At 40.7% G+C, this 51,521-nt stretch overlaps 1 protein-coding gene and 14 non-coding genes across 20 annotated transcripts; 2 read left to right on the top strand and 13 right to left on the bottom strand.

Moving 5' to 3' along the window:
• The first annotated feature begins 4,857 nt into the window (after window positions 1-4,857).
• LOC115588253 (alsin-like) lies at window positions 4,858-27,811 on the top strand. 6 transcript variants are annotated; one of them, XM_030428713.1, is made up of 41 exons: window positions 4,858-5,097; window positions 6,613-6,796; window positions 7,260-7,420; window positions 7,626-7,850; window positions 8,083-8,273; window positions 8,404-8,436; window positions 8,530-8,730; window positions 8,832-9,001; window positions 9,101-9,324; window positions 9,633-9,720; window positions 10,013-10,194; window positions 11,356-11,524; window positions 12,056-12,152; window positions 12,246-12,323; window positions 12,592-12,819; window positions 13,104-13,275; window positions 13,509-13,704; window positions 14,364-14,429; window positions 14,773-14,932; window positions 15,347-15,475; window positions 15,759-15,887; window positions 16,190-16,213; window positions 17,756-17,826; window positions 18,112-18,178; window positions 18,458-18,636; window positions 19,047-19,112; window positions 19,421-19,519; window positions 19,812-19,976; window positions 20,117-20,228; window positions 20,777-20,854; window positions 21,284-21,420; window positions 21,593-21,748; window positions 21,867-21,981; window positions 22,352-22,509; window positions 22,621-22,713; window positions 22,814-22,996; window positions 23,121-23,166; window positions 23,283-23,344; window positions 24,030-24,179; window positions 24,278-24,374; window positions 25,098-27,811. In XM_030428713.1, exons 2-41 carry the CDS (start codon window positions 6,777-6,779, stop codon window positions 25,134-25,136), a joined length of 5,016 nt encoding a protein of 1,671 aa, XP_030284573.1. In that variant the 5' UTR covers window positions 4,858-5,097; window positions 6,613-6,776; the 3' UTR covers window positions 25,137-27,811. The 6 variants fall into 6 exon arrangements, with proteins under 6 accessions (XP_030284573.1, XP_030284574.1, XP_030284576.1 ...); XM_030428714.1 differs by having other exon boundaries at window positions 22,817-22,996; XM_030428716.1 differs by having other exon boundaries at window positions 8,877-9,001.
• Window positions 27,812-28,964: 1,153 nt separating this feature from the next.
• On the bottom strand, window positions 28,965-29,036 carry trnaa-cgc (transfer RNA alanine (anticodon CGC)). Its single transcript has one exon. It is a non-coding gene; the product is annotated as a tRNA-Ala (tRNA).
• A 307-nt stretch (window positions 29,037-29,343) lies between these two features.
• Window positions 29,344-29,415, bottom strand: trnaa-cgc (transfer RNA alanine (anticodon CGC)). The gene has a single exon. It is a non-coding gene; the product is annotated as a tRNA-Ala (tRNA).
• A 295-nt stretch (window positions 29,416-29,710) lies between these two features.
• Window positions 29,711-29,782, bottom strand: trnaa-ugc (transfer RNA alanine (anticodon UGC)). Its single transcript has one exon. It is a non-coding gene; the product is annotated as a tRNA-Ala (tRNA).
• Window positions 29,783-29,907: 125 nt separating this feature from the next.
• trnaa-cgc (transfer RNA alanine (anticodon CGC)) lies at window positions 29,908-29,979 on the bottom strand. Its single transcript has one exon. It is a non-coding gene; the product is annotated as a tRNA-Ala (tRNA).
• Window positions 29,980-30,700: 721 nt separating this feature from the next.
• Window positions 30,701-30,772, bottom strand: trnaa-cgc (transfer RNA alanine (anticodon CGC)). The gene has a single exon. It is a non-coding gene; the product is annotated as a tRNA-Ala (tRNA).
• A 295-nt stretch (window positions 30,773-31,067) lies between these two features.
• trnaa-ugc (transfer RNA alanine (anticodon UGC)) lies at window positions 31,068-31,139 on the bottom strand. Its single transcript has one exon. It is a non-coding gene; the product is annotated as a tRNA-Ala (tRNA).
• A 125-nt stretch (window positions 31,140-31,264) lies between these two features.
• On the bottom strand, window positions 31,265-31,336 carry trnaa-cgc (transfer RNA alanine (anticodon CGC)). Its single transcript has one exon. It is a non-coding gene; the product is annotated as a tRNA-Ala (tRNA).
• A 539-nt stretch (window positions 31,337-31,875) lies between these two features.
• Window positions 31,876-31,947, bottom strand: trnaa-ugc (transfer RNA alanine (anticodon UGC)). Its single transcript has one exon. It is a non-coding gene; the product is annotated as a tRNA-Ala (tRNA).
• Window positions 31,948-32,544: 597 nt separating this feature from the next.
• On the bottom strand, window positions 32,545-32,616 carry trnaa-ugc (transfer RNA alanine (anticodon UGC)). Its single transcript has one exon. It is a non-coding gene; the product is annotated as a tRNA-Ala (tRNA).
• A 276-nt stretch (window positions 32,617-32,892) lies between these two features.
• Window positions 32,893-32,964, bottom strand: trnaa-ugc (transfer RNA alanine (anticodon UGC)). Its single transcript has one exon. It is a non-coding gene; the product is annotated as a tRNA-Ala (tRNA).
• A 1,141-nt stretch (window positions 32,965-34,105) lies between these two features.
• Window positions 34,106-34,177, bottom strand: trnaa-ugc (transfer RNA alanine (anticodon UGC)). Its single transcript has one exon. It is a non-coding gene; the product is annotated as a tRNA-Ala (tRNA).
• Window positions 34,178-34,408: 231 nt separating this feature from the next.
• On the bottom strand, window positions 34,409-34,480 carry trnaa-cgc (transfer RNA alanine (anticodon CGC)). Its single transcript has one exon. It is a non-coding gene; the product is annotated as a tRNA-Ala (tRNA).
• Window positions 34,481-35,301: 821 nt separating this feature from the next.
• On the bottom strand, window positions 35,302-35,373 carry trnaa-ugc (transfer RNA alanine (anticodon UGC)). The gene has a single exon. It is a non-coding gene; the product is annotated as a tRNA-Ala (tRNA).
• A 12,869-nt stretch (window positions 35,374-48,242) lies between these two features.
• Window positions 48,243-48,334, top strand: trnar-ucu (transfer RNA arginine (anticodon UCU)). The gene is given in 2 exon segments: window positions 48,243-48,279; window positions 48,299-48,334. It is a non-coding gene; the product is annotated as a tRNA-Arg (tRNA).
• Window positions 48,335-51,521: the final 3,187 nt, after the last annotated feature.

Here is a 51,521-nt window from a genome sequence, read left to right on the forward strand (position 1 = left end):
GTGTTTCCAATGTTCTTTAAATACGCTGCCTACACACACACACACACACACACACACACACACACACACACACACACACACACACACACACACACAGAGAGAGTATTTCCAGTGCCAGATAGTTAAAATGAAACCCCTCCCTTGTTGTGTCTGAGACAAAGTTGAATTTTTCTTTTTTTGGCATCAGACTACATGCAAATAAAAAAACGGATAAACTGATGAGAAGCCGACTGTTGGTATTTATCATATACCAAAAACACTAAGACGGATCTTAGATGCATTCACTTTGGAAGATTCACCTGTTGAAAACACAACAGTGGTGAAATATGATTTCATGCTGTCTCCATTGGACTGGAAACAATCCGGCTGGTTTTCATCTCGCAGCAGCTGGACAGTTTTCTCTAAAAAGCTGGAATAAAGTAGATTTAAAGAGGGTAGGTTAGGAAAAAAAAGGAAAGCGTTAAAAGTTACAACTTTTTGTCCTCCACGGGCCTTTGGTGAGTGCCTGTGGCCCCAGTTGTTGCAGTGTGTCCTGAGCTGTTGGCACTTGTCGGCCCTTGTCTGTGGCTTTATGCCTAACTGAGTACATAGAATTGGCAGCAGAGCCGGTGAGATAAATCACTCTGATTGGTTGTTCAGCTGAAAAACAGAAAGAGGAAGCCCTCTGAGCCCCCTGCTGAAAAAAACAGCACAGACTAGCACCAGTCACACAACATAATGTTGGTCTTGCTGTCACCAGCAAGACCAGTATATGTTGTGTTTTGGTGCTGGGCTGTGCTGTTTTTTCCGCAGGGCCTGCGATGTAGTGTCCATGATTTCAACCATTTAGTGTAGTTTCTCCTTATTTTCTCCTCCCTCACTGCCATTTGCAACCTTTTTATTCAGGCATACTCTTGATTAGAAGTGGCAAAGAATGGTGTATCTATCAACAAAACAGGTTGTACAGTCGCTGACCACAGCCTACTGCCACCTAGTGGTCTGGAGAGTTACCTCCTCTCATGCAGGTTCAGGACTTACAAGCTTGCTGGCCATCAGAGGTAATCTTTGGGATGTGTTCAAGTGGAACTTTGGGGCGATGCAACAGTCAACCTTCCCTGCCACCGGGAGTAGCAGTTCGTAATGTTTGTTTGGTGTGTCAAAGCAGGTTTTTATTGTTGATGTTTTTTACACCATGCTCACTAACAAAGCCACTTCTAATTAAAAAAGAATATATATATACATACCACAGTATCAGGCTCAATTGGCTTTCCTTCTTTGCCGTTTCTCTTTTCGAGCACTGATTCCCTTAGCTGAACAACCAATCAAAGTGATTTTTCTCACTGACAGGTCCTGCCAATTCTACACGCTCAATTGGCCAAAAAGCTGGACCGATTGGTGCCAAGTACTCGGGCCACAGACACTTAGTGACGGCCCGACAACGGCTGATGACCAGCTGTCGGCCTGGTGTATATTTACAACTCCTTTTTAAATGTAAATCACAAGATCTCACAACTTCAAAACCTTAACCAATCCAAGAAGAAACAGTGCCATTGAATGCATAAATGTCTTCAAAGAATGTAACCCTGGGTTTGAAACATCAGTAGGGCCCCAACACACCTGAGTCAAATGAATGGGTCGTTATCAGTCTTCAGCAGAGCTTGATCTCCAGGAAGAGGATTAAAAAACAACAGCTAATTTAATCTCCCCAGTTCCCCATAGATACAAGCCACCCACAAATGCCAAATTATTTTTCATCAAGATACATGTTATTTTACCTGAGAAATTCATTAAAATATCCAAAAAAAGAGTGAGAAAAGGTTTCTCTTCTCTTTTCTTCAAAAACACCTGTTTGGAACATTTCACAGGTAGACAGGTTCACTGGTGACAGGTGACAGCAGCCTGACTGGGTATGAATGGGACAACGGATGAAACACATGACTGTAAAAAGGATTTGACTACATGGGAAAATGGTCACATTCTGGCTTTTATGTACGTTTTCACACGTCCAAACTTTTTTAGAGTCGAGGCTGTACAAATCTGGAAGGTACAGCTGCAGACAGGGTTATAGAGTGCTCTGTGTTACCTCCTCCTATACTCCTCACGACATTGTGGTCAATCAAACCGCTCTCTCAGACTATCTGTGTCTCTGTGGCCTGGCTGCAACCCTGCCCGGTTTTACACACACACACACACAAACACACATACAGTGCCTCGGCAGTCTTGTAAATCCAGGTTGTGTCGTTTCCAGCAGCAACAGAAGTTTATGAGGGTTTGGACAGGAGACTACTCGCTGCTCAGGTCACGACATGGGGTTACCGTGTGTGTGTGTGTGTGTGTGTGTGTGTGTGTGTGGGTTTGTGGAAGGGTCGGTGGTGTACAGGAAGACCGAATCTGTATTTTATTTGTTTTGAAAATAGGAAATAGATTTGATTTAGTTGCGTCTGACTGAAACCAGCATGATATTTGTAAGTACAACGTGTAATCAAAAGCTTTCTCCCTGCAGCCAGCCTTTATTTAAAGGTCGACAACGGAGGTTTTTCCATATTAAAAGCCATTTACTACAGATTATATACATGTTGCATTACTTTTAACCCATTTTTCAAGACCTACTCTACTATGTGTGTTCATTATGTCCTCTCTTGCTGCTTTTTAATACAGTTTAAAAGCACAACTTATTTTCTTTTTTAACGCAGCTACAGTTAGAGTTGCACAGTGATACAGATAAAAGCACAAGCTAATTCTAAAAGGTCTGCAGATTAAATGGGTTTTCTGTTGTATGTTTATGTGAGTGTGACCTGCAACAGTGGCCTTTTTAATGCATGATCACTATATATATTCTATATATATGGAAAATAACCTTTTTTTAAGAAACATTTTTAGTGCATTTAACTCAGTGACCTTCCAATAACAAGACACCAGCTCTAACCCTGAGCCACAACCTCCCTGATGAAGCTCTATTATCATATAAACTATTTGGTGTTCAAAGGGTTAAAATACTGTAAATTATTATGTCAAAGACCGAGATAATGATTTAGTTGTATTCGTCTTAAGTCTTATGCACCAACTTCCACCCTCATATCCCTGAAGTTACAGCAACAGACTGCGAGTTTGATCGCTTGATCATTTTTTCGTTGTTATTGAGATTTCAATGTAGAATTCGTTCATATTATATCTTCAGTATCACCTTTGACTAGTTCTTGTTTTCTGTTTCCTGACATCAAAAGTCTAAAATAAGACCTGTGTCCTTCTTAAGGCACCTTACTGCTGTTTCCTGCATCGCCAGACCTCCAGAGAAGAGAAACACACCCATTACTTTTAGATGTTTCTAACAGCGACTTGTAAACTTACAGTAATGAAGGAGGAAGTCAGGTATCCAGTGTTAGGCTGATGGTTTTAATATCGAATAAGAACCACAATGACATCAACAGTGATAGAGTCGAGGTTCACAACAGTGAGATGTTTGTCTGATGAAAAATGACTATTAGATTAGCAAAAAACTGTAGCACATGCTACACGTAAGACCCCTGAAGCTCCTGCCAGCAGCTGTGATGTGATTTTTGTAGTTCAGCTCCAAGAAGGCAACAATATAAGACTCTCTTTCTTTGGATTCTCCACCCATGTTCCTTTTTTCCTTTTTTCCCCCTCGTTTTTACTGCTGGTAGTAAAAGTCGGAGCCAAAACCTGCTGGACGCTTTTATATAGAAAACACTAAAACGGCAAACAAGAGCTGATCACGAACATGGGTGAAAGGAAGGGTAAGGAAAGGAAAGGGAAAAAAAGGGTGAAGAAGTGCAAGATATATATAGACACACATTGTATATCTATTAATGCAAATTATATATATATCCATATATAGTGAGGCGGTGAGAATGGGATTTGGAGAGAACATGAAGGGACGTTATACTTGGTATCAACATATTATGCAAAAATCCCCGTGTTACCATATGTTGTATGGTATTGTATGTATGTATTCATCCAAGGTCATGGTTCACAGGGTGACTCTGTACAGCCTCTGGTACCAGTAAATGTGTCTGTGCCTTTTTGTAGTTGGTCAACATGTGACAGTCAATCTGAGCCTGAACAGAACTCAGAGGAGAGAGACCTCTGCTGTCCCAACACCAGTAGTGGAAGACATGTTCAGATCCTTAATACATTAATAAATTAAGTCCTATATTTTACTATGGTAAATGTATTATAAGTATCAAGGTATGCTGTTATACTGCAAAATGCGCCTTGTGACCAATATACTACTGAATTTTGAATTTTGAAATTAGTAGATCAGCTATTTATTGATAATGCATCCATTTGTGAGGAGCATTTTACTGTGGAGGCTACTCGAGGTGTAGCTGGTTTTAACTACAGTTAGTTAGTTTAGTCTGCGGTTTCCAATCAATCACCAGATAAATCTGAGTGGTTAAGAGATGACTGATCATTACATTTTCAGATATACCACAGAAAAAAACAAGTGGAACATTAAAATATCCCAATATCACTGACTAATTTGGAGTAGTGTATGTTTTGTCCAGGCTACCCTCATACTTATAATTGCATTTGTTTACCTTTTCTTGTAACAGAGTATTTCTACAATATGTTACTGTTACTCTTAATATACTTTTGGGTATTTATCCACTACTGGTTAACATAGTACTAATCTTAAATATCAGCTATTTAGCTAGTCTAAAACTGTTAGCTTGGTACATGGCTAAAACTGTATATGTATATTTTGATTACGCTTTATTTATGAATTATCTTTTATCCAAATTGAAACAGAATTGTCAGACACAGGTTTGTGTGAAATCCGGCATCAGCACCGGAAACAGAGACAGAGTAACACCTCTATCTTTCACCAATGCCTCTTCGAACATACCACAGCAACAGGTGTGGCAGCGCCGTGGTGTTTGTCCCTGCCCGGCTGCCGTCGCGGAGCTGGCTGTTTAGGAATAACACTGAACTGTCAGGGGGAAGTTCAGCTTTACTACGCTGCACTGATTTGAATCTAAAAAATGTCATAGCTCGGTGTTTCTGCCCTGACAGTCACACACACTGTTGTCTGGACTCAGTCACTGTCAACGCACAACAATTCCGCGAGGCGACCTCGCGACTTCAAACTGGCAGTTGGTAAGTTTAGTTAGCTTATTTTAGCAGCCGTAGCATTGAGCTAGCCAACTTCACATGAAACGTCAGCTATATTTCACCCTAACTTATACTAACAATACACGACCGTCATGTTTTATTGCAGGGAGATGTCATGTCACATGATGTAGGATGTATTTCAGGCAGGACGATTACAATTGTCTTTTTTTTTTAAACTCGTTCTCGTGAGACATTTGCTGTTTATAAGCTAATCTCTGACGTTAAATGGCTTTAACGTTACCACAGGTAGTTACAGAAACAGGCGAGTGAATTAATGTTTGGCTCAGCTGCTTAGATGATGCATGTAACGGGCTACATTTACTCCCGTAACGTTACTGTACTTTGACTTCCACTACATTTGGAGAAAAAAACTACACTTTTTATTTCACTACAGCTCCGTTTATTTGATAGCTTTAGTGTCTTGTTACCTTTTAGACTTAAGTGACGAAGACAAGATGTAAATTAACCAATAAATTATGATATTTTGTAATATGAGAAGCTTCCCAATAGTGGAAATACAAAAAATAACCCCACGTCTACCAGTTGCAGCATTAAAGGGATTTTCACATTAATGTATCTCATTCTAATAGTGACATATTTGTGTGTCGACCAGTATGGCTTTTTCAGGGCTAGTACAATCAACGAGACTGAAAACCAATAGATGGAACCAGTATGTGCAGTAAAACTAGTGATGGAGTGAACCTCAGTAAAATGTATTAAATAACTGGATTTGGGAACATTTTTGAGGTTAAATACTTTTTCTAGTACAATTTTATAAATTATTTTGCAGATTCCGATTATTCAGTGTCTATATGCTGTTCATCTTGATATGTAACGAGTCAGATAGTGAAAAATCAAAGACAATAATAATTGAAAAAATTATGGATATCGGCAGTGATAATCAGCCAAGATGAGAATGGGAAAGTTAATTTTGTACTTTAAAGTACACAAGTAAGTGTTTGAATGCAGGACTTACACTTGTAACAGAGTATTTTAATGTGTAGTATTGCAACTTAGACTTTAGTAAAAGATCTGAATACTTACCCACTTAAAACTCTCTAATGGTTTTATTGGGTATTAAAACGTTGTTACGTGTTATCAGTGCTATCACAGCTAATAAGTATCCAGTAAAGATCTGATGAGGACCCATGACAACCTGGAACAGCCCACAGGGTTGGATAACATGACTGAAATTAATATCACAGTAACTGAACATTCATTATTTAACTTGTAATAATAGTGGTTTACTGTACGATACATTTTTTAAGCCTTGGAAAAAGCTGTTTTTGAGCTTGAGTTTTGTCAAACTATGACAACAATATCACAATAAGTATTCGTTTTAATATACAGCATGACACAGATAATTGGGATAAAATAAAGAAAACGTTTCTGATCCTGAGCCAGAAGAGAGTAAACTGTCAGTCTTTATTGCACATGCCACACTCTTTGTCAGTCAATTAAAAAAACTGCATGATTTTTATTTGTTTCTTTGAAAAACAGGAATATTACAAGAACACCGATCTGAAGAGGCGTCAAAACAGGACAGATGATTTTCTTTGTTCCTGCAAACTGATTTATTGTTGGGAGTGAACATAAGACCAGAGCGTTGGAGAAATGTTAATAAAGATGCCTTCAGTGTCCTGTGGAGTGGAGAGTCTGAAGTGATGGAGAACATAGAGGAGAGGTAAAAATTCACAGACACAAACACTCTTTTAACGTGTCCTTGTCCTCATTTTATCTCACCAGCAAGCACTAGTCAAAAAATGTTGTAAACTTTAAAGATGCAACTGAAATGATGCCTTGCGTAAATGTGATCATGACTAGATTATAGCAACATTCATACACACTAGTACAAGATACAAACTTGTACATGTGTTTTGCAGCTCTGCATTATATATGTGTCCATTTCTGTATGAATGATTTGCTGTTGAGTCATTTACAGATGTTGTACTCCTCCCTCGAAACATAACCACATGTCAGGGCCTGCAGGTGCTGAACAATTATTGGTTTACGGATGAATGGGATGGAATTTAAGTCATCTCTGTGTATCTCTAAGCCACAACATTGTATTATCGCCAGGTTTAAAATTTGGTTCTGGTGTTTCAATTCAGGCTATAATTGTAATATATTTGTGCGTGTCATTGTAGCCCTGCAGATGAGCGGGCCCAAACCCCCCCAGAGCGAGGACTGCTCCACATCTGGCAGTCGGCAGGGCCCAGTGCACAGCTGCCTCCAGAGAGAGTGCTGCTGTCCAGGCCTGTTCTGCAGACCGCGCTGGGAGAACATCATGGACTCCTGCTGACACAGGGTGAGTGTTAAGATAAGGCTGTTCTTTCCCAACATCACTGTTTGATTAGATATGTAATAATTTCATATCTTGATGCTACTGCTGTGGTATTACAAACCTTTTATGAAACCATGATTCAAATTTGCATATACAAACTCTGTTGGAATCTTTAGCAACCAAGTTTCTTGTCAAATATAGTCATCACTCAGCTGTTGCCATCTTGCAGGTGGTCTGGTCTACTCGTTTGGTGAGCTGCTATGGAGGGACGTGAGTGTCCCGGTCTCCACTCCGCTGTTGGAGGGCTCTCTGCTGGGGAAGACAGTAGTCCACGTGGCTGCTGGAGGCTTTCACTGTGGAGCGCTGAGCGAGCAGGGCAACATCTTCATGTGGGGGGAGAACACTGCAGGACAGTGTGGGCTGACTGAGAAGGGCAGAGCTGCAAACATCACAGGTTGGTCAACACTTAACCTCTTTTCTTCCCACATTTCCTTCGTCTGTCTGTCAATCCTACCCACTACTTGCCCTCCCTTACGTTTTTCTTCCCATAGGGCCTCCATCCATTCCTATAATCCATTGTTAAGAAATTTTGTTTTCCTTTTCGTTTCCTATTTCTTAGTTAGGGAATAAATAAACGTATTTAACAATTAATTAATATTCAGCTTTGTCAAAATATCCTGTGTCAGTTTCAGAGCCGAGCCCTGTCTCTGTGGTGGACAATGATGTCGTTCCTCCAGCAGCAGTTCGGGTTGTGGATCTGGCCTTCGGACGGGAACACAGCCTGGCTCTGTCGGCCCAGAATGAGCTGTGGGCATGGGGCAGTGGCTGTCAGCTCGGCCTGGTCACTAGCGCCTTCCCTGTGTGGAGACCACAGAAGGTAAGTGAGTGTTAAGAAAGAGTCAGATTGAGAACTGTTGTGTATAATGAAACTGAATCTTTATTGAATACTTCATCTTTTAAATGGTAAGAGAGGAAGAAGTCTAAATTTGTGTACGTCTCTGGCACAGGTGGAGCACTTGGCAGGCAGACATGTCATTCAGGTAGTTTCTCTTCCCTATATCCCTGTGGCCACATTTGTACAAAAAAAGAACGCTTCTAAATCCAGAAATACCGCCACTATTTATTTTCCACAGGTGTCTTGTGGTGCCTACCACAGTCTGGCTTTGGTTCGCAGTTTACCTCCAAAGAACTACAATACCCAGAATCCCCCTGAAAAGAGGGAGCGGGGCCAGTCACCCCATTACTCGGTGACAGAGAAGGAGGAGTCATTTACAGTTGATGGTGGTCACTACTGTCCGCTGGGAGTGGAGCTGACTGAAGTCATGACAGAAGAGGTAAAGATACTTCATAATGCTCCAGTGATCTGGTGCCACAGGATAGTTGATTAATAGGGATTTCTCAGTAACGTAAGCAATTTTTTTTGTTTAAATTTCAGCTTTCTCAGCACTGGTTGATGCCCATCTTTTGTTTGTTTTCCCAGTCATCTCAAAAAAGAAGAGGCCCCAGGCGAAGGCTCCAACCTGGGGGAAGGTCAGCTGGCAGCAGCCCTGGCTCTGCTGCCGGTTCATGTCCATATTCTGAAGATGGCAAAACTAACACTAAACAGTAAAATATTACATACATGGCTCTCTCATTTATTCGTCCACTTAATGTCTTCCTTTTTCAGTCTTTTGTCTGCTTTCCCTTTGTTCCATTGTACAACAGGAAGAATCTTCCAGTTGGCACCAGGCTTGAGCCCGATGGGCTGACTGAGACAGACGGCAGCCCCAAGTCCCACCCACTGTCAGGCTGGAGGTCCAATAAGAACTCTGCGCTCTCTGATGAAAGGGAGCTTCAGAACCTCCTCCAGAAACTCTCTGGTCACTCACTTGAGACGCCTGACATCTCCGGGCTCGGAGATACTGACTCACTGAGCAGTTACACTTCAGGTTGTAATTCAGTCGTGGACCTTCATCCTTAGTTATTATGTCTGTTCATTTGTTATTTTACATATAACTTCATTCATATCTTTATCCCTTTGCTCTTGAACTTTTTTATAAGCTCCTTTATTTGTTAGAAGTGGTTTTGGTCCCTTGTGCCTGTTGCATGGTTTTTCATTCTTCCTTCATTTGTTCCTTTGTTTGCTGTATTTTTGGTTTGTTGCATTGTGATTTAAAGATTGAGTATATAATGTATTATCTTTCTCCAATGACCTCTAATGTTTTCCATCTTTCCCTCCCGCCGCTGGTCTCTCCAGATGACAGCTGTGTTTCCTCAACTCCTTCCACGGATCGGTTGACTTCCAGTTACAAAGAGGAGTCATTAATTACGAGTCAAACCAACAAGTAAGACCAAGTTTAGTTGACAATGAAGCACATTGTTTGGTCAAGAGTTTTAGGCAATTCTTCTGTTTAAATCTCATGTCGAGAAGTTGTAGCTCAAATAGCAGAAAGTACATTTTTGTTCTTATTTTGTCCTCACTTTTTTATTTTATCTACCAAAAATGCAAGTCTAAGTTGTGCTAAATAGGTGCTAACATAAACATTCAATGATCAATTATGTGTCATTATTCACATACCAAGTTGATTCTCACTTAGGCTATATTTAACCTCTGAACTTTGACCTTCTCTTCTGCAGAAACAGTGGATTGTCCGTGTCGTACTCCTCCTCTCCAGTGTGTTTGGAAGACGTACGGCTTTCTCTCGAGGCAGAGAAGCGGGCGCTGCAGGGGCAGAAGAGCTCCAGCCTAACAAATATAAACCAGAGGGGGAAAGCTTCAACAAACAGGAGGCGCTCTCTGCCTGGAACACCAACCCGTGGTAGGAATGGTTTGGTGTGAACAGCCACAATATAATTTCTGCCTCTGTTTGCATTTCACTCCAACACAGAACAGTAATGTGTTCTCCTGGATCTGACGTGATCTGCTCAGATAAACTGATATGAAAGTCAGGATCAAAGCAGCCACATGCTCACATTAGTGTTCTAATCTTGAGATAACAACATTTTTTTTTTTTTTAGATAACATGTTGAGTAATGAGTTAAAAGGAGAAAAAAAAAGACTACATATTAAAAAGCCTTTTAGTCGCAATATAACTTGTATGGTCTAAGCCAAGTGGTGTATTGACCCATTTAGTAGCTTAACTAACCATTTAAAATCTCTTTACACTATTCAGAGGTTAATATCTGCAGTGTATCAATAGTGTAACAAAAGACAAGCAAAAACAAAGTGTGACCTTTAAGGACATTGATGATGATGCAAATGTAGCAGACCAACTTCCCATTTTCTCAATTTCCCAAAGTTTCAGGACTTTCAGAATGAAAGTTTGTCATCAGTTAACACTGATCTGAAAACTATCCAATGGTTTCAGTTTTAGTAGTCACGGTGATCTTGCTAAGTACACATCCTGCATCTCTGACGCACTAGAATGCATTTCCATACAACTCATCCCATGATTTATATTCTTTATTTGTAAATTAAGCTTCAGTGTTGTTTCTTTTAATCCTACCTACTTTCCTCCATCGTTATTGTTGCTGTGATTTCCTGGTCTGTGCTTACTTAACTCACCTTAACAGATTCACACGGCTCTGCATCTGTTTTGGGGATGCAGAGTCTTACAAAGAGTCGTTAGGGTGTGTTCATACCAAACCTGTTTTTTGCAGTTTATGTGTTTGCCCACGTGTAAAGTTTATCAAGACAGGTGAGATAAATGCAGTTCTGAACTCTGGTGCAGTTTGTTTGAGAAAAAGAACACGACACAAAGCAGCTACATGCGTATGTTCTCTGATCATGTCTGCAGTCTCCTTCATCTCATCGTCTCTGTCCTCTTTGTGTAGTAGCTGTTGTTATGTACATTATGACAGAGGAAGCGCATGTGCAGTCCGGACAGATACTTGAATATATAACTAGTAGCTGATGGTCCAGTTGTTTTATCAACACTGCTACTAAGACTTTTCCATTAGATCATGTGCTTTTCTTTCAGGGTCTCCACGGCAACGGCGATCTTGTGCCTCCAGGCCATCTTCTGCAGGTCGGATGCATTCCGCAGCACCGAAGGAGGCTGGAGACGGGCTGCCGTCTCTGGACACAGAAGTGTGGAGTTGGGGCCGCGGGTCTGAGGGGCAACTAGGTCATGGAGATCAGCTCGCCAGGTCCTAACACACAAACACACACAGGCAGTTTAAAGCAACATAATGTAAAACATTTTTTATCAGAAAATAACAGCTTAAAAATCATGTTGATGGTTCAGTGTCTTGTAATAGTCTGAATGGTGTCTCTGTCTCAGCCACTCTGTCCTCATCACTTGTTTTCGCACTATGTAACTTCAGTTAGAGGGTAGGATCACAGTCTTACACATGTTTACTTCAACATACAAGTTTTCAGCACATATCATAATCAGTTATCAACACAAAATACCAATTTCTACATAACATTGCTTTCACTTTTAAAGTCACAAGAAATGAAATACTCAACTCTTACACAATGTCTGCACAACCTACATAAAGTTAGCACAGTCACACACACGTATCCGATAGTCGCTGCAGTTACATGCATGAAATTGAAGAAAAGGCCAGTTGCACAGCACGTTGACGGACATGCATGAGACAGGCGACTGAAAAACGTGACTGGAACACCTTGTGTGAGGACAAGCTGTTAACGTGTGTCTGCATGTCTGTGTCCAGACTCCAGCCTCTGTGTATCAAGTCTTTGAAAGGCGAGGAGGTGATCCAAGTCGCCGCAGGTTCACACCATTCATTGGCTCTCACCGCTCACTGCCAGGTAACCAGGATTTAAACCAAATCTCATACGGTGCTAACATAGAAGTACAGCATACTCACATATAGACAAACGAACTTACCTCATGTTTTGCAGGTGTACTCATGGGGCAGCAACATGTGTGGACAGCTTGGTCATGTCAACAGTCCTGTCACTGTCCCTCAGCAGGCGAAGGTTCATTATTTCAATAAAGTTACAGTATAGAAATAGATTTAGTCATATTTATTTACTTGATAAAAATGCCATTTATACAATCAGTCAGTTCATCATGATAAATGAAGATATCAGCATCATTAATACCTGGATGCGGATGTATCAATATAAATGCAAATGTGCTGAAATAATAGATATACCATTAAGTATACTGTATACCAATAAACATGTTGCAGTCACTCTAACAGATCTACATCTTCTGTGTTTTGTCCCTGGCGGGCTGCCGTAGCTGTCTGACGGTCTTCGGGTTTGGGACGTGTCAGCCGGTCAAAGCCACTCCCTCCTCCTGGCGGACGGAGACTGTGTTCAGCCGGTCCTGCTGTACTGTGGCCAGCAGCAGGAGCCAACATCAGCGCAGAGTGAGAGGTCACACCGGGGTCAGAGGTCACACCATAGGTCACCCAACAGAGCAGAGAGTTACACAGTCAGACCCACACTGCTGCCATTCTGCATGGAGGTGTGTATGTCCAAAACTGTATGACTTACTCTTCGTGGTTTTCCTTCAACAGGAGGAAGATGATGGGTGGAGCAATTTTCCAACTGCACCACTGGAGTGTATTTATTTTTAGATATTACTCACAGTGTGATTAAAGTAGAAAAAAGTAGGCTGCCATTTTCTAATCTGTTAGACTTACATTTAACAAGAGAGAAAGAGAAAGCTGTGAAACAAAATACTGTCATGAAAGAAAACTTAGAAAGATTTTAAACATTTATTTCTTCTGTGTGTGCGTGTGTGTGTAGATGGGTTACGTTAGCAGTGTGTGCAGCGGTGGTCAGAGCTGTGCGGTGTTGGCAGACCATAACATCATGGGTTTCATCTCAGCAATTCATGAGCTGGCCTCCAGAGAGAGACAGTTCTACTGCTGGTTGAGCAGCATGAGGAAGCTTCTCCTCACGCCGCTACGTAACAGAGGTGAGAGGCTCTCTGGACCGACTCCTCCTTTGTTGTCGTTTGCTCTAGTGTGTGACCCCCTCATGATCGATGGTTTTAAATATGTTGTGATTTTATGAAATGGTGGCAGATGCGAAGAACCTTGCGGAAAACACAACAAACTATATGTGAATTAGCACATGCATGATTTAAACATTTAATAAATGAGTTAAAGCAAATGCATTAACTGAGCATGTCGTTGATTTCCTCCACAGAGAGTGCATCTTCGTTGTTAGGTGAGCCGTGCACTCATCTCTTCTTCTCTCTTTGTGAGAGTTTTGCTCGTCTGAGCGCTCTGATTGGTCGACACTCCACGTCACTCACCTACTTCCTGCATGACGTGCAGGGCTGTGATGTCACTTCCCTTCCCCTGCTGACTCACACTGAGCACTTTCTGGACATTTATAAAGAGTAAGATTCACATTTGTGTTTCAACACATACTGCATCTTCATACATTTTATAGCAAATATGCATCTTTTGTTTGTTTTCGGTCTTTCTGCTTGTGCAGATTTTCTTATGTGTTTTATTCTCAGTATCACTATTGTCTTGTGCTTTATTGTCCCTCTCATTTACTTTGTGTAACATCCCACCTTATTTGTCATAGTAGAATAAAAATATTATTCTCTCATACAACATAAATGACATCAAAAAGAGATTCTGTGGCTCTAATTATTTTACAGATGCTTTAGCAGTCAGAAAGTCCAAGTAAGTTTAATTAATACCAGCTTACTGTATGTTATTTGTCTCAATTTTAAAATAAAGCCAATTCTACCTCTGTAACATCAGTTTCACTATGCATGCAGTAAGTTCTTTCTGGGCTTTTTATGAAGAATTTGTAAAATCTGTTACATGGGTTGCAGGCACAAACCAGGAATGTGGAACTGTTTTCACAGAACAAAGTTAAAGAAGTAAAGATAGAGCAAGGAGTCCACGGACTGATGGAAAAATTTCTTTCCACATGTTGCCCTAAGTAGGAATACAGCTCACGTGTGACAGAATAAGATGAAAACCTCAAATTAAAATATCTCTCTCTCTCCCTCTCTCTCTCTCTCTGTCTATCTCTCTCCAGGTATTGTTCTTCAGTAGGTAACTTCCAGGTGATGGGTGGATTCCAGCCACTCTATAAACTCTCACTGTAAGGACTTTACTTTTTCTTTATATATTCACTTGAGAAGTACTGCTTGAGTAGACATAGACTTCTCAATCATATTGAGTAGACGTCTGCAAATGCAAAGGCCTACAGAGCAGGAAAGGATTTGATATTAATGCTGATGATCGTGCCTGTGCTAATGGACCAGTTCTTCTGGATATTTTAATCCCAAAAACAAACCCTAAAGTTAAATCACTTCCTGATGCAGCAGCAAAACAGCAATCAGATAAGCTTCCACCAACAGAAAACAGACACATATTTCAATTAAAACACTGAGATAATTTAGTCCTAAGAATGTCTTATTCCTCTTTGTGTCTCTCTGTGACAGGGAGTGTTTAGGCTCTCAGCAGACGGTACTCGCTCAGCTGTGTGTGTCAGACCAGGCTGTGAGCGGCGATGTTGACCTAGTTTCGTTGTTGTACTGGCCTCTGCAGCAGCTCCACCAGTACAGCCGAGTCCTGCTCAAACTGGCAGCTTGTTACGATGTGGTGAGAAGGAAGCTCTCTGCTCTCTCCCATCTGCACTTTCACCCTTTTTTTGACTCAAACACTCTTAAGATGTTCCTTCTTTTCCCTCTCTGCTTCACTTTCTCTTCTCAAAATGTCCTCTATTTCTCACGATTTAATACATTGCGATATGTTTTTACTTATTACTGTCATTGTACTGACTGGAATTCAAGATGCTCCCCATCTTGCAACACCTGTCCTTTGACAAAGACTTCACAAATATAGACTTTAAATGATCGACGACAATGTAGCTTAAATAATAAAAAAATGTTTCTTAAAAAAAGTTTGTAATGGAGTTTTTTAGCAGAAGATGTAATACATCTACAATCTTCTGTATGTTCTTAAATTACAAAGAAAAACAGTTAAACCTGTCTTTCTGTTCTTTCTCCCCCTCAGTTAACTACAGAGTATCAGTCCCTCCACCAGGGCTGTAGTCAGTATGAGTCTCTGTCTTCGTCCTTGCTAAGGAGGAAGAAGGAGGCTGAAAACACCTTCCACTTCTGGAAGACCCACTCTGGAAAAACTGTGAGCACAACTCTGTGTTTAGTTGTTTTAACCTGTTAACATTCTTCCTTATCATACTGTTCAGGTGAGAAAACACTGAGACATTTTACAAACTAGCATACATTAAAGACAAAAAGATTATAGATTATACTGCCCTGCTGTGCTTATGACATTTACTTCGTTACATTACATGTCCCTTCACTTACTCAACTCGTGATTAATGAAAGATGCAGGATTTATGGTAAAGTGCAACACTCAGTTGTTTTTGTCAAATTGTAACGAAAAAAATTTGTTTTTTCATCAGGAGGATCTGCGTCTCGCTCAGCGTCGTGTAGTGTGCGAAAGCAGCAACAGATCTCTGACTCTGCAGAACGCCGGGCGCTTCTCCAACCACTGGTTCATACTGTTCAATGATGCCCTGGTGCACACTCAGGTACAAACACACACACACACACACACACACACACACACACACACACACACACACACACACACACATGCAAACAGAGAAAGTCTGTGCACAATTGTTCTTCTGTTCGTAGGTAGTATAAGTCTGTTGTGGAACGATAAACCACAACTGTTCAAACATCAGAGAACATCCACATCTTTGTCAGTGAAATTCATAACACATGGAGCTTCATCTGAATCTGTCTGTGCATATCTGTCTTCCTGGTGTTTCTACCATGTTTTGCAGATAAAGATTGTATTTGTTCATTATATCTTCCAATCAATCAGGGTGCCATTCCCTCTCAGAGTATCGTAAGTATATCTGACATCAGTCTAACCACACTGAGCTTGGTGCTGCAGCAGCATGGGTGTGCTGGCCTCGGCTCAGTGCTTACATTCTGACAGGTTCACATAGGATTAGCAAATAAATAAATGTTAACACAGGACTTGTCATGTCATGATAAAGGGACTGTTCACCTATAACCCAGCACATTTGATCTCCTCTTCAAACCTAGCGTTTTTAGTTGAATCTCTCAGTATTGTGTTATTGAGAGGTGCATCTAATTGACGAGGGTACAGTAACTGAATAAACAACAGGCTTTAGTAGTATCTCAGCCTTTATCATTGCAGATGTCCTGTGTTGAAATTTATTTTGTGCATGCTGTCCTGGTGGCTGGCTCTCAGCTTTAGCCTCTACCAAACAGGCTGCCGTGTGTTGGTTTGGTTTTTAGACGTGTATGCAGCAGAAACGTTAGAAAAATTAGCTGTGAAAATAGATGAGGTCATAGTTGCAGTAGCTCATGGCTCATAAGTTAAAGAATGCAACCTGCCACTGTGTTCTGATCCAAGGGACAATAACATCACCAGCTCTAAACAAGATCACTGATTAGAACATATATTTGCTGTTACCTTGTCCTGAGTGTCTCCTTTTCTGAACCCTGACTAATTGCTTGTCTTCCTCTCTGTTTGGTGTGGGTTGGTGTGTTCATAGACAGCAGTTAGTGATGAAACCTGTCCTGTTTTCTCTCTGTGGTTTTTGGTTTATGTCCTGTATGGTGTAGTAGACCTTTGACAGACTGTTATTTATACATGTATGTATGTATGCACATTTTGATTTAATAGTTGAGCTCTGTTCAAGGATTCAAATGATTTATTGTCATATGCGGAAATAAACACTTTATCAGTTTCAGTGCAAGTTCACTCTGTTTCTACTTCGTGTCGTAACTGACCTATTTACAAATATCCAAATTAATATTTGAAGCAAATAAAAAAAGAGCAGAATAAAATAATAAATACATAATAATAATAATAAAAACAAATGTATATGCACTCATTTGCGGTCACTCATACATACTGAATTAGACGATTAACAATCAAAACAAAAGTATGTGCAAAAAGACGGCAAGATAAGCAGAAGTGTAATAAAAGATTGGACCAAAGTGTGTTCTGCTTTAGTTTCATTCAGTGTCACTTCTAAAACAGATGGATGGATGAAATGGATGAAACTATTGACAAATATCCGATTTTTGTAATAGAATCAGGAAGTTGTCAGCAATCTTCACATCCACACTCTGTAAAACTGAGAAAAACTGGTAATGTTTTGTGTGATCTTCCTTATTCACCAGAATATCAAAGCAACTAGATGTAACTGGTTTTGGGTCGGCAGCTCAGGTCGGATGCTGATCGAAAGTGTCAGTAGATGTACAGTATCTGTCTCTACAGTGAGATATGTCAAAGAGGCAAATCTCTTGGACACACATACGCACGTGATCTGGATTGAGTTAGTGTGATGTTGGCTGATGTGAGAGGAATCCATGTCCCACATACATGAAGTGCTGCTCTGTCTGTCTGCAGTTCTCCACACATCACGTCTACCCTCTGACCTGTTTATGGGTGAAACCAGTTACTGAAGACAGCAGCGGACTGTGAGTTTGTCGTGCTTAAAAATCCAAACTATGAATGTTAAAACTAACATGGCTAATGTTGACTCCGTTTTTGGAGCAGCATCTAGTGTCTGGTAGATGAACTGCGTTTTAAGGCACTCCAGTACTGACTATTGTTCAGCCTGTGGTTGTTTGCTTGGCCAGCGTAAAGCTATGATCTAAAATGTGACATAAATATTTTGTAGCTTCTTGGTAAAAATGTTTTATACAGATCAAGTCTTAGATTTGTAAGATTATTGTTTATTGTTCTGTGCCTTGTGTCTCCAGCTATGCCATCAAAATTACTTGTCCAGAGGAGAGTTTCACTGTGGTGGCCTCGACACCACAAGAGAAGGTACATTTATGGTTTATACACTTATTAGCTTCTTTGTTTTTCCTTAGCAGTGTCGCCAAGTGCTTGCTCGTCATTGTGGGAATTGTTGGGTCACTGTGAATAATTTTATGAAGAGTATGGTTTTGATTTGTGCCTCCAAGAGCAGGATGTTTCTTTTTTTATGAGTTGAGTTTAGTCAGAATGCGCTGAAATAGTAATATTTTATACTCACATACTATAATTTAGGGTCTGCCTCTTTCTCCCTGTTTTTTTTTTTTTTATCACTCTCTTCTTTTCCAGAACAAGTGGCTACGATCTCTGAACCAGGCGTTGGATCAAGTGCTTGGTGGTGGAGGTCAGGGGTCGTCGCCAGGGGTGATGGGAATGTCTCGCACGGCCTCGTACACGTTCACCGGAGAGGGACGGTTCAAAGACGCCCAGTACACTGGGGGCTGGTTGGCAGGACGAGTTCATGGCAGGTGAGCGATCATGTGTGTGTATCTTGGTTTGTGTGGATGCTTGTGCCTATCCCACCTCCACCTCTTCAGCTATGCTGTATTTTTTCATGTCTGAACAACATAATGTTTTAGCTATATTAACTTTCACCAGCTTCCTTCCTCACTCTCTGACTCTCTTCTGGCTGTCATGGTGGCAGGATCAAATGAAAAGCACCGTTACTTTGAGTAAACTTGTGGGTTTCTCTGGGTTTAATACATGTTAAAACCATTTGAGGACATTCTAAGTACACAACTGAATAAGACTAAGATCTAGTCAGTGTTAGACTTTTTAATGCATTATTCTTGCATACGTCTTATAACTGCTCCAGAGTGTAAAACTAGTGATGCTTAAATAGATGGATAGTAGATAACAGTACAGTTGTGTTTCACAGAGGCACCATGAAGTGGCCCGATGGACGGACCTACGTTGGGAACTTTAAGAATGGAGTGGAGGATGGGTAAGTACGTTAACATTGTGCAGCGCTAAAGAGCTGGTTAATGTGTAATGATTGTAATTGACATATCAGTCTGCCTTTTAGGGAGACTTGTGAATAGAAGATAACATTATGAAATACATTTTAAGGCAATGTGTCCACATAGTGTTTTTCTTATCCTCAGCACACAAACGCTTCATGTCAACGCCCCTGAGTTCACAGCCAGGGCTTTTCTGCCAATAAAAAAACACTATGTGGACACATATCCTGACAGAAACTGAAAATAAACTGTTGTCTGAGCATTTCTGGACAATTTGTATTTGTCATTTCAGCTATGGAGAGTCTGTTATACCTAACAAAGTGTTGGCTAAGCCAGATAGTTACCAAGGACACTGGAAAGATGGCAAGATCCATGGCTTCGGCAAGTACAAGTCAGTACACAGTTTTCTGCCAATTTTTGTATGAAGTAGCATTGAGTACTGACCTGTATATGTCATGTAGAGGTTGTCATCATGAAAGGTAAAGGCAATATTCAGGCATTTTCTTTCCCAGTCATCGTGTCTGAATAAGAATTTACTTGGGTCCCTGGAGCGATACATGACTTCTTCTTTATTTTGAATCAGTGGCCTGTAAGAGTTGAACCCATAACCCTGGCAGTGTTAGTGACAACACAGGGTCACCATCTCTGTGTGTGTGTGAGTATTCTCTATGTGCTGTGCTCAGGTATGCCAGTGGCGAGGTGTACGAGGGCTGCTTCAGTGACGGGCAGCGGCACGGTTACGGCATGCTGAGCTCCGGTAAGCTGGCCAAAAAGTCCTCCAGCGTTTTCATCGGCCACTGGGTCCATGACAAGAAGACAGGATACGGAGTGTACGATGACATCACCAGGTACATCAAGTAGAAAAAACCTGGAGACTGAACTGTATTCTTGTTTTTCCAGTAATAATAAGGAACTGTCAGGTCAAAATGGTGATAATAATGATAATAAGCTCATGTCATTACTCACAGCTCATTTGTTTTCTTCCCAGAGGTGAGAAGTACATGGGACTGTGGTTGGATGAGCAGCGGCACGGCACTGCTGTGGTTGTTACCCAGTACGGCGTGTACTATGAAGGGACCTTCAAGGACAACAAGATGAGTGTAAGCTCACCTTGAAGTATTCACTTCATCATCTTGATAGTAAACTGTGGGATGGTCAAAGGTAGTACAGGCATTCAGGTGTTTTGTTGATGACGTAGTCTACGTGAGTTTTCTACTTTAAGGGAAGCATTGATGTGAAATTAGCAAAACTTATTTATGATGAAGGGTTGGTTGTCAATGTCTGTGGGGGTTTCGGGGTGGAAGTTATAGACTGGATTACCCAGTAGAATTTGGCACAGTAAATTGGGCTCATGATGCAAGTTCATCATTTACCAAATCATGTTTCCTTTCATTCATTCTATTTTAAGCTACAAACTTATTGAATGTTTTACGATCTATAAGTAGCTCCTTGTTTGAAGATACTCTAGTGTGTACTGTCACTTACAGACAGAAGGTGGTGCCACTGAGCTTACATGCTCTAATAACAACTGCAGCTAACAAATGACTTCAATGACTAGGGATCTGACATCATGAAAATATGTAAACAAATGTAATTGTGTTGTAATCACGTACATCTGTAAAAAGACTTGATGTGTGTTTTCTATCAGGGTCCAGGTCTGCTGGTGTCTGATGACGACACAGCTTTCCATGGAGAGTTTTCTGATGACTGGACTGTCAACGGGAAGGTAGAAAGCACTCTGTCTCCGCTTTATCTGTGTGCTCTGGATGTTTGTCCTTCATGCTTACTAGCAATTGCTGTCTATATGTTCATCCTAATGTTGTAATGTAACTGTGTTTCTGTCTATCCACTTGTTTTAAATACATTTATTGCAGGTCTTACAATAAAAGTGATCAGATATTTAACTTGTTCCATTCATCCTGCCACATTTATACTTTGTCAGTATGGGCAGAAGCAAAGAACTAAAAGAACAACTGAAAGAAAGAATAAAAATATCCACTGTGGAACTTTAATATTACAGTTGTGAGTAAATTAAGGCAAAATTGTTACACCTCACTTGCAAGAAACAAACAATACAGTTATACAACTGTGAGTTGTTTGATATAATTTCATACACAGGTATTACATCCCCTCCATTCTTCTTCTTCTTCTTCAGGGTGTTTTGACTCTGGCTAACGGTGACTGCCTGGAGGGCCTGTTCAATGGAGAGTGGAGTGCAGGACTGAAGGTGGTTGGAACGTACACCAAACCAGTTGCTGAAGAACTAGAACACAAGGACAGAAACAGCTTGCTGTAAGTTTTTAATTCTGTTCAGCAGTTTGATGTTTGTCTTTTTGTGTGTAATCATTGTAAACTGTGAATGAATGTTCCTGGTAGTTCTTCATAGGACGTGAGATAACAGCAGTTTGTGTCATCTGGTGCTCATGTTCGGTTTGTTAAAATGTTCGAATGTGTGTGTGTTCAGCCGGTTGGGTCAGTACGTGGTGCCTGCAGGTCAGAGGTGGCTCTGTGTGTTTGATGAATGTTGGAGCCGACTGGGCTGTGATACTGCTGGGAAAGGAGAGAGGACCATAGCCTGGGAGAACATCGCAGTCAGTATAACATCTGCACGACGACACAGGTAGAAACAGCAACACACACACACACACCATATGATTACATGCAATCTTTCATTCTATTTTTATATTAAAAAAAAGTTTTTATCTGAAACGTGTGTTTTTATGTGTGTGTGTTTGTAGCCCAGACCTTACTCGGTCTCAGACCAAAGTGTTGGAGTCTTTGGAGTTAATTCCTCAACATGGAGTCCCGGTTACCACCGCAAACTATGACAACATAAGAAGATACCTCACCAAGGTACAAGTGGGTGCGAGGGAAACCTTAACGCAAATAACAAATAACACAAATACAAATTAATCTCCATAGGGAATGTAAGACTGTATTTTGAGAGCAGTTTGCAGTTTATTCCATTTTAAAGTCATTAGTGCGCACACAAGGGGTCTCTTAGGTTAAGTAGGTACAAAATATTAGAAAATACCTCTCAGTAAATTGTGACACAATTCACCAGCACCACCACAAAGTACAACCTCTTCTACGACAGAAACTGAGTTTGAGCTAGTTGTACTTAATGAAGTTCTTAATGACCTTAACAGGTGTATGTATTGCCCTTTAAAGGTGATTTTGTTGATGTGATACTGAAGTGTGCATGTCTGTGTTTGAATGGCAGGCATGTGAGACCCCTCTCCACCCTCTGGGCTGGCTGGTGGAGACATTGGTGACCGTCTACAGGATGACGTACGTCGGCGTGGGATCCAACCGCAGGCTCCTCCGACAGGCCGTCCTGGAGGTTCAGGGCTACCTCATACACTTCTTCAGCATCGTCCGGTAGATACAAGTTCTCAGTTCTTACTTTTGTTCACCTTTAAGATGACTTTTGATGTTTTCAGCTGGGTCTCTCTTAATCACTTTACTAAAAATTAGTTCTGTTGCCTCCAGGTTTCTGTTTCCAGGGTTACCAGACGATGGTGGCATCATCCCAGAACCCCCTGCATCTAAAGGCAGACACGACTCTAACACAGCAGAGCAAGGGTGAGTGTCAACACACACTGAGCAGATACAAAGGTTAAAAACAGTTCTTTTGTCAGCTTTTCCATCTCGCCTCTCCTCCTCCTCCACCCCTGTCGTCCAGCAGTGTGCTGGTGGTATGCTGCTCCTCTCTGCTCCTCCCTCTGCTGCTCCCTCGACTCTACCCACCTCTCTTCACCCTGTACTGCCTGCAGGAGGAGCAGGAGGAGGCGCAGTACTGGGACCGCATCCTCCGACTCAACAAACAGCCCGACCAGTCGCTGCTTAGCTTCCTGGGAGTGCAGGAGTGAGTGTTAATACATTTACATGGACGACTCGATCTGCTGAGTGTAACATTTTAGATGCGGGTGTTGATGTATGAGTGTGTGTAAAATTAACCTGACCAGATATTCTCTGACACACACTTGTAGGAAGTTCTGGCCTGTGTGGATGTCAATTCTTGGAGAGAAAAAGCAGGTCAGATATTAAATGTACTATTTTCTCCTCATGCCCCTTTTTCAATCTCGGCCTTCTCTGATGCTGTTGTATCTTTCGTGTCATCCTCTCTAACTGTTTTCTTACTTCTATCACAGATTGTGTCGAGCAGTAAAGACGCCTGTTTTGTTTCTGCTGTAGAGACACTCCAACAAATCAGGTAGCTGCTACGTGAGCTTAAGTGACATCACATAATTAGTAACATCAGTAAATGTGAAACCGTGTGATTAGCAGTAATATCATCCAGAACCAAATACATATGGTCTTGTAAATTATGTTTTTGCCCCAATTGTTGCCTGAGAGGCAGTTCTTACCCCCAGGTAATTAGTGCTTAGAGGAAATTATTATCACAGGACATTATGATCTGAGGGCCTTAAATGCAGATTTTCCCAGTAAAAATAAACAGTAATTACATAATAAAGTAGTCCATGCTGCTCCTGACAAATTTCAGATGTAAAAGGCTTCCCTGCTCGTTAGATTCAGCACATTTTGTGGATCTTGTAATGCCTTCTGACAGCTTTTTCAGCAGAATTTTGGATAATTGAGACAGTTTATACTTGGTGGTAAAATTTGACAGTTTTTTGCAGAAATATTGTGATTGGGCCAACTTGCTAATAATTCTTTGATTGGATGAATTTGAATAAACTTCAGCCAGGAGCTCAGTTTTGTTTTACTGAAAACAGAACAAGGAAGTATCGGTCTCCTCACCTGATGCAACAATGCTGATGATAACAGAATATTTCAACACAAATCTTAATTGTGCAAGTTTAACTCAAGACATGACCAAAACCAAAAGTACAACATCATGTGTATTAATGAAAGTTTTTGTCTCCGTTCACATGCAGCACTACCTTCACTCCGTCAGACAAACTCCTCGTCATCCAGAAGACGTTTGAGGAGTTGACCCAGGAAATTAAACCCATGCTGCACGGCGACTTCCTGTGGTGCATGGACGACCTGCTCCCTCTCTTCCTCTATTTGGTGCTCAGGGCAAGGTGCGTTTATGATGGTGTGTGTATGTTTCAAACACAGAGTGATGGAAAAACGCTGCAGGCTGGTCAACAGGTTGTGTTTTTGTTACTCTGCTCTCCAGGATCAGGAACCTTGGAGCTGAGGTCAATATGATTGAAGATTTAATGGATCCCAACGTTCAGCATGGAGAGCTGGGGCTGATGTTCACAACACTGAAGGTGTGCTTTCAAACATTTTATACTTTTACACATGACAAATGAGTCACACCTTGTCACCCTTTTAAACTAATTTTTCATCTTTCTGCCTTTTTATTCCTTTTACTGCTCTTAGTCTACTTATCTGTTTTTAATTCCTCTTATGTGTCTTTTTCTTATCCTCCTTTACTGATTGACATTTTTTTATTTTTAATCTCTTATATTTTTTATTGTTTTTACTACTCTTAGGCTTTTTCTCACTTTTTAACTCCTCTTGTGATGCTGTTTTTTATTGTCATTTTTTGATTTTATTCTTTTATTTATCTCCATTTTTATCTGCTGTCCCTTTTCTTTTTCTGTGATTTTGCCTGTTTAATGTTTAATGGCTTTTATTCCTTTTACTTGTAATAACTAGTAATGACTTATTGGCTTCCTGAGTTCCAGCTTTTGCTTGTTTCTCAAAGCAAGCTGCTATATTAGTAAAATATATTATTTGTTATAATTTGATAATCGGGTTGAGTGAATTTCCAACATTTTACAGGCCAGAAAACTACTTGATGGCTAAAATAATAAACAGACTAATCGACAATGTACACAAGACATCCTTGTACACTGTCCTTACAAATTTGAAAGTAAAATTTGAATGACTAAAGTAACATTTAGTGGATGAAACAATCTTTTTATTTGACATGTTTGTCATCATCAGTCCTCTGTCAACTAATCATCATTTAAATGTTTCTGCTGCAGGCCTGCTACATCCAGATCCAGCAGGAGTCGACTACCTAGGAGTGGATAGGAAAAAAGGCTCACCGTCAACAAAAGCTTCACACGAAGGAGCTGCCAGAACAAAACCAGTCAAACCAGCAGTATTCTACTGGAGGCCACTGGGAAGCTGCACTGACAGACATCAAACAGGAAGATGATGTCTGACACCTCGTTCTCTGCTGATCCTTGTGCAGCACACCAAAGTTCTCTCTTTTCTATGGAAGGCAGTTTTCATAGGAAGGTAACACATCGCGTTCTTCAGGACATGTTAGAAACCTGCTTTATTATCTTTACAACAGCGTTGTGTAATATGTTGTTACTGTAGATATTCAGTGGTAATACGTCAGCTGAGAGTACAGAAATAGTCAAAACACACTTCTGTTCTCATTACTTTGCAGTATTTTTACTTTACTGTATACACACAGTCTACAGTAAGGAACCTGTGAGGTGCTGTATCAGTTTAGCTGCTTTCTATCAGGAATGAAGGCACTCAAGGAAAAGGGTACTGACAAACCATCACTGATGAAGTCTGAATTGGGATCAGATTTTAAAGTGAACGTAGGTAGCAGATAACTGCAGAACTAAGATTATAATGTACATATTTTGTTAATGTCTGAGCACTCCTCAAAGGGAAACATCTCCAACCCAACTGTTTTTCAACAACATCCACAAACTCATTTAGACCCATTACATCTTTTGAATGCAGGAGAGGTAGTTCAAAATGTCACACGAAACAGTTTCGTGAGACGATGTAAAATATTTTGTATTTATTTATTTTTTAACACTTGTACTCTCCTGTTATACAAACCCAACCTGTGCTCGCTCCTGCATGCTGAAACTTGCCATGAAGCGTTTTTTGTCTCAGGTCCGAACCGTCTCGATATTTATAGCTAATACACAGTAAACAGAGCATTAGAAAAGGAACGTGTTCCTACAGGGGGAAAGGATTTTGTACATTACTTAAAATAATTAAAGAGGGAACACTTAATATATTTTTCAACCAGGTTGTGATTCTGTGGAAGTGTTTGTGTGTGAGCGAGCGTAAATGAACAAATCTGAGGAACCCTTTTAAAGTTGCACAAGCATTTTTTTTTGGTTTTGTCTTGCTCACCAACCAGCCAGGAGAGTGTTTAACAACAGACTATATTCACTTTTACAAGAGATCAGTTATTATAAAGTAGTAAATATTTTTTGTTTTCCCCCACCTCGATTGAGGACATAATATTTTCAGTTCTGTTGTTTGTTTTTTAAGTAAATGTGGTGGAAGGTCGGCCATGAAAAGTAAAAGAAAAAAACATAACGTGCAGCTGTTAATTCATTTAAAGCATTAATTCACATCGGGAGATTAACATTTGAAATATTTCCACTATTTTCTTAGGAACTACTGCACTCACTTAAATGAATGTATGCCATGATTGTCTATCACTGCGTGTGCTTTAATTCAGATAAAAACATTTTTAGAATTAGATACCTAATTAAAAAAACAAAAACATTAAGGTACTTCAAACTTTCCTTTGAATCCATCTGTATCTGTTAAAAATTGACTGTATTTTCAGATCCAGATCCTTTAGGGACATCAAAGTAATATTTGTCCATGTCCAGTATCTCTTCTATCTCTAAAGTTTATGATCTCTTTCTGGCATGAAAACCATTTTTAGCTCCCAGAACAGTGGTCATTTGCATACAACATCCTTTTGTTTTTGTTTTTTAAGAGTGCTTCAAATCACTTTGAAATTGATTATATTAATTAATGTATTAATATAATGTAATTGAAATAATTTATAATAGAAATATGAAAAGTATTTTATCAGAAATCTGGATATTAAGTTTCTCCATTGAGTCAAACTTTTACATTGTAGCTCAAATCCCACCCGCAATGATTGTTAAGGACGTGTCCATTATGAAAATCCACTGAGAAACAGCAGAAAAAAATGATTTTTCCCTCGTTATTCCTGCTATTGTTTGTACTGTATTGACTTATTGTCACAACCTCAGAAATGGAGTCAAATGTTCTTTTTTTATGTTTTTGTTAATAGTACCACTGCAGTGTAATAACTAAAGGATGGATGGGACAAGATCCCTCAGCTGTCCTTCTAATGGCCTCCTTTAATTCCAGTTTGGAGGAAATTGCCGGCATTAATAAATCTGCTGTAGTTTTCAGTACTGCCTGTTTGATGATTTGTTTCCTACCTTTTAGGTAAGCCCGGGTTTGAGATCATTCCAGAGCAGCATTTAAATCAAACTTAATTCTTATTGGTGATATAAATGTCATTTAAGGTAATGCAGGAAACATTTTGACTCCCTGTGATTTGTCATTGTACTGACATGACTTTTAACCAATCATTTAAAATACAGTAATGATTTCTAAAGTGTAAAACCAAGATAATCAAAAGTGCACAAGTTTCTACATTATGTACTATGACATGGAGAGCAAGTGATCTTTTGTAAAAAACCTGCATTCATTGGAGGTTTCAAGCTAATGAGGCAATAACCTGACTGAATTTATGACTTCTGTTAATTATTTTTTTAACCAAGTCTATATTTTTGTAACTTCAGACATTTTTAGAAAGAGATGATCAAGGGAACTGATTGCATAATGTTTAGTTTGTTGTGATGGATTAATGAGTTGTGATAAGAAATGCGAAATGTGTTCACTTAAAAAAAAAAGGGCAATAAATTTGGTTTAATTCATGAAATGTCTCCTAATGACTTTTTCTTTTTTAATTTGGTTTCATGACCAGCTTTTACAGCAAATAAAAATGTAAACTGGACATAATGCACATTTTTAACAGCAGACATGTTGACTTATCATCGTAGGGAAACGACAGTAATGATAACAGTAACAATGGCTCAGTTCTGATCAAGCTGAGAAATTCTCCAGGGAGCTCATATTACATCCAAATCTGAGTGTCTGTTAGTTCAACTGGAATCAAAATAAGATGAAATTAAGAAATAAACATTCAGGAAACAGTACCAGCCCCCACACACAAGAGTCAACATTAAGAAGTTTCCGGATCAATCTGCACAGAAATCATTGATGAGAAATTGTATTTTCCTGTTGGCATATTTAATTGTGTATCTGTTTCTCCGAAGTGTTATTGATTATTTTCTATTGTATTGTAATGTTATGGGGAAGAGAACTGGGGGGAAAAAAAGTGGGACACAAAATGGCGGGATCCAACCAGTTATGTATGTTAGTTGCCCTGTTTGAGAGCGCTCCGAACACAAGAAGTAATCACAAAAACGGCCTAAGGGCGCCATAACACACTTCAGCTTACATGCAAACCTGTCTGTAAAAACACAATGATGAAATAACTCAGACGTCTTTATGAGCTTGTTATAGTGTCAATACCCGTCTCTGACAATTAGTGGTGCAAGCTGAGGCAGAGCCTGTAAACTCTCTGGACTAAAAAACTTTTTGGATAAATTCCAGGTCCAGTTTTCTTTATTATATTTGTAAGTAATCAGTTTTTATACAAGATTTCCTTAAGATTTAAATATCTTCAAACAAATAAAACCTCACCTGAGGCAAGTTTACTGATGTACAATAGCACCATTCAGACATGAGGTAATTCTTACTGCTTTACATAAATATACTTCAGTTCACAAATAACAAAATCTGTATTCTTAATTCAGTTTGTAAATCAAGCTATTTATCAGGAATCGGGATACAGTTCAGGAAACCATCGTCCAGCTCGTCCTCAGCAGTGATGACATTTGTTTTTATGGGTGAAAGCCCTTAGCTCCCTCTGATTATGTGGCAAATACTAATTAGCTTAAATTTCTCTTCATGAATACAGCCATGACTGTCTCCTTATCAATGTGGTGCTAGGAAAATGTGTGTAGATGTGGAGATGCTGGGGATTGATCCCAGGACCTTGTACATGCGAAGCACACGCTCTACCACTGAGCTACATCCCCCTTATGTCATGGTTAGGATTGCCTGATGAATAATTTAAACAATTTCTAAAGTCTTTTAGTAAAACTTTCATTGTTTAATTGCATTTTTACACTTCAAACAGCCCTCAACCTCTGTCTAGCCCCAATGGAGATGCTGGGGATTGATCTCAGGACCTTGTACATGTAAGCAAGCACACACTCTAGCAGTGAGCTTTTGCACCTTATTTCTACTGATGGTGGGCTCAGAATTCAGATATCTAACATCAGACCAGATTTAGAATGAATTCAAATCTCTATGCTTAATATTAACAGAAATACTCAACAACATTGGAGATGCTGGGGATTGATCCCAGGACCTTGTACATGCGAAGCACACGCTCTACCACTGAGCTACATCCCCTTCTGTTTGTGTTAAGGCTGCCTGGTGTATGAATTGATCAATTGCTAAAACCTTTTAAATTTTAGTTGTTTTATCACAAGGACTGTCACTGTGTATTATTAAGGAAGGTCGAGTGCTGTGTTTGAGCGTTGTACATGCAAAGTTCAAACAGTACACTGAGCTACATCCCTCTCAACACATTTGACCAAATCTGTGATGGTTTTGTATAAATGTAAAGTCTGAGTTTATCCTTTTTGTGCAAACATAACAGCTACTAATCCAGATCTTTGTGCTTAACTGAGGTTACCAGCCATGTTGGAGATGCTGGGGATTGATCCCAGGACCTTGTACATGCAAAGCACATGCTCTACCACTGAGCTACATCCCCCTTATGTCATGGTTAGGATTGCCTGATGAATAATTTAAACAATTTCTAAAGTCTTTTAGCAAAACTTTCATTGTTTAATTGCATGTTTACACTTCAAAGAGCCCATAACCTCTGTCTAGCCCCATTGGAGATGCTGGGGATTGATCCCAGGACCTTGTACATGCGAAGCACACGCTCTACCACTGAGCTACATCCCCTTCTCTTCATGTTAAGGCTGCCTGGTGTATGAATTGATCAATTGCTAAAGCCTTTAAGATTTCAGCTGTTTTATCACAAGGACTGTCACTGTGTATTATTAAGGAAGGTCGAGTGCTGTGTTGGAGCGTTGTACATGCAAAGTTCAAACAGTACACTGTGCTACATCCCTGTCAACACATTTGACCAAATCTGTAACGGTTTTGTATAAATGTAAAGTCTGAGTTTATCATTTTTGTGCAAACAGAACAGCTACTAATCCAGATCTTTGTGCTTAACTGAGGTTACCAGCCATGTTGGAGATGGATCCCAGGACCTTGTACATGCGAAGCACATGCTCTACCACTGAGCTACATCACCTTATCTCATTGTTAGGGTAGCCTGATAAATTCATTTATCAATTGTATCATGCCTTTTAGTTGGTGAGAGAGCTGTAATAGAATATATCACTTAAAAGAGGCCTCCTTCTGTGTAAACTGAATGATTTACAACAGAATCAGTTGTTTATCAATACATTACTGAAGAAGAAAGAAGGCCATGTTGGAGATGCCGGGGATTGATCTCAGGACCTTGTACATGTAAGCAAGCACACACTCTACCAGTGAGCTTTTGCACCTTATTTCTACTGATGGTGGGCTCAGAATTCAGATACGTAACATCAAACCAGATTCAGAATTAATTTAAATCTCTGTGCTTAATATTAATAGAAATACTCAGCAACATTGGAGATGCTGGGGATTGATCCCAGGACCTTGTACATGCGAAGCACACGCTCTACCACTGAGCTACATCCCCTTCTGTTTGTGTTAAGGCTGCCTGGTGTATGAATTGATCAATTGCTAAAACCTTTTAAATTTTAGTTGTTTTATCACAAGGACTGTCACTGTGTATTATTAAGGAAGGTCGAGTGCTGTGTTTGAGCGTTGTACATGCAAAGTTCAAACAGTACACTGAGCTACATCCCTCTCAACACATTTGACCAAATCTGTGACAGTTTTGTATAAATGTAAAGTCTGAGTTTATCCTTTTTGTGCAAACATAACAGCTACTAATCCAGATCTTTGTGCTTAACTGAGGTTACCAGCCATGTTGGAGATGCTGAGGATTGATCCCAGGACCTTGTACATGCAAAGCACATGCTCTACCACTGAGCTACATCCCCCTTGTGTCATGGTTAGGATTGCCTGATGAATAATTTAAACAATTTCTAAAGTCTTTTAGCAAAACTTTCATTGTTTAATTGCATGTTTACACTTCAAAGAGCCCATAACCTCTGTCTAGCCCCATTGGAGATGCTGGGGATTGATCCCAGGACCTTGTACATGCGAAGCACACGCTCTACCACTGAGCTACATCCCCTTCTCTTCATGTTAAGGCTGCCTGGTGTATGAATTGATCAATTGCTAAAGCCTTTAAGATTTCAGCTGTTTTATCACAAGGACTGTCACTGTGTATTATTAAGGAAGGTCGAGTGCTGTGTTGGAGCGTTGTACATGCAAAGTTTAAACAGTACACTGAGCTACATCCCTCTCAACACATTTGACCAAATCTGTGATGGTTTTGTATAAGTGTAAAGTCTGAGTTTATCCTTTTTGTGCAAAGAGAACACCTACAAATCCAGATCTCTGTGCTTAACTGAGGTTATCAGCCATGTTGGAGATTGATCCCAGGACTTTGTACATGCGAAGCACATGGTCTACCACTGAGCTCCATCCCCTTATCTAAGTGTTAGGCTAGCCCGATAAATTCATTTATCAATTGTATCATGCCTTTTAGTTGTTCAGAGAGATGTAATAGAATATATCACTTAAAAGAGACCTCTTTCTGTGTAAACTGAATGATTTACAACAGAATCAGTTGTTTATCAATACATTACTGAAGAAGAAAGAAGGCCGTGTTGGAGATGCTGGGGATTGATCCCAGGACCTTGTACATGCAAAGCACACACTCTACCACTGAGCTACATCCCCCATGTTACTTGAACTCCACTGTTCTTTCAATTCCAATATTTTGAATAGTAATGTAGGAGATTTTTGATAGGATCTGTCATGTATTTTTAAAGAAGGTTGACTGCTGTGTTAGAGGGGTGTACATGAAAAGTCCATAGTAACTGTGCTACCTCCCTCTCTGAAGCTTGTCAGAGGAGTTGAGATCCATCTACTCCTGTCTGAGAGATATCAGTATGCACACACACACACAAACAGCTGCATGCACACACACACTCACAACATACACACCTGCCAGACACCAGACATCATACATAGTCCTGAAATGATTCTGCAACATGTTAAAGCCTGCTGCATTATGTTTGCCATACATTCATTTAAAAGAAAAGGTATTATAATCATTATTAAAATCATTAGAATGAGATGTTGGATGAGGAAGTGAAAAAGGGAATGTAACCTCACAGTGTGCCTGTGTAAAATAAGGAATTGCACTCAAATTTTGTCACACACTCTACCACTGAGCTACATGCCACATTATATGCCACAGTTAACATGGGCATTGCCTGAGCTTGCTCTGTTCAACACTGACAACTGTGACTGCAAGCTAAGACACACAAAGAGTGGAGATGCTGGGGATTGATCCCAGGACCTTGTACATGCAAAGCACACGCTCTACCACTGAGCTACATCCCCCTTGTAAGCCACTGTTATCGGTATGCTGCTGCCATTGTATGTTGTTGTTGTAGTAAGCAAAAGTATTCTTATTGACATACATCTAATAACAATATTGATGATGTGTGGAACTTAGTTCAGAAACCTAAGAAGGCTGTGTCTCCAGTATCACAGCTCTGTATTGGATCCTGTCTCCTCAGCACTGCAGTTAAGAGGGACATTGCCTGAGCTTGCTCAGTTCACCACTGAAATGTTGAGCACCATGAGATGTGACTACAAGGTAAGACACACAATGAATGGAGATGCTGGGGATTGAACCCAGGACCTTGTACATGCAAAGCACACGCTCTACCACTGAGCTACATCCCCTTCTTTTAAGGACATAAAACCTGGTATATAGCTCCCCCGCTATGGTTATACAGTAATAGTAGGATTAGTGATCTGTCTACACTACTGAAGAAATGATGCATACTTACCATGCTGGAGATAGATAGCTCACAGTTCATCATCTTATCTTTTTTCATGTCAGTTGATGTGTTGTTCTGCTACTGTAGTCCGTCCACCTCAAAGTTAAACCGGTTTTAAGTTCTGAGATATTTTTTTGCAAAGCTCTGTTGCAGTGCATGGTTATTTGAGTAATTGAGTCCAGTCTGGCCATTCTCCTGTAACCTCTCTCACTCACAGAACAGCCCCACAATAACCTCTTTATTGACCATGACATGATATTCAAAGTTTATGTTATCATATGAATAACTTTAATTAAACCATCTTTACTTTGTATGTGTTTGTGTGTACACATTTCCCAGCCGCAAACTGATGTGTTCAGACTCAAATTGCCAGATACACCAACTGTATATATTCGCCATATGAAGCACGTTCCTGCTTATAAAAAAAATAAGAAAGTTATTGTATATAGATGGTATGTAGTTCTTGAGAAAAGAGTACATTATGAACTCTTCCATGGCAGCTCAGCGAATCAGAGCTACATCCCCTTATCTAAGTGTTAGGTTAGCCCGATAAATTCATTTATCAATTATAATATGACTTTTAGTTGTTCAGAGAGATGTAATAGAATATATCACTTAAAAGAGGCCTCTTTCTGTGTAAATGGAATGAATCAGTTGTTTATCAATACATTACTGAAGGAGAAAGAAGGCCATGTTGGAGATGCTGGGGTTTGATCCCAGGACCTTGTACATGCAAAGCACACGTCGACCACTTTACTACATCCCCCATGTTACTGGAGCTCTACTCTGCTTTCGATTCCAATATTTTACATAGTAATGTAGGAGAATTTTGACAGGATCTGTCGTGGATTATTAAAGAAGGTTAACTGCTGCGTAAGAGGGGTGTACATGAAAAGTCCATAGTAACTGTGTTACTTCCCTCTCTGTAGCTTTCAGTAAATTTGTATTTGAATAACTCAACCTCTGTTGAGAGTATGTGTAAACATTTCAGCTCTAAATTGAGACCTACAGGGGAACAGATTACAGGGGAACTCCAGCCATGTTGGAAATGCTGGGGATTGAACCCAGGACCTTGTACATGCAAAGCACACACTCTACCACTGAGCTACATCCCCCTTGCAAGCTATTATTGTTGGTATTCTGGTGGAATCTTAACAATAAGGTTCACGCTGTGTGGAAATTACTTTTTGTATATTTAAGCTGTATTCATAGAGTTGATCTCATTCTCAACATAAACCCACATCGCCGGTATCAGAAAAGTATATGCCACAGTTAACATGGGCATTGTCTGTGCTTGCTCTGTTCAACACTGACAACTGTGACTGCGAGGTAAGACACACAAAGAGTGGAGATGCTGGGGATTGATCCCAGGACTTTGTACATGCGAAGCACACGCTCTACCTCTGAGCTACATCCCCTTCATTTTATAGCCATAAAACCTGTTCTATAGCTCCCCCGCTATGGCTATACAGTCATAATGGATTAGTCAGCTGTGTACACCACTAAAGAAGGATGCCTACCATGTTGGAGATTGATCCCAGGATCTTGCACATGCGAAGAACATGCTTTACAGCTGGGAAACTTCCCCCTCACAATAGCTGCAGGATGGCTCACAAGTTCACCATCCTGTGTTTATCTCATGTCAGTTGATGTGTTATTCTGCTGCTGTAGTCTGTCAACGTCAAAGTTCAACCGGTTTTACGTTCAGAGATGTTTTTCTGCAAAGCTCTGTTGCAGTGCATGATTTTTTGAGCAATTGAGTCCAGTCTGGCCATTCTCCTGTAACCTCTCTCATTCACAGACCAGCCTCACAATAACCTCTTTATGGAGCATGACATGATATTTAAAGTTTATGTTATCATCTGAATAACTTTAATTAAAGCATCTTTACTCTGCATGTGTTTGTGCGTACACATTTCCCAGTGTGGGAGTTAATCAGCTGTGTGTTGGCTCATCAGCTGCAAACTGATGTGTTCAGACTCAAATTGCCAGATGCACCATCACTGCAAGAAAAAGACACATTTACAAACTGTACATATTTACAATATGAAGCACATTCCTGCTTATAAACAACATAAGAAGGTTATTGTATAGGTGGTAATGTAGTCCTTGAGAAAGGAGTACTTTATGAACTCTTCCCTGGGAGCCTAGCAAACTAGCAAACTAGCAGCTGGGGAGATAGTTGTAAGTTAGGGACACGTTTGATTTTTACAATACTAAAGGAACACTTTAGACAGGATGGAGACGCTGGGGATTGATCCCAGGACCTTGTACATGCAAAGCACACGCTCTACCACTGAGCTACATCCCCCTTGGAGATCCATATTAGGTTGACTGATTCATAGGCATTTTACGTTGTTATTTTCTGCAACATTATATTACATTGAAAGTAAGTGGCACTCCTTTTTATTTTTCGGGATTTCAATGAGATTTCACCTGTCCTGACTTTACCAATGATACTTTTAAAGACAGAGGCATAAAATTGTTCATCACAAATGGCCTAATGTGTCAGAACAAGCGTGATTTGTAAACAGTCCCTCTTAACTGGGCTCCTCTCAGAAAACTATGGCAAAAATATGACAGTTGATTTATGTAGTCAGAAAATATTATTTCTGATCTCCAAATGAAATTTTGCATTTTGATGACAGGGTTCTGGACTTGAGACTGAGCTCACCCTGTTACTGTTTTTTTAACACTTCACTACCTTCATCCCTTTATTAGACTCCAATAAGTGTCTACAAAGTGGGTGCTAGTTGACCGTAAAGATTTACATCAAGTGGCAAAACTGCACCACAACCCAGTGTAGATGAAATAGATTGAGCAATGGCACAAAACTGACACAAGAGGGAACCATTTGCTTTTCTTAGTGTGGAGCACAGTGTTTGTCTGCAGTGACACAGAATCCAGAGGTGACTGGACAGCAGTATCCTGGATGTTAGAAAAATGTGGATGAAGAAATAAGATTAAAGCAGCCATCTTTGACCCTTCACAGCTCTGGCTTGTAGCTGTTAAGATATCTAAGATAAATGCAATGCAGATAAACAGACCAATCAGCCAAAAAACATAAGTCAACGTCACAATTCTCTCATGTGCATTAGTTGATTTTTGGTTACTTGGCAGTAGATCTGCAACAAGCTGACGGACATGAGGCCCTGACCTGTTACTATCACATTTTAGTGAATTGATAAAATATACACAAGGCTCTGATTTAGTCTTCACCAGTGTTTGATAAACATATCTGGCTGTTTAGGTTTTTTTGATGCAGTGTTCAACTTTCCTCACCACCGCCACCTCGCTAGTCAGTAATTCTGATTGTCTCAGGTTTAGCAGTAGGACAGAGGTTTCGTCAAAGTTTGTTTGCTAAAAAACAGCTGCCTGTCTCTGCTGGAAAGTTGCCAATGAGAGTGTAGAGACTCAGTGGGCTGCACTGGGTTAGTGTGACGTCTGTACGACATGACGAAATACAGGAGAGTAAAATCTTTAATAAATGCCGTGATGATTGACTGAGGTGTGCATATGTTATCGGCCTGCTTGGCACCGACTGAGCACCGCATCCTCATGCCAAAACGACTGAATATGTTGATTGTTAGTGTCTCCCGGCTGCAGCGTAACAGCGACACATGTACTGGATCTGTGGTTGCAGTTTAGGCAAGAATACTGCTTGGTAGATTTAGGAAAACATTGTGGTTTGGGTTAAGATCATTACATCACTTCTGTCAGAAACGTACCCATGTTAGAACTCACTGTTGACTTCTAGTTTCACAGTGGACACAAACAACGGTCTCCTGAACGAATTTGCTGAGGTTTATCCGACCATCCATCCCTGAACCTCCTCCAAATATGGACTTTTTAGTCTTTATGAAGCTGCTATAAGAAGCTTTGTTTTTTGCTGATTACAGTGTCCAATGTAGAGTCAGTAAAACAAAGTAAACTATTTTTTAGTGTCTTACCACCAAAAGAGCTGCTTCTTTCTTTAGGCTGAAAGAGACTGGCACATGGCTATAAAAAACAGATACAATTTGATGACTTATCCGACCTGGATGCATCGGAATCTGACCCATTGACGGGCATTTATAGTACCTATAATAACAATATGATAATAGCCTTGTTTTGTCATGTATATCATAAAAGGGCATCAGCGTTAAATTGAGACTGTTTATAACCAGTTAAAAGTTCCTTGTGGCATGTTTTGGTTACAATAAACCGGACAATGTTTATGTTTGAAGTGAATACAGATGCAAAATATTGTACTGGTAGACCGAAATAGAGTCTCACAGACGATCGTCAGGGCCGCCCACAATGTTCCTCTCGTAAATAACTGAATTTGACTTTAGATGTGACTGTTGATTCACATTCTGTTCATTTTAAAACATATGTTGGTGCCACAAAAACCTCCAGTGTGTTATGTAAAAGTCACACCTGTCCGTCGAGTGAAGTCATGCATCAGCACCTGTGTTGTAACAAGAGCAGGTGCCTTTTTTTGTTATTAATTTATGCTGTGGTTACTCACTTAATGACATCACTTGCATGGGTGTGACAATGACATTGCATGCCTATATACTGTGTACACAGTGAGTACGTTTATGTCGGTTCAGTGTCTAAGCTGCGTATGAAGCGTATATTCAAGTATATTTACAGTACATTTTAGATTGGTAGTTTCTGGGTATTTGCTGGCCAGTGAGGGAACATAAAGTTAGATGCTGACGCTAATATGCTAACATTGATTATAGCAGCAAGTAATGTGGGCAGCTGACTCTGAGCAAATCTGCTGCGCCTCAGTGGTGATCAGAAGAAGCTATTCTCCCGTGCCATTTGGCTAAAATGTGTTTTATGATCATAACCTTGTGATGTTGCTTCAACACAAACACACACTCTGAACTGTAAGCTGGTAACACAAGACAGAGAAGAGACAGATAACCACTGCAAAGCAGCCACGCTCCCTACGCTCCTCCAACTCTTCATGTTGCTTTATTCAATATGTTTACTGCGTGTAACATTAAGACACACAAGACAAGACAAAATAGTTTATTTACTGGTGTCCACCTTAGATACAATATAGTTTTATGTAGAGTATAACATAACAACTCATAGAAATAATGTCCTTATTTGCAGAGGACAACAGTGACTCCATTCTAAGCACTTCTGCAACTAAAACACCATCTTATTTTTGTGTGACTGGCAGAAAATGACAATAACAGATATTATTTTGTCATATTTTACCCAGTGGCCTTCAACCAGGTGTCAAAGCCAGCTGTTGTCTAGGAAAACACAGGAACTGCAGAGTGTTTAAAAAATATCAAACCTGCTGACTTTTGTTTTGGAAAGAAGGAAGCAAAAGAGAGCAGGCAAGCTGTTTTTAGTAGATACTGAAACAGGCAGAGTGTAACCTTTAGATGAGGAGGCAAACCTGCAGTCAAAGCTTCATTTCGTCTGCATCAGTGACCAAAAAATATGTGTAAAATTCAGTAGTGTGTATACTGCAGATACCAGCCACCTACATACACCTGATAGTTTTCATTAAGATCCATCCAATCATTCTTTGAGAAATGAACAAAAATATCGAAAAGCGTCCTATCTGGCAATGACAACGATGAGTGAGGGAAAATTCTTGGCTCTGTCCCTTTATCTGGATCCACACCAGAATATATTGGGGTCTACTCTGCCTTGAAAACCCATCATCGATCCAACTTAAGTGTAAAACTGTTAAGTAGTTTTTGTGTAATACTGCTGTCAAACCAACCAACCAACCAACAATCAAACGGGGTTAGGGAGGGAGGTGTATGTGTGAAGACTGGTCCACTTTACACCAAAACCATTTAAATCTGTAACAAATGACATAGATACTTGCCAAAAGTCTGGCACGACAACGCTGTAGGATTCATTACCTGCAAACAGAGACCAACCAAAGATATTCACTGAGGATGACAATGTGAAATCACCCACAACATTTGTGTCCAGAATGAAAGAGATGAAGGCCGACGGCTGTGGTAATGTCAAAGACACTGTCACACCGGTTTCTGTATCCACCAGAGGGGAAAACTCTGGTGTTACATCCGCACACTGATAGAATAAGTATAGATACATAGAGAAACTTCAAGAGGACAATGATTAAAAGTGTATGAGACTCTGCATGAGCAATTAGGCTTGCAGTAAACGGTAATTGCGGTATAGAGATTAGAAGCACCAATAAAACTAATAGACTTGTCCGTGTGTCTGTAGGCTACAACTCATCTGCAGAGGGAGGCTCAGGGCCAGTCAGTGCTGCAGTTCAGCAGGTTCAGGTTGGCACAGCTTCTAACGCACACACACACACACCCACACGCACATTTTGGGTATTTGCCCATATCTCAGCTGTGATGGTCTGCGGCTAGGATGAGAGAAAGTGAGGCGGAATAGAGACAGACAGAGAAAGCACAGGAGTGAATACAAAGTAAGGGGAGAAGGATGAGAGAAAGACGTATCAAGTCTCATCACGTTAGCCCTCTTTTGATGAAAATATTCCCATTAGCATTTTTAGTCACATTCATGTGGAGGACAGAACGATTTGACAGAACACATGGATGGAAATCAATTAGGCAGGAGGGAAACATTCAAACAAGACAGAAAGACTTCAGTAGTTGCTGCTGCAGTGGAGTCACCTTATACAGAATGAATGGATAAGTGGGTCGAAGGAGGACACAGGGGATTATGGGTTATTGACCCAGTTACCTGCCGTGACCAAAGGCAGGCATGGCCGGTGCCCTGGCATGACCGAACCGTCCTGCCTCTGCCATCACTTTTCACTCACACAGTAGACACTTTCCATCCTGCTGGAATAAACTGGAATAAACGGAGAGTAACGACGTGCCAGAGACATAAATTAAAAGGCAGAAAAACTGAAAAGTCATTTTCTTTCCGCTGTACTCACATATTAAATCATGCACCTTGAGGTAAAGCAGTATGTGTTTTTGAAGCGTGTTGCAGTTTGTTTAAAACCTGAAGCTGCCAGTGAGGTCAAATCTGTTCAAATATGAGCTCTGTGAACAAAACATCCATCTTAAAAAAAAATACACGGTTCTTTTAGAGGGCTTAAAATGTCCTAATTTGTATTTTCATACTTTTTTAATGGGAATGATTTTTAGAGGGTCTGAAAAAGCACCTACACTGAGTTACTAACCACACTGATAGAATAAATGTGTTCAAGATGTGCATTGATATTTTGAAGTTGATTTACAGCATTTCTACCTCACCTGTAATACTATCAAACAATGATCTTGGCTAGGACGTTCTTGATTTATAACATATATAGCTAATGGTTATCAAATATAATAAAATACCATTAAAAATCGCCCGATGTCCCTCTAATCTTTCAATGTTCATTGTTGTTTAAGTTGCTGATCTATCAGGAAGCAGTAAAATGATAACACTTTGTCAGATTACCTGTTAAATTCATGGGATTTTCATCCTGGAGCACAGCAGAACCATATTTGAGTTTCCCACTTCCACATGATAAACATATTGATGTTTGTACTCAGATCTCAAAAGTGGTCTGAAAAAGTCGACACGTCTGCAAAAGTACAGAATTTTGAAGTGGATATAATATAGGCCACTGTAACCTCATTCAAACTGGATTAACATTTGGGGATATTTCCCAGAAAAATCACTTCCTGCTCAGCCTCTTCCGGAGTGAATTGTAGCCTGGCCGCCCTCCATGTAGGTTTGCACATGAAAGCACCTGAAGGGAAATGCCAGAATTTGGAGGAAAAGCAACAATGTGCAGTGCAGCTGCAGATATTCATATCACGCCGCCTCTACCTGCTACAAGTTGCATTATTTGCCGTAGTTGTTCCTGCTGTCCATCCTAAACATGAAGAAATCCATTCTTAGAGATTCAAGATTAAATCTGCAGTCCTCATGCCAGTATACGGGTGGAGCTGTAATCATTTCAAGGCTGATATATACACAAATACCTTCAGTTTGTTTTAGTGACAGTCGGAGGATGTTTGCTGTAAGGACACTTCATGCAACATTTTCCATCTGGGTGGAACAGTCTATTATCTGGGCTATAGTTTCAATAACAAACTGACATGAGCTCACAACAAAGTCACTGCAAGCTCTTAACCTTCAGTAAGTTCAACTCTCACAGCTGAATCCTGCTCCTCTTTAGGTCCAAGCCCTGTGTGTTTGTGCAAACGTCAACATTAATCTGCTCGGCATGTTGTACACACATCCTGTGTATCGTATATGTGTTGGTATATTTGAAAGTGGTCTGGAGGAATGAGGCTTGGTGCTTGTGAAAGGTCAAGAGGAATGTGTGTGTACACAGACCCCAAACAGAGTGACTGTGTGCGCCTGTGTGCTGAACAGTTTGGTCCGGCCTGACTCTGTTTTGGATGTGATTTTGTGATGGATGCAGGTTTAATTCAGTTTATTTCAGACCGTGGGTCCTCGGGGAAAAGATTCAGATTAAAAAGATCACATTCATTCGTATTCACAACATAGAAATGATCCAATTAAAAACCAATTTGACTTAAAAACTAAAAACTGTTTTGATTTTATGGAAAATCCACTATTGACTGGTTGCTGTTTGCTACCAGTTTGAATTACATTTCCAAACAGATTAACACAGGATGTTAAATGTTTTAATTGGTATTTCTGCAGCTCAAACCCTTTTCTAAGGTTAGGACAAGATCATGGTGTTCAAACTCATTTTTTTAAAGGACAAAAAGGCGCTGATTTGTATCACAGGATGGGACGCAAGCCTTGTATACGTCAAAGTGACCACCTCACTGTCCTCCTTGTGACTTTCCTCTGCAGTACAGTACATGATGTGACTTCCTGCAGAGGAACAAAATGCTGCCAGTGAATATAAATCAGGATTAGATTAGGGATGGAAATTTAATTTACATTAAACTTGTGTAGCCTACATGCCAGTGCTCTGAGGAAGAGAGGTAGAAGAAGAGAAAGAGAGACGGACAAAATAAGAAGCAAATAAGAGAAAAGGTTTTTATTTAGTACATTATCTGGACTGATAAAGTTTAGGGTTGATATTCTGTTTTGTGCCCAAAAATGTCTCGACACTGACATGGTTGCTGATATTTTTATAACATTTTTAATCTATCTAACTGATCATTAGTATGTCAGTTGAATTCCCGTCAGTTGTCGGACTCGAGTAACTTAAAGAAAGGAAGGAGAGACAAAGCGGGACATTCGTCAGCTGGTTGGTGTGCATTAATTAGCTGTTCCCACGCCATATACTCATTACAGCTACCTTCAGTGATCACACTGGGTGTCGTGTGTCACTCCCAGAGGACACAAACACACGCACCGCAGCTATATGAGCCACTGGAAGAGTGTGTGATCAGTGTCATCTGCATGTTAGTCTGCAGCCACAATCGCTCTTTGTCTGCTCAAGTGAAACCGAAACACCTGAACGTCACACCAAGGACAAGTTTAGCCTGAGATGGCCCTGTATGTGTGTGTGTGTGTGTGTGTGTGTGTGTGTGTGTTGCTTGGTGATTGTTGCTGTAGTAGGAAGGACACGTCATAACAAATACTTTCGGCTCTTTTGGCTGTGCTGTAAAACTGTAGAGGCCTCAAGACTGAAGCATGTATTCACAGTAGCTTTACAAGCTAATATTAAAAGTGAGACTCACAGATCACGTCACAGAAAAAAAAATGAATGCCAGTGTAGTGGCAACATTGTTGTATTTACATCTGCTGCGAAAGGAGCCAGCAACTATGCACCTTCACAGGGGCATCTATTAAAAGGAACAAGTGTGCTTATCTTACTGCTAACTGGGTGTTTATGTCTGACTGAAATCTTTATGAGCTTTGTGAGTCTTAGGCCCCAATCACACTGAGACTCTCCGCCACAGGGGGGCCGTTTTAAAAACACCCTGGAAAAGTGCGTTAGACAAAACAGTGGAGCGAAGCTGCGTGTGTGAATGTAAAATGAACCGATCTCACTGAGGACAAAAACAGGAGAAATGGGATACGAGAGTGACTTTTTAGCAGAGCAAATTTTCACAGATTTGAATCCAATAAAGTGTTTTTAAATGGTATGAAAGTTAATGGCTGCTCTGTGTAAGACGGCCTCAGCACATCTTCTATTAATAATTGACACCATCCGGCCCACGGTGTCTTGAGAAATCGGCCATAAATACTCTGACTATCAGCCTAAATGTTTTTTTGTGTTTTCGTGGCATTCAGCGTTAAAGGAGAACTTCGGTCGATTTAAACATGCAGCTTCATTGCTCAAACTACCCTTGACTTGCCAGTACCGAAGACGCGAACAAATTTGGTCCAACCATTACAGAGCTCCGTGAATGGAGACTTAGCATTGAACGCTAACAGGATGGGGTCAGAACTTTGCACTGTGTTTTAAGCGTCTTAACACGCTCCACATCTCACACCAAAAGTTATGCAACATCAGCAGACACCTTAGCACACAGCACTGTAGCGTGTATGACTCAAAATGAATAAAAAAGTAGTTAAAACAGTGTGTTTGTGCAAGCAGCTACTTACCTGTTTGTTGACATCCGTGTGTTCCGGTAGCTAGACCAAACTAGCATATCCATCGAGTGTGCACTTAACAGGCTTAACAGGCTATTGTAAGGCTCATGGCTCATGACAGGCTGTAACATGGACATGTACATTATGAACATAAACACGAAAATGCTGGATAACGTTTCTGTCTCCACCAGTGAGGGAGTAAGTGCACGCTCGACGGATTGACTAGTTTGGTCTAGCTACCGGAAGACACAGATGTCAACAAACAGGTAAGTAGCTCCTTGCACAAACACACTGTTTTAACTACTTTTTTATTCAGTTTGAGTCATACACGCTACAGTGCTGTATTCTAAGGTGTCGGCTGATGTTGCATAACTTTTGGTGTGAGATGTGGAGCATGTTAAGACGCTTAAAACACAGTGCAAAGTTCTGACCCCATGCTGTTAGTGTTCAATGCTAAGTCTCCGTTCACGGAGCTCTGTAATGGTTGGACCAAATTTGTTCGCGTCTTCGGTACTGGCAAGTCAAGGGTAGCTTGAGCAATGAAGCTGCATGTTTAAATCGACTTAAGTTCTCCTTTAAGATGAAAGCCCTTGACGAATACGAACAGTGTTGCCACTCAATAGTTTTTGTGCCACATGTGACATCACCTGCATAGCTTTATCAAGTTATCTACAGAAAATTCCTGTATCGTTTCATCTGGCAGAATATTTCACAGACGACCAAAATATCACAGTGTCGGCCCTATTATCGGAGCTGAAACCACCAACAGGTGGCTTAATTTAAGTGCATTACAACAGTTTACTGTGACCACATGTTGTGTTGTCACAGTAAACTGTGACTTTGTCGGCAGTCGTGCAAACTCTGACCTCCTCGTCCCATCTGAATCCAACATTAGACATCTGGTACCGTTCATCATCACTACCTGTACGTGCCGCTCTGCACATCTCAACTTTTGATTTGAGCGGTCACACAAACACGACATTTTCCCATCTTGTTTATTCTGTAACACAAAGATTAATGCTGATCTCAGACTGACGCTTCAGGGAAAAGGTGAAGACTCAACCGCTCCACACTGAGCTGCAACATTAATACAGCAATAATCCAGCTCTTCTGCCACGCGCGCACTTTTACTTTTGGTACTTAAAGCATATTTGAGGCTCGTGAAATAAATTACACTTGACTCTGTCTGTGATGTGGAGGCCTGATGAGAAGCACAGTTATAAAACACTGCACGACGACATGCAGACGTCACCTCCTCAACCACCGCACACATTGCATCATCCATGGAGATCCTCTTTCACATCCAGATGAGGAATGTGTGATTTAAACACACACATGCACACTCAAAACCAAGCTCAATATTATCTCAGAGGTGCCGCTGCTGTCTATGTGCTGCTGAAGGAGTTTCATTGATTTGTAAAATTGACGAGAGTGAAGGTCTGTACCTGTGTTTGTAGAAGGATTGTGATTGGATGACTTAATGCACCGAAACGGGAGGACAGTGATGTCATCAGGACAAACACTACCCTCACTGTCTCCGCTGTGGTTTCTCAATGACTCCTCAACTTCCAAAACAAACCGACTTGTCTGCACCCCACCCATCCCTCTGAGGCTCCTACCACCATCGTCGACTCCACTTTGTTTTTTTTTCCTTTTAGTTTCCTTGAAACTGGACGTCGATTGTGTTCCCATGGAGTGCCAGTGTTGTTAATGCTGTGGTCACATGGTGTTAATAAAACACAGATTTTAAACCGACTTTATTGATTGATGGAAGTAAAATACATAGAGAACAATCCACATAGTGCAGTATTTATCTAGGGTTTCTAGGAAGAGGCGCTTTTCTAGACCCTCTTCTGTGAACTCTTGAATGAAGCTGAAAGGTAAACATTCATCAAGCCTGTCTAGAGGATTACTTATTGGACAGTTTCAGAGAAGAGACCTCAACAACTACTGACGAGATTCCAGTGAAATTAACTGTTTCAGGAAGTTACCCAACAGCCGACTCGGATTAAACTTTGGAGGGACAAAATGTCGCGAGGAGACTCATCGTCCTGTGCTTTAGCTGTTTTTTGGTAGCAGTCACTATGATAGTCGGAGGGGGGAAGTCACAACGTATTTAGGCTGGAGAGTTTTCCTCCAGGAGGTTTTTTTCTTTGTCCACCATCAGTCGAGCTTTAAGCTGCTCCGTCTGGAGCTCTTGCACGGCAGCCTCTCAGCTCATGTTGATCTAAAACACACTTGACTGCTGACACCATCACCTTTCCTCCAGCTGCCTCTAATCCATTGCAGACTTGCTTTTTGTGTTTTTTGGTTGGCTCTTGACCATCCTGACCAGTTTTCTCTCAGCAGCAGATGTTAGTTTGTGTTTCCTTCCTGATCGTTGCAGTGACACGATCAGAAAATAGGTCTCATGCACTTTATACTTACAAGCAGTTGTTTGCACAGTTGATCTTGGGAGCTGTAGCTGCTTCGGAAATGGAACTACCACTGAAAAATAGAGAGCTGTAGAAATCATTGAAACTCAAGACTGGCATGATATAAATGTTCTTCAAGTGTATACAAACCTTTGACCGGGACTGTATGTGTTCATCAGCTGAAAGCAGGACTATATGGCTCTGCAGTGTAAACAGCTCGTGTGTGTGTGTGTGTGTGTGTGTGCAGACTTGCTTTTTGGTGGTTTTTGGTTGACTCTTGACCATCCTAAACCAGTTTTCTCTCAGCAGCAAGACTTGGTTTTAAGTTGAATATTAGAGTCCGATGATTCGGGTTATTGGCAGAGTAAGAGTCTCCACAGTCTTTAACTGTTAATGTCAACGATGTTGTCAAGAAAAGGCATCATGTCAATGTTTAGATAAAGTAAATGTCTCCGTTTTTCATGATTCATTGCTCAGAATCTGACACTAGCAAAACAGAGAGAGAGTCATAATCAGAGTGTGTGTGTGTGTGTGTGTGTGTGCGCGCGCTTGTGCCTTCAGCTTGCCAAGTGGTGACCCAGTTTCTCTTCTGTGGGCTGGCATCACCTGCGAGCAAGCACCACCTCGGAGGCACAGAGGGTCATTCACACGGGCCAAAAAACATCACCCAAAAAAGCTGCACGTGATTGTGTTTTCAATCTTTACATCCAGGGGAGTGAGGCGCCCTATGGAAACCTGTTGTGAGCATTTTTCTGTTTGTGTGTGTGTGTGTGTGTGTGTGTGTGTGTGTGTGTGTGTGTGTGTGTGTGTTGACCCTGGCTGTCTGAAAGAGAGACTCAGCACTCTTGAAAACAGTTTGGGCTCTTCTGTCGCAGGTCTAGTTTGCCAGGAAGAGGTCATTTTCCACCATATTTATCCAAAACACACACACACACACCCACACACACACACACACACACACACACACACAAACCTCAACGTCTCGTGATAAAAATAAGTAGAAATTGGCGCTCTTTGGTCCTTGACGATAATTCATTTTGACTTCTGACGCATATATGTTATCTGACTCACGGTTGCAAAAACACGTGCAGGGGTGCGACCATGAATTTGCACAAAGACCCGCTCTCTCACACACACACACACACACACACACACACACACACTGAGCCGACTGTAGTGTGTCTGCCAAGCTTTTGCATATTTGTGGTGGAATTCCTAGAGGAGGAAAATGCAAATGATGCAGGAAGATCAAGCAACAAAAGTGTTTTTAATTCCACATTCGGAGGGCTTGTCATCAGAGAGAGCATTAACATGAAGGAAAAAGAAGGTTGTGATTTTCATAAATCGGGTGAAATCTAATTAAAAGGTTTAATTACAGTCGAATCAGGTTACAAACTTCACAGCGGATAAGCAAACCTCATCAAACTGATAATGTACTTTTCTGTCTTTTTTGCAACCCTATTTTCAAGGTTATGTACAGTTTTGCAAACATTGAATTCCTTGAATCCTCTGTTACTGTCTAACTAGCATTAAAGATGCATTTAGAGATGCATCCTCATTTAATTAAATGACGCCTAGTTACTGTATATGAACATATTGATAGGACTAACAATCCCACTGTGAATCAACACTTGTGCACAAAATTGTTCACATTGTGTTGACCAAAAACAAATAATCAAATCAGATTTCCTCCAGTGACAAAATACAAATGTGGGCCTTTTGATGGCTAACACCAACTGGGGTTGTTGATAAAGGTGTGTCTCAACGCCGTCTCAGTTACAAGTCAAACATCTGTCATTGAAAACACGCCCCCAGATGCCGTAACATCAGATACCTTTTCCCCAAATATGTAAGATGGTTTTATACTCTATTGAAACAGGCTGCAGGAACATTTTAGTTGAGTTAAAATTCTTCCACTGAAACTGCAAAATAAAAGAAATCTAGATTAATTTGACAATACATGCCTCTGTCAAACATATGTTTGAAAATACATGGTAATAGTTTTTACAATATATGAAAAATGGCTATAATTGGTGAGTTTGTCAAAACATAGAGAAAATATATCATTTTTGTTGAATATTACATTGCAAGCACATTATTAAATATATGGTTCAATACCCAATTTCAGCCTGTGTCAACTCTTTATATTAATGTATTATGTGAAAACAAAAATTCATTGACACAAATAGCAAAAAAAATATTTGATCTACGTATAAGAAAAACAGAACTCTGTTGCATGAGCCTGAATAGTTGTGAGTTAACTGTTGAATCAGGCTCTGTGGCGCAATGGACAGCGCATTGAACTTCTACTTGGATACAGAAGAAGTGATTCAAAGGTTGTGGGTTTGAGTCCCACCAGAGTCGAGCTATATAACTTTACTAACTAGACTCTGGCTCAGGGGTGGAGCCAATGCCTTGTTATTGGATGGTCTACATGTCGGAGTGTCCTCGGGGCCTTGGGCAAGATACTGAACCTTGATGTGGTACCTTGCATGGCAGCCACCGCCATTGGTCTATGAATTACTGTAAGGATCTGGACAAAAGCATCAATTAATACATGTAAATGGTGATTGCTGACACTGTGTGAGCTTGTTGAAAAGCTGCGTCTGCAACATTAGGTCTCAAATATCAGTTTGACGCTGACATTGAAAAAACCCCACAGAGCCCCAAATCTCACTTGAAAAATTAAAAATGACTAATTGTGTGCAAGAGCTACAGTATAATTTTAGTTTTGTCAAAATTTAAGTTTAAAATGATTTCCTTGTCTATACAATCTGCATCTGTAATAACAGTGAGTCTTGCGGCGTTGACTCGCATCAGCTGTGTGAAGGTGAACACAGAGAAGAAGAAAAATGACCACAGTCACAGTTACAACTTGAATTCTGTGACTCAGTGACAGAAAAATGAGGAACTGGAGAGAGAAAACAGTTTAGAAAGCATGTGACAGGTGTGTGTGTGTGTGTGTGTGTGTGTGTGTGTGTGTGTGTGTGTGTGTGTTTGGGTGTGGTGCAGGTGAGACCAAAAGGAGAAACGTAAATCAGAGAGATAACACGGGCAGGTAAGGTAAAGAACGGGAAAATCCTCTCCAAGTGAGGAATGCAGTCGTAAACAAGGTTTGACCTCGGGTGCCACGGCGATGAACATCCAAGCTGCTTCTGTCACACACACATTCATCTTTACGCACCATCCTGAGAGTCTTTTCATTGTCTGCGTTCTTTCATTCCCCGAACAATGTGGGGCCCCGACACACACACACACACCCCCACACACACTTTAGAGGAGAATGAAGGTGTTTGCTTGACTCTCTGTGGCTCGTTTTCGCTCGCTTCTGCATGTAAACGTGTGAGTGCACGTGAGATGGGTGTGCACACATCTTTGCCTTCACATGTGTTCTGTAAGTGTGCATGTGTGTCTGTGCCCTTTGCCCCTCGTTCTTGTGTTCTCTCGGGGTTTCAGGCCTACTTTCATTGTGTTCCTTTTGTCTGCGGCTGCTTTGTTTTAGTAGTGGTTGGTCAGTAAAAACAGCAGCGGTTAGCCGCTAATCCGCAGCGCTGGTTTTGTGTCTCAACACAGCAGCACTATATGAAGCGAGCTGGAGCTCCATAACCACCAGAAGACCCGAACAAAGAAGTGCTGGGAGCACTAATCGTCAGGACAAAGCAAGGATGAGCAAAACACTTCATCACCTAAAACCCAAACCCAACTCCCGGCCCCTGCAGGAGATGGGGCTGTTTTTCTGGCAGCTATGTTTTTAAAAACATTGTTACACTGATGTGGTTCAAATCCTTATGATTGCTTTTCACTTTTTCTTATTTTGGCGTTGGTGAGTTACAATAGTTTTGCATAGAAGCAATCTCTAGCTTGTCGGTGTCCTTCAAAATTGTGATGGGAAGAACTTGTTTTGACGGAACAGTTCCACGTGAGGAGGTGAGCGAGTCCTGGCATTTAGAAATCCCTGCAAAACAAAGAGGTAGCACCGCAACGCTTCCCGTGCATGCCCTTAGCAACAAGGTTGGGGTACTCTACCTTTATTGTCATGTAGGTTGCCAGCTCAGTGGGTCCTGTTGTCCCCTGTAGAGGTGATTCTTTACGAAATAACATGCAGGTTGTGGAAGGGAAGGAGTCTCCCGAATGAAACTGCCGACCAGTGGCAGGATCAGGCCCCAGACAAACCAAACCAACAAACAAAGAACTAGCTTTGACAAAAGCCGACTGTTGCGTCACCTCGGTTCAGCCTGTTTCTGCAAAAAAAGCTGTTCTTGAACTGACTGCAAAGACTGCCACCGCCGACTCTACTTACTCAATCGGCCAAAAAGCTGCCAGCAAGGAGTGACGAGCGCCAGTGGACGGGGACGCATCACAACAACTAGTGCCATGGACCGAACACTACCTTCCGACATCCAGTGAGATCGATTAGAATAACACAGTCAGACAACTTCAATATGCAGTTAAATATAATGTACTATGACTTACATGTTGATAGTTACACATTTTACTTTACTTACGAATATAAGAATGGTTTATTTGTCACGCTAAGCATGCACCTTTAGGACTGTCGTCACTCAGGGACTGTGGTTGCAGAGCGGAGCTGCACAGTTTTTCTTGACATGTTCTGGATTAAATTGCAGACTTTATGTGTCAGGATTAACAGCAGCAGACATTGGTGTGTACGTAGCTGTGTACATAGTATGAGAAAGACGTACTGACTTCAGGTTTACACTCATGTCAAGTTTTTAATTTAGAGCATATAGACACGACCAATGTATTGTGTCGAGCTTGACAATTGATTTTTTGATCGACGACGACCAGTGCCTTAAGACGTCTTCGCAGACAAAACGAGCATGTTCCAGTTTATCTCATGGAGGTAGCCCAGACCCACGCTTTGTATACAATATCCTCCCCATGTTTATAGTCTCAAGGTCGGCAAGTACAAACATGACGTGAAAGCTCAGGAGGAAATAGTGAGAGGACGTTGGGTGATGAGTCATAGGAAGTGATCCGGCAAAGAAAGACAGATGAGGTGATGCTCAAACTGACCGTGAAGCTGTTTTTAACAACACACGCATTTCCGCACCTCCACCTGACGAGTAGCTGCTGTTGAAAGTCGGATGAGTGAGAGGAAGTGATACTGACTCTGACTCACCGCCTGTCGTCAAATGGATTATGTGTGAGGTCGCAGGGAGAGCAGATTAATGTCCTTGGGGTCAGATTGAGGTCGTCTTTGACAAAGCAGAGTGCAAACCGGGGTCGCAAGTGACTCAGCACACTGGCAGGAAACAGTCGTTTCCATCCATGTTCAGTTCAGAGAGAAATACCGTCATTTTTTCCTGCACTTGAATTATTTGACAGCTTGGTTATTTTGCTGTTTTTTTTTTATTCAGAACATGAAAATAAACTGAACAAGTTGAGTAACCATTACCATGTCCTGATCATACTCAACTCAATCTCTACAATAAACGATGGCAATGTATGTTTCTGCAAACCACAGATAAGTTGAAATGTCGGATTTCTTTATGTTGCAAGGTTTAGGTTCAGTTTTCAGTGTTTTGTG

This window comes from Sparus aurata, chromosome 9 (genome assembly GCF_900880675.1).
Source record: "Sparus aurata chromosome 9, fSpaAur1.1, whole genome shotgun sequence".
NCBI classification, from domain to species: domain Eukaryota; kingdom Metazoa; phylum Chordata; class Actinopteri; order Spariformes; family Sparidae; genus Sparus; species Sparus aurata.

Excerpts from the sequence above, each read along its gene's own strand:
- LOC115588253 (XM_030428713.1), top strand. The coding sequence starts at position 6,777 with ATGGAGAACATAGAGGAGAG. Across the intron at positions 10,195-11,355 it reads GCCTGGAACACCAACCCGTG|GGTCTCCACGGCAACGGCGA; the intron begins GTAGGAATGGTT and ends CTTTTCTTTCAG. Across the intron at positions 22,510-22,620 it reads CACTTCTTCAGCATCGTCCG|GTTTCTGTTTCCAGGGTTAC; the intron begins GTAGATACAAGT and ends TGTTGCCTCCAG.